Raw genomic sequence first — 72,089 nt, 5'->3', positions numbered from 1 at the left:
CCAGGCAGCTGGGCACAGGCACACCTGCCGCAGCTCTACCCAGAGCTAAGAGTCTGGCCCGGCCTGGCAGGACGTTGTCACAGCAAACCCGAGGGGGGGTGGCAGGGGGGGGGGCTGCCAGTTGCCGACCGCATCTCAGAGGCCGTGGGATGGAAAATGTTTTGTGATTTTCAGACTTTAAAATTACTTGGGAAAAAAACAAAAAAAGAGTTTGCCCTTGACACAGAAAAACTATGCTATGAGGATGTTTTAAGAACACATAGTAAATGAACTGCTGGTTCATTAATTGTGACCGTGTAATATGACCATAGTCAATAAAATTACCTATATGTTTCTGTAAAAATAACTTTACTGAGTAAATTGTAGATGTGCAGGTGTAAAGGATCAGCCTTAGTATTGGAAAACTGATTTTAATGACTTTTCATCAATAAAAAGCCTGCTAATGGTTTTTTCTTTTTCTTTTTGTTTTAAGGATGTTATTTACTCATTCATGACACAGGGACATAGGTAGAGGGAGAAGCAGGCTCCCTGCAGGGATCCTGATGTAGGACTGGATCCCAGGACCTCAGGATCATAGACCTCGGGATCATGACCTGAGCCAAAGGCAGATGCTCAACCACTGAACCATCCAAGTGCCCCTGCTAATGTTATTTTTATTTGAAGTTTTTGACTCAAATGTTGATTTTTTTTATTATTATACAAAATGTTAATTTTTAAAAATTATATCACCACTTTTGGGCAATTTTGGAACAATTGCCATTTCTCTTATGTTTCATTCTTTGAACTCTATATCATTAAATGTATTAAATAAATCATTTAATATAATATTGAATTATAATAAAATATTAGGCAAAATTCTGTCAGTAGACCAAGCTGCTAAACGCACATGACTACTGATCAATATGAAAGACACTCCTATGGCTTAACACTATTGTTCGCTCCCAGACAATTTGACAAGTTTAGCCACTTTTCCTCCCATTTTCCAAACACCTATTTTAAGGACCATTTTTCTTAGAATATTCATTTTAAACAGGTGGTTAATTTGCAGAAAGCCAAGGTGCATGCGTGGTTTCATTGTCTTACTCTTAAGTGTATTTGGAAGCTTTGGCAAAATGATTCGCTCAGAAAAAGATGACGAATGGCCTTTTGGTGGTCATTCGGTTTAGCCCTCTGGCAACCCGACTTCTGCTCCATTGGCTTTCAGAAATTTGAACTCAGAAAGCCAAAGTGATTGTGGAGACAAGCCAATCTGACCGAATTAAAAATAAATCAGTGCCACTTACTGACATACGACTAACTGGTACGGGAAGGTGATGCCTCTAATCAAGAACCTGGGTCACTTGAGAACCCCAGTCTTAGGACGAAGGTACATAACTGAAACCTATGGAGGCAGTCCTATGTCAGGAATAAACATTTAAAGAAAACATTCATCCAATGTGACTGGCCTTGCTCACTCCAACAACCTTAGCTCTTTCAACTTCACAGCTCCTTTGTCCTCTTAGTAACAACATAGTAGCTCCTTTCAGAGGCTGTGCAATTTCACACCTGTGTCTTTGCTTATGCAGGTAGCAGGTATGAAGCACCTCAGCCTGTATCCTTCTTTACCTTCTTTGTATCATTGCTCAACTTACATATCCCTTCCTTGTTGGAAAACCTCCCCAAGTTCCTGAGACTGGATATTTTGATCCATTGCTGCATGTGTTTCTTAGTTCTGCTTTGCATATTTTACTCATAGCAAAGTCCTTGGAGTTAAAAAGTTCCAAGGTGAATTTGCAGGTTTATATCTGTTGCATGAATTCTGTGGCCTGGGGCATAATAGTTTCTCAATAAATGTTTCTTAACCAGAAAGGGGAAGGTTTTAACCCATTTTCTTGACTTAGGGCGTATTCCAGACCTAATCGCATCTTAGCCTTATCATTTTAATTTTTAATCTTCTACCTCTTTCTCCTAAAAAAAAGAAAAAAAGCCAGGTTCAAAAATATCCAGGAGAGGTTTGAAGGTCCTATGAGATTGTAAGTGTGTTAATAAAGCCCTAAGAAAGTTCTCTCTTCCTCCCTAGTACGAAAAAAACCCTAATCTGTCTGGTATGACTGTTTTTCTGAGCATCTGACATGAGCCTAGGTCTAATGCTAACAGGTAAGAAATGCTTTATTCATAGCTTTTTTTTTCTTTTAAGATCAGTTTGCATTTATAAAGGACGTAAAACACACATGAAATGACAACATAAGAATAGCTGACCTACTTAGAAGAACAGGCTGTTTTAAACAATGCAGAACCACATATTTGGGTTTAAAATTGCATGATAAAAATCCTTTTAGAGATGGTAGTTGAAATAGATCCTCCGTTTAGGAAACAAACACCGCCCCCCCAAAAAAAAAACAAAAAAAAAATATGACTACCTTGTAACACTTTTTAGCCTGGTTAAAAATTCTGTAACAGATGTTGCTCTAATTCAGATTGCCATGGCTCGAAATTCATTCCTATCAAGAGGGCTGGAAGATGCCAGTGGTAAGCTATCTCTTTGTTCATTTTTCATGACTTTTCCTTCATGCTGACTTTTTAGTATTGTGTTTCACTAATGCTCAGCACGCCTACTACAGGAAAAGAATTACAACTTTAAGCCAGTCAATTCCATTAATTTGGGGCAGGGAGGAAGAGGCATATCATAAGAGATTGATCAAATTAGATGGAAGTTTGGAAATTGATCATTCTCAGCCCCCCCCCCCCCCGTTATTTTGAGCCAGTCATACTATGTAGAATCTCAAAGTCTGCCTAATTTTAAATGCACATGTACCATTTTGTCATTTTTTTCATTCATTGTTTTGTAAAAAGCTGTTAACAGTGAGCCTACAGGCCGTACTTAAGCTATCACTCTAAAAAATATAAAGAAGCTCATTTGAGTCTTTTAGAAATAACATAGGTCTCTTGTATATGGCACATATCACCAATTTATTTCACTTTTAACCTATCACATAACCCATCCCACAGTTATTCATGGATGCAGTTAGAAGAGGCTTTTTCCCCCTGACAAAAATGGGCCATTTTTCCCTGTTTAGCAAAATCTGGAACACAGATCATTATAGTGCTTTTGGCAGCTAATTTGAACATCAGTGACTCAACTTTGAGAAGAATCTTTTTTTCTGCCCTAAAGAATCTCTGAGTTTTCAGACTCCAGTAATTGAAAAATCCCCAAACACTCACTCACAGAGGAGATACACATTACTGCAGGAACCGTCTACACATTGTAAAGTATTCAATTTACATCCCCAGCACCTCAGGGCAGTTCTGAAGAATTTATATCTTTGGGAACCTTTGAACTAACGAAAGATAACATTTCACAGTAAAGTCTACTTGCATAAAAGTTTTTAACTTCCTTCTTTCCCTTTGTGAAGGAGCTTCTCCTTTGCTTGTGATTCACACTGGGCAGGAGTGTGTATTCACTGAGATACAGCCCATTAAAAAGGTTGAACAGAAAAAAAGAAAAGAAAAGAAAAGAAAAGAAAAGAAAAGAAAAGAAAAGAAAAGAAAAGAAAAGAAAGAAAGAAAGAAGAAAAAAGAGGGATGCCTGGGTGGCTCAGTGGTTGAAGGTTGGCCTTTGGCTCAGATGTTGATCCCAGGGTCCTGGGATCGAGTCCAGCATCAGGCTCCCCATGGGGCACCTGCTTCTTTTCTCTGCCTATGTCTCTCTCTGCCTATGTCTCTGCCTTGTCTCTCTCTGTGTCCCTCATGAATAAATAAAATCAAAAAAAAAAAAAAAAAAAAGAAAAGAAAAGAAAGAACAAAGAGAAAAAAACAGGAACATTTGTTTTCACTCAAAAGATGATGTCTGCATTTATGTTAATTTTTCCTCAGCCACTGTGGCATAGTTACTCTGACTCTTCATTTTAAGATAACAAAACCAAAAGGAAGTTTTAGTCTTCTGATTATCCTTCAAATTTGAGAAAAAAATGATAAAGATGGATTGTTGTTGTTTTTTCTATTTGGGGTTCTCACCTAGGTGCATTGCTTTTTGATGCATAAATATATCAAATACTTTTGATTTTTTTTTAATTAGGAAAAATATTTTTTATTGGAGCATTAACATTTGGGGCATCCATGAAACCAACTGCTTGTCAAGGGTTCAGATCAACAAATAAAAACTCTTCTCCTTGTTAATTATTATGTATATTTCCACAGCCAGTGAACCTGAAATGATTCATTTAATTTAAAAAATATGGCTCTATAGTATTTGGTTCTCCTTATTTTCCGGCTCTTGTAAATGAAGCACTGACAAATTTGCAATGGATTAAATTGGACCTATATTTTCCAGGTAGGAAATGATTGTTCTGTGCCCCTTCCTCTGGTTTTTTGATCAAAGATGATTTCTTGTAGAGCAATTACTAATCTTCTGACATCTGTAGCTCTGGCCAATTTTAGCATTTGGATTGAAAATAGAATAAGTAAAGAAAAAAACTCCTTCATGAAATCCTTTCTCAATTCCTTGATTAGCATATTCATTACCAATCCTATGATAGCAATAATGAAACATTTTAAATACAATAATTTGATAAGCCTTTTTTTAAGTTAAAATTGATCAATGTTTCTGTTAACTAATAACCTAGGAATCCACAATCTCATAAAACTGGTTTATTCAGCCCAGAAAATTAGGCAATCCATCATGACTGATTTGCCCACATTTCCCCCTGCAAATAAGTGAGATGGAAACTTTAAAACCAATAAGATAATGCACTTTACAAATTCAACTGAGAGAGATGGATAAACTAAGATGCCACTGGCGTCAGTTACGAAAAATCTGTCGTGTTTCCAATTATTTGAGCAGATTTTTGTATCCCAATTTGCTGCCAGCCTGGCTGCATCTCTCCCCCTCCTCCTGTTTTTTCAAACCAAATCATCAGGTCTTAAATCAGAACAAGCTCATCATATCATACTATGAAAGGCCAACAGGGGATAAAGGACACCAGATGTTATATGAGTTTTCTTTTAGGCTTTCATTTCAGCCTTCCTGCATTCCCCATGCTGCTTTTTACTTGTCAGAAACGAAAATGTGCTTTGATAGATAACAACCCTATTTTCTTCACTGGCTGAGCTTAGAGAATACCATTAAGTATTGATATCTAGGGTGCTTAACTAGGGAATGCAATCACAGCAGTCCCAAAATTGGGGTTCTGCTGCATTACTTTACATGCCAAGATTTTTGAAAGACTCCAAATTAATTTTGTTTTCCTTAGGAAAAAAAAAAGTCAGAGAGGTTTAGTTGTGAAAGACGAAAGGAGGGGGTCCCAAAGCTTGTCCTTCCACATATCTCTACCTCCTCCCGCATATTTCTGCTCACATCCAGAAGTCCACAACCCCTGGGAAGCTGTGCACAGGTGAATTTTTGAAATGGAACTATGACCCCAGCCTGTCAATGCGAAGTATTGAACTGCTCTGTCTTGGAGAGCATAGCATTTGTAAGACTGGTTTTATTAATGAAGAAGGGTGAAAACAAAAGGATCTTCCATAATTTATGGTCCCAGAGAAAAATCTCATCATGCTTGATGATGGCAACTCTGACACATGGCCAACTGGAGCATCTTGATTCGTTCAGGGGGTTCAAGATCAACCTGTATTAACTATAATAATATAGCCACATTATTAAATTGGATTCAAGGGACTAGATCACTTTCCCCTGGCTTCCAATAAAACTATATTTTTTTTTAAAAAAAAAGGATATTCATAGCCATTGCAGGATTGTGTTGTAAAGGGATGCACCTGGCTTCGAACTACTTGTGGCTAGGGCACGCTCTGCCTGAGAGGTAAGCAGATAAAAGTTAAATTGAATGAGAAGAGGTGTTTACCTACAGTAGCCTTAGGTGATGTAGGTGGAGGAAAACCCTTCTATCGTGTTTTATAAGAAAATGCTGTAAAGTCCATAGCAGTGTCCATAACTAGAGGTGACTCCTTCCTATTCTCCAGGGGACATTTGACAATGTCTAGAGACATTGCTGACTGTCATGACTTGGGGAGGAAGGGTTTCTGGCATCTAGCTGGTGGAGGCCAAGGATGCAATTAAACATCCTGCAAATCAAGGGCAGCCCCCATTACAATCATCCAGCCCCAATTGCCAATAGCATCAAGGATAGAAAGAGAAATTGGTAAAGAGAGCACTGATGTCAAGTGCTGAAAAAATGAGGAGGGGGAGATGGTGCCAGAATTGACCAGAGCCATCAGTTCAGTAAAAACTGGGAATCCAGCAAAAGCTGTCATGTGGCTCAAGTAGGTACAACAGGATAGAAGTTCAAGGAACTTCCAAGGCTTATCTACCCAGCTTCCAACACTTCTATGACCAGTAGCTGGAAATGACTAAAAATTACCTGGTAAGAATAAGCTGTTTGATAAAAAGGCACCCAGCTGCTCAGATTAAACCCTGCAATCATCCGTGAACCAGATACTACTCCATGGTGCATGGTGGCTACTAGATAAATGTCCATTTAATGAACAAAAGAATAATTGTTTTTTTAATTGAGTAAATAAACAAATGAACTGTTTCTGGATGTCCACACATGATGGGGTTTGCTGAATCTTCTCAGTCACTAAAGCCCAGCAGGAATAGTTTAATGACAGATTCCTTAGGGATCTAAGGTGGTACGTGCCGAACTCGGAGCTTCTGATAGACACAGAATCAGCTGGCTTACCTGTATAATCCTGACTATGCAATAGAGTATTGAGGGTTAACTGGAACAAACTTTAGAGATAGAGAAATATATATATTAATTTATATACACACACACATATACACACATACACACACACATACACACCTATACATATATGTATACAAGACTCAATTATTGGCCTTACTTTACCCAGCTTCTTCAGAGCCCTCTGTCAGACTACACCTGTCCTTGGCTTCCCTCTCTGTCCTTGGAAAATCCAATTGGGTAGCAATCTTGCTAAGTCAGTTTAAGGACAATCCCATACCCTTGGTAACAGGCTACCCTTGGTATTTTATCACCCTGCCTACCCTCCACAAGAATTCTGAGTAAATCTAACAGGAATCTTCCCAACCCTGGTATCTTCTCTTGGTCATTTGTGGCCCAACAACCCCAGCTTTGCTTCTTCAGTATACATCCCCACTTGTCCTTGTTGGGATTGGAGTTGAGTCCAACCTCCCTGGCCTGTGCAAGTGATCCGTTCATTCAACACGATGCTACCCCCCCACACCACCATTGGATAAAATCTGCCTTAGCCATTCTTTTTTTTTTTTTTTTGCCTTATCCATTCTTTAACAAGTATCATGGAATTTTTTCCCCCTGTAATAGTTAGAGCAATAGTTTTTCTTTAACATGTACATGCATATGTATACTGACACATGAATTTACGATCTGCCTATGAAACAGCATCTTCATCTGAAATTGCATAAAGTAAGATGCTGAATCTCAAAATCTTGCCATCCCCATTTGCATCTGGTATAGGAATTTCATCTGTATTTACATAAGCTACATTCTTAAGAGTGATTTATAAGTGGAGTAGCGCATAAGAATTCAACATAATTATCAATTGCCATCAGAATAGATGGGGAGGATTATAAGTTCCTTCTGTTGTGAAGCCCATGCAGATTCCACACCACAAGGGTATCAATCTTCAAATCAGTTATAGACACGAAAAGAGGAGATCTATTGATTGTACAACCTGGGCTGCTCTAAATATGCAGGTGTCACCGTTAGAAATAAAGACCGTGATTCAATCTGAGACCATAGTTCAAACAACTTGTGTGTTTTTTTCTAAAGGGAGTCTGAGACTGCAGCTGATTAATATATGGCTAAGTAGGCCATGGCTCAAATTATGAGCAATTATGAACAACAGCCATGTAACCTATAAGTTAAATTATAAATATACAACGTCCAGGAACTCGTGGCTTAGGAAACAGATTTTGTCACTGTCTCAGCAGGAAATGCTGGACAAGAATTTCTGTGATATCAAAACTCATCATCCTAAAATAGAATTCAGGGAAAAATTAAATGGATTTTTAAAAATCAGTTAACATAATGTATTACTTATTAAATTCTTTCATAGAGCAAATAGAAGACTAATTTCTCTGGAGCCATTCATGCCCCCAAAAGTTATAATTAAAGACACAAATTGAATGATTTTAATAATGATGAACGTTCACCTTTTGAGTGCTTAGGTATGGTAATATGATAGTCACAGAAGGACTCCATCTTCCATTTTCATTTAGCTTTCTCTCCTGGGATTTATGAGGGCACTTTCTCTCATTTATTTATTTATGGACACTAAAATAGCAGGATCTCATGTCTTTTTTTTTTTTTAAATAGAATTAATGTCAAATACTAAAAAAAAAAAAAAAAAAGAAAGAAAGAAAAAACAAACCAAAAAACAAAAAAGGAAAACAGAACAAAACCAAAAAACACAGAACAAAAAGATACAGTGGAGTTTTGAAGCCACAGGACTTCCGAATTTCCGCATGTGCACATCGATGCTTGTTTCCCTCTTCTGTCTTTGCAGTTGTGCACAGTCCTGCCAAGAACAAGGATTTGCACGTATGTTGGCACACTGCCTCTGTTGTCTTCCTTTTTGCAGAACACAATTAGTGATCATCGATGTTTCAGAGAAAAGACTCCTAATGGAAAAGTGAAATAAAAAAATATTCTTAAAAGACAGTGGCAAAATGCAGTATTAAAACTTGCCAGAAAATAAGCAACCTCTGCAAGCTGGTTGGTCAGAATATTGGTATTTTTGTATCATTTAGGAAAATCCTATTATGGCCTTAGCCACAGACACATCCCTGGTGTGCAAGATAGAGGCAGTTCATAAAACACGCAGCATTTTCAGCCAGAAAATAGGGCAACCTATTGCTTTCTGTAGATGGCTGTTACACCCCAGTTCCCATCAATAGAACATAATCTCATTGCAGCAGCAATACTTGGTATCAATGAAACACAAGTATTTTTAGATGCAGGCTGCTTCGACCTAAAGGACAAAAAGATTTTGTGTGTTGGCAGTGACTGGTGTCTTCAGAACATATTTACAAAACACGGTTGTAAAACAAAGAGGTACAGTGGTTAAAGTCAGAGAATTCTCCTTTTTTATTTCTTTTTTCTTTTCTGTTCAGTCTCTTTCTTTCTTCCTCTCCTGCATAAACTGTCAAATCTCCAAATGCCATTACAAAATGATTTGAGTCACGGTGTCAGTTATATAATTAATCCTCCCATCAGTGGATGCCAAATTAGATGTCTGTTTCCATAATGCCTTCTCACTGTTAGGGTAGGGGGATCTATGTACATTTGACACTGGATCATGATGATTCCCAAAAAGAGTGGGATAGATGCCAAGTTCCAAAAGCCTATGCAGGTCTAATACCCAGCAAGCTACACACCGAATTTGGCCAGTCTCCACCCATGCAAAATAAAATAAATTTTGCTGTGCTGTTATCACAGTGATTAAAATATAATAAGCTAATGAGATTACAATAGCTGATTGTGAACAAGACCAATTGTGTTAATTGGAAGCTCCTGAATGGCAATTTTAGCTGCTGCTGAGTTTTGAAATATAATCAGTTTTACTAATTTTATCTGATTTCTTAATGAAGCTTGCCCTGAGCAATTCTTCTATGTGTTCTTTAGCAAACAGTGTGTGTCATAACCGCTGACATTAATCTCGATTACTTTAGTTAAAATAAATAGTTATACTTGGGTGGCTTTCAGAAAATACATCATAGTAGATGTCATGCTGGAAAGCAAAGAGCTTTATCGTTTTCTTCTTTGTTTGTTTGGCTACATTTTATTTGATGCATTCCAACCATGAAGATTCTCTTTGGTGTTTCCAGATCCTTCCCAGAGTCTTCCTGAACACATCAGGAAAACTACTATTTGTTGTTTTGTAATAGTTCTCCATCAGACTAAGAATGAAGGTAAGATTCACACCGAGGAGAAAGTAACTCCTATCAAATATATCTTTTGCACAAGACCAGGAAGGGGGGGGGGGGGGGGAGAAGTTGTTGAAAAGTTTCAGGAAAGTTTCCATCTCCAGGCCTTTGTGTTGGCAGCACACAGATCACAACCGTAAACACCAACCACTGCCATTAATGGCCGAGACTACAGGAGGGGGACCACTCAAGTTATTTGTTTTCACAGTGGATTAATATACACTGCATGGCTCCTCTGAGCTTTTTAAGTGCGTTGGAAGACCTGGAAGACAGCCATGCCATACAGCCAGTTATCAAAGACTAGAAATGGGAAGGGAAATAAAGTTTGGGGAGACCAAGAATGCCATTTATGTGAGCTAAAGAAACATCTTTTGTTTTGATTTTTTTTTAAATTTGCATTCTTTCAATGTGCAATTAGGGATGTATATTTAGATTGTGCAATATCTATGAGCAAGAGTTAAATGGGTTTTTAGAGACTGAGTGAGAGGATGAGATAAATCTTTTTAGAATCCCAGGAAGCACCTAAAATGAGATAAAGTTTATTAAAACATCAGAGGAAAAAAACTAATTGAGTGGTTATACAAGCAAAGGTATTATGTCGCTCCCCTATCCACATTAACATTAAAAAAAAAAACTTTTTGGGGTGCCTAGGTGGCTCAGTTAATCGCCTGCCATTGGCTCAGGTCATGATCCTGGAGTGTTGGGATCAAGCTACACTTGGGATCCTTGCTTGGTGGGGAGTCTGCTTCTTCTTCTTCTCCCTCTGTCCTTCTCCTCATTCATAAGCATGCTCTCTCTCCCTTTCTCTCTCTCTCTCTCTCACTCTCATTCTCTCTCCCTCTCAAATACATAAATAAAATGCTTAAAATACTTAAAAAAAAAACAAAAACTTTTTCATTGACTCACAATGTTGCATACAAGTAGACATATAAACTGCACAAATGTTAATCATACAAGTGGATGGGGTTTTTTGGGGGGTATATATATCCAAGTAATTACCACCCAAATTAAGAAATCAAGAGTTAGAGCACATCTAATAACTCAGATTCACTTTATAATTATTTTATCTATATTGGTGTTTAATTTTAACTATGTATCTATGTTTATAAAATAAACTAACATGTGATTTCATTCTTTGTGCCATCATTAGCTAGGTTTGATACAGAGGTTATACTGGCTCATACATTAGAGCTTTCCAAGTATTTCTTTTCCTGCTCTCTGGAACTGTGTACATAACTTATAGATGATCTCTTTCTTGAAATTTTGATAAGACTCTCCTGGAAAACCCATCGGCCCATCTCTTCTGTTGTTCTGTATTTCTGTGATTATATTAAACTATTTATCTTCTACTAGAAAATGCCTATTTCACCTAATTTTCAAGTTTAGTGGTCTATGTTAATTATAAATAATTCTCATATTTACCTACTTTTATAATGTTCTCTGGGGTTTTCACTTGTTTTTAAAAAAATCCAGTTGAACATGTGTCTAAAAAATTTTAGAATCTGCGTATTTGCTGTTAGTAAATGTAGTGGAATTCTGTTTGCACATATGATGGGATATTTATATGAAAAATAAGCCTTTGATCAAATGGTATGTTTGCCCATGGATAAAAGGAAGAAATATATTTGATGTTAGAGTTGAAAAATAAACAGCTCTCAGCTCAAACTCAGGAGCAAAGAACAGTGGCTTAAGAAACAACAGAAAAGAAACAACTTTATTATTCATTGGAAAGTATTTAACCTACATTTTCCAGACAATTCTATTAACTATATTGTTTTCATGACTTTCTGTTCTGATATAATTTCAAATTTACAGAAAACCTTCAAGAATCCGTAAAGGAATTTCCAGATACCATCTATCATTATTATTATTCACTACTTGTTTACATTTTGCACTGTTTGCTTTACCATTCTCTCCCACTCTTCTAATAGCTCTGCATAAAAAGATGATATATATATAGATAGATGATAGATAGATAGATAGATAGATAGATAAATAAATAACAGTTATACATAGATAGATATGTTTATTAACCAATTGAGAATAAGTTGAAAACAGTTTATCCCATTACCTGGAAATGCTTCAGTGCACATTTCATAAGAACAAAAAACATTCTCTGACATAAGCAGAGTGCAGGCGTCAATAACAGGAAATTTCACAATGATAAATTACTTTTTTTCTAACTTACAGTCAGTATTTAAATTTTGTCAAATATTCCAATAATATCATTTATAGATACTTTTTTCTTTTTTTACTAGTTCAGGATCAAAGCTATGATTATGCATTGCATTTAGTTTAGAAATGTCTTCTTAATCCCTTTAATCTAGAATATTATCTCTACCTTTGTGTTTCTTAACTCATTTTGTAGGATGTCCCTCACTTTGGGTTTCTCTGATCTTTCCTTATAATTTAAGAGTATTACTTTTAGGGAGGAAGATCACAAAAATAATGCTGTTTCCTTCTCAGTATTTTGTTAGGGGATGCATGTTCTCAGTTTGTCCAAATATTAGCCATGTAAGGTTTAAAACCAGAACTAACTTAGTGTACACCAGGTTTCTATATTAATACATTAATATTCTCTTCATGATTAGTAAAAAGCTGTTCGAATATATGTCTATGGGAACACCTTGTTCCTTTCAAATTTTGAAAGGTTGTATTATTCATTGATGATTTTCTAACCACATATTGTTATATATTTATTAGCATTTTAACTGAGGGAAGACATCTTTCATCACTTTTTTATTTATTTTTTATTTATTATTTATTTATTATTTATTTATTTATCATGGGCGAACTCATTTTATTTAATTAGTTATCCATTTTATCATAATTTATTTTGGGATTTATCTAGATTTTATTATTTTGAGGCACTTCCAATTTGGCTTTTTTGTCCTTTTAACACACTCTTTAGCATGATTTCCTGAGCACTACCTTTTGGGGGGAGCAATAAATTCTAGCCTCCTCATATTTTTTACTCTTAAGAATTTTTTTTAAATTCTGAAATATTTTAGGTATTCTTAGAGTTGCCCTTACATTAATAAGAGGAATAGCTCCATACTGTGATTTTTAGAACAAATAGGAAAGACATTAATTTTGAATTCCTTCTCTCCCAGTTGCCTGAAATTTCATCCTCAGAAATTCATCCTTCATAACTGTAACCCCTAAACGACCATAATCTCTAGAGATACAGGAACTGTGTCTGTTCTGTTTACCAAAATATATCTCCATCTATCACAACAAAAGAAAGTTTATGGGAATAAATGCATAAAAGAATAGAAGGATGGGAGCCACAGAAAAAGAAAAACTGAAAAAACAACCAACTGAAATACTGCCACTAATTTTCTCCCTACTATGGGTTAATAAAGCCTTATATCTTATTATTAAAACTTCATTCATTTATTTCGATGATGCTAGTATTAATACATTTTCTCTCTTGGATCTCATGTTTTGAACGGTTGTATAATAAGATAATGGCTTTGTTCAGGATCTTAAGGTCATTCATTCTAAATGGGGGATAGGCATTAAGGAGGGCACTTGCTATGATGAATACTACATGTTATATCTAAGTGATAAATCACTAAATTCTACTTCTAAAACCAATATTGCACTGAATGTTAACTAGAATTTAAATAAAAATTTGGAAAAAAGAAAAAGAAGTCTGCCCAGCTCTCTCAAGACTTGCTACTAATAGAGTCTCAGTTAACTAACCATTCTAATGTCAATGCCACCTCATATTGCTGCCTTTTCATGCTGAATCCCAGCATCCTTCCAAGTCACGTCTCAGATCTGGAGTAGATATCTAAAGACAGGGCACAACTGTTTCTGAAGCCACACTCAAAATTATCTGTGTGTTGATAACAGAGTTGAACTATTAGTAATAGAAGTTGGTACCATGCAACAGAAAGAATTGAGTCTTGCCTGAAATCTTAAAGAATTGTATTCATTTGGACAGAAAGTTAAATGAAAAAAAAAAGTTGCATGTTGCCCTCCTCAAGCCACTGCCTCAAAACACATAATACAAAAATTCATTGCATGAAGGTTTGTACTTCCCTGGGATTTGACTATTTCAGTTTGCCTTTTCTTAAGGATGTCTCACCTTTCTCATCAGATACGGCATTTTGTAACAGAAGATGAAAATTACTGGCCTGGAGGAGATGGAAATCTATCATAAGATTATAGCTGTTGCTACCGAATTCAGTATCCAGTAATGTCAAATAATGACTTGTAGAGCTCTCCATTCTCTAAATGCAGAGATACTCCAGTGTATGAATGCTCTAGGACAGTGGAATAAGCTAGACTCAGCATCTGAATCTCCACCAGGATCACCTGATAGGCATTCGGCGTGGTCTGAATGTTTATGTCCTTTAAAAATTCATATACTGAAATATTAATGCCCAATGTGATAGTACTAGAAGGTGGAGCCTTTGGGAGGTTCTGAGGTCATGAGGGTGAAACCCTCATGAATAAGAATAGTAACCTTATAAAAACGACTCCAGAATAATCCCTGATGCCTTCAGCCAAATGAGGATACTGTGAGAAATCTATGACTGAGAGGAGAGCCCTCACCTGACCATGCTGGCACTCTATTTGAATTTCCAGTATCCAGAACCGCGAGAAATAAATTTTATCTTGTTTCAAAGCTACCCAGTCTGTGATATTTTATTGCAACAGCCTGAATGGACTAAAATACCTTCTTCAGGTTAAAACTAAAGGCTCCCAACTTTAAGACACTTATTCAGAAAACAAAAAGGTAAATCTCTCCTATTTATGGAAATATGTGTAATTTAAAAATAACATTTCTAAACAAGGAGGCCTAAAAAAAAGACTTAGGAGAATTTGAAGGTATACTGCTTAATTCCTTAGAAACTTATATTTTAAGAAAGATTTTTAAAGTTTATATGTCTCACTTAAAAAAAAAAAAAAGACAAGAACGGGACAATGATCCCAACAGTTTCCCATGATGAAGCCAGAGTATCACTGTTGGTATCAGAGACACTTTATAAAGAGGCTTTTCCCAAAGTCTTTCCTCTTAGACAATCTTTTGTTGCTTCAGGTTATTTTTCTGTGTGATGTAGTAACAATACTGAATTTGTAAGTCATTGTGAAGATTAAATGAGATTAAGTATATAAAGGATTTAATCTGCTAAAATTGTGTACCTAGCACATAACTACACACACACACACATTCATAAGGCTTACATTTCTTCGAGGTTCACCTGGGTGTGTTAAGTATATTTTCCAAAATTTACCTCACCATGATTTCAATATGTCTATGGTCATGGAATTGTTTTTGTTTCTGGACTTTTTCCTTGATCACTCTAGGAAATGAATGCCAAGTAATCAATGCTTGTTTTAAATCTTGCCAGGTATTTTATAAATACCACCACAGGAAGGTAATAGATGATAAGCAGGGAGTCATTTTTGGGTAATTCTGAGCAGAGCTTGCTTAAATTTTTAAAGTTGTATCTGAAATTCTAGAGTATGTGTTATTAAACATGGGTCACCTTTTTTTTTTCTTTTTTGGTTTAACCCAGTGTGTGAAATATTTAGACATTTGTTCAGGTATCTGAATTTGTCACTGGGACAGGAATTTGAAAGAATTTGTAAAAGTCAAATTCCTTTCTTAGTCACAATGACCTCTTAAGAATTCCATCATTATACCTCTTATGCTTTATTGCTGAGAAGAATGTGTTTGTGATTTTTTTCCAAATAACTAAAATGAATATGTCAAATATAATAAGATAATGACGTACATCTGCTAGAGTGGCATTTTGTGTCAAGAAGAACACACATATACACACAGACACAGTTATATTCCACTTAACGTATTGGAATAACATGGTTTATTATTTAAGTTTCCTTAACACATCACATAGATTCAGTTAGATTTGTATTTATCTGTGTTTTATTTATCTTGTAAATATTTATTTTCAGAGGTCATTACAAACTGATGTTGAACTGTCCCTGATAAATAACCCAATTTTATTTTAAACTTATGATTCCAATGCTGGATTACTTGTTTTATGTTCTGCCACCAACCATATGTCACCCAGATTGCAAATTATTTAAAATTTGTTACCTGAATAAATTATATTGAATAAGTAAATTGAGGCAAGGAGAGATAAAAAATCTCTCAGAATTTCATTTTAAAATAATATTAAAAAGAGACAACAGGAGAGTAATATGAGTACACGGATGTCACATGCTCAGGAGTTTCTAATTGTATATGGTTTTTCCTCAGCCTTTGATTTAAAAATTTGTGAGAAAAATAATAAAATAAAATAAAATAAAATAAAATAAAATAAAATAAAATAAAAATAAATAAAATAAATAAAATAAAAACTTGTGAGAATAATTTTGAAGTGTGAAGTATAATAGATAAGTTACCCTTAAAGTGTGTTTTCTCACTGGGTGCTAGCTCAGTGTACACCTATTGCCCTTCTTGACATTGGGCTTCCCTCAGCTTGCGTTCCTTCTCTGGTAGAAGAGTCCGTGGTTGATGGAGGCATTTGAGGAGAATGGTGGGTAGGGAGGTTTAAAAAAGGAAGCTCAAAAGAAAACAAATATAGGCACATTTTATAAACGAGGAGCAGTGAAACCAAACATAATCTCTTATTCTTTTTGGAATTATCTATTTTTCCTTTCCTCTGCACCTTCCCAATCCTAGTTCTCCAGTGTCCTAAGACCCCCTTGAGGACTCACTGCTGATCCCCCACCCCACCCTACTCCACTCTTGTGCACCTGCCACTGGTGTTCCAGGGTCACAACTTGAATGGGTAAGAACTCAACCAACAGATCCATTCTTCCTTTATCTATTTGCATGTTTTAAGATCACTGACTCCATACTGAGGTTGTTCCAAAAATATAGCTTAATAGCCAAATGATCCAAACCACGTTCTCTTCCATAGCGTGTATCAAATTATAAAATATAATTTGGAAGATATTTTCCTTCCCACAAAATACCAGAAGGAGTTTAATGAGAACCCACCAATTTCCTCACCATTTCTCAAGTAGAAATAATACAATATTGCATCTCGGGTTTCAGCTGGTGGGAGAACAGTATTAGTAGTTCCTTCCAAATATAGAGAGTCATGTTTCATATGCCAAAACACATTTTCAAAATCAGCCATCAATTCAGGGGTTGTTAAAGGGAAAATAACTGATGATGGAAAAGAGAAGTATTTTAAGACTTCTACATGAAGAGAATTGTGCTAAAAATCCAAACTCTCATGTTTGCCACAGATTGTATGATTTAAGGCAAATCATGAAATTGTGAAACTTGAATTTTTCAATATAAAAGCAGTAGTGATACCATCAATGACCTTCCTTTAACATTAATAACCTATCATCCTACATCAAGTCACATTCTAATCTACCTCCAAAATTTCACTAAGGTATCTTTAAAGAATAATATTTAGTATTACATATAATAGGTTTTGAATATCTCAATATTTAAAAAGAAATCATGCTACTACCTGGACTTGTGCCAGGAATATGCATGTGCTCAGTGACTCTGGATTGTGGATTGCCTGCCAGATAAAGAGATGCAGCCACACACCCAAACTGCTCCAAAAAAGAAGGAGGTGAGGAGGGAGGAATATTAAAAATGTTTCAGGGATGGGGTGGTAAAGGAAGGCTACTTCATGAGTACAGTCAGTCAGACCGGACTTAGAATCAACTTGATTCTTTCGTTTCAAGCCCTGTGTGACCTGTTTCTCAAATGTTTTAAACCTATTTTTTAAAGAGTTTTCATTCTACAGTAGTATCTGCTCGTTGTTTAAAAAAGCAAGAAATTTGGAAGAGTAGACTAAAGTAGGAAAGTTCTCTGTTAGTGTCCCCTAAACCTCACTGCCCAGAGTTGCCTTTCTCAAGAGGACGATGTATACTTTTTGGTTTCTATGCAACACAGACACTCATAGAAAGAGAAACAGTTTAATTTTATTTATTTTATTTTTTTTTAATTTTTATTTATTTATGATAGTCATAGAGAGAGAGAGAGAGAGGCAGAGACACAGGCAGAGGGAGAAGCAGGCTCCGTGCACCGGGAGCCTGATGTGGGATTCGATCCCGGGTCTCCAGGATCGCGCCCCGGGCCAAAGGCAGGCGCCAAACCGCTGTGCCACCCAGGGATCCCGAAACAGTTTAATTTTAATGTGATTTATCACACTACACAATATTTTGCAACTTGGTATTTTTAAAAGATATGTGTAAATAATCTCTAATGCCATATATAAATATATATATAAATTAATAGCTGCCTATTAATATTTTTCATGTCTTATGAAAGTCTGTGATTTCAACCTTTTGGAATATGTTATGTTTGTGTTTGTATTTATGTGTTTTCATACACGTCCATAATACTTAAATATATAAATTTATTTGTGTTTATATATAAAATTGTTATGAGTAATAGGAAAAGCCACTTTGTCCCCTTTATCATTGGTCAACTGGCTTCTCTTCCTCAACTTATATCCAGGGCTACATTGGTGGTGGTAGTAGGACTGTCCCCTAACAGAGGAAGTAAAGGTACAAGGATGGGTCAAGTTGGTATGTGAGGGCAACCCAAACAAGACTGCTGCTGCAATATTGTTCCAGTCAATGGTGGCCATGAAGGATAGAGTTGAGTGAAATGCCCCGAGGCAGGAAAGCTTCTCACAGTGTGCCTAGGCATCTCATATAGGATGGATATTAAGGATATATATGGACTCATAAGACATTGCAAATGAGTTGACTGAATGATCAGACACTTGGAAGATTTGGGACAAAGATGTCTGGGCCAGAAGCATGTGGCTAATCTTCAAGACATAGGCTAAAGGTATGATGTTCTTTGTCTCACATGTTAATTTTCACCCATGGCCAGTCACTGTTAAATAGGTACTAACAACCAATAGACAGTAGGGCTCGGCCAGTTTACATCAGTCATCCTCTGTCTCTCACTATCCCAGTGCTGATCCCTTGGGTGAGTGAATAGAATAGCCATGATGGCAGAAATGGAAGCTATGCATCAATCCAGGAGAATGGGGTCCCATTCATCAAAGCTTTTCTTGTTACTGATGCTTCAAAATGCTCAACCTTCCTTCTGAATCCCTATATGCCTCTATATGGTATCACACATCTAGAAGACTAATTAGCCAGTTAGTTGTAAGTTGATCAATCTGACCCCTTCTACTCTGGAAGGAGTAGCAACTTATCTAGACTGGAATTGACACACATTCTGGAAATGAGTTTGCCTCTCCTTCCCGCAGGTCTTCATCCAGCCCCACTATGTTAGGATTTACAAGGTATTCAGTCCACTGGCATGTGATCCTGTAGAATATATATGGCATCACATCAAAAACAAAAAACAAAAAACAAAAAAACAACAAAAAAAAAAACCAACCACTTTCTGGCAAAGAAGGTGCAGCAGTGAGCACATAACACTAGAACACAGTACTTCACTCTCAAAGACACTGTTGGGCAATTTGTATGTCTTTTTCCTGAAAATTTTGGCTCAATGAGGTTAGAGGTCCTGGTTTCCAGAGAGGAAATGCTCTTACTATGGGAAACAGCAAAAGTCTCATAAACTTTAAACTAATGTTTCTAATCCATTCACTTCTGAACCCCCATGACAAGAGATCAGCTGTCAAAAAAAGGAGGCTCCATCCCAACAGAGGTTATTTACTCATCGGAAAGAAGTAAAGCTGCTGTTTCACAATGATGGCAAAGAAGAACATGTCGGCTCCCACATAATACATTAGTTTGACTCTTGATACTCCTTTGCTTCATTTTAGCAGAAAATGGGCATGTGAGGCTGCATCAGCCTAACAGCAGAGTGATCAGTGGCTCAGACTCCTCACGGAAGAGGATTGGGATAACTCTTATGTATATAAGTCACCTCCATCAGCAGAGATGCTAGGCAAAGATTAGGGGAATATAAAATGGGTAGTAGACATGGGAGATGATGAGTATCAATTGCAATCTATACACCAGCTGCAGCATCAAAGCTATGATTTCTCCCACTAACCTTACCCCTCTCAGTTTCCCTGGGAAAAGGACCCCCCAGATCCTGAAAGAACTGTTGCCACATGCGATGATCTTAACTCTTGCATGGCAAGTCGATCTCCTGCACATGCAGCTTACTGAACAGTAAGACCTTTTGCTCTGCCATCTTATATTATGAACACACATATAATAAGCTGAATGATATCGCCTCCAAAAGGTATGTCCCTGTCCTAATCCCTACAATCTAGTATTATCGTTTAGTATTATCGTCTTAGTAAATATATATTAAGTAAAGCAGATTGCCCTCTTTAAGGTGGGTGGGCCTTGTCTGATCAGTTGAAGGTCTTAAGAGGTAAAACAGCTGACCTCTTCTGACCAAGAGAGAATTCTCCAGCAGACTACTTTTGCACTCCTTCTGCAACATCAAGTCTTCCTGGTTCTACAGCAGCCTACCTTTGGACTCAAATTGGAACATCAGCTTTCCTGAGCCTCCAGCAACCTGGCTTACCCTACACATTTCAGAATTGCCACCCCACATAATCATGAGTCAATTTCTTATAACAAATTATGTATATAGATATATAGATATAATCTCCTGTTTGTTTCATTTCCCTGGCAAATCCTCATAAAATTACCTTATACAGTAAAAGAATAAATATCACTCTATATAGCAAAGGATGTGATTAAGTCAAGGATTTTGAGTGGAGGATTTATCCTGGATTATCTGCACTAGCTCTAAATCCAATGACAAATGTCCTAATAAGAGTAAGACAGAGGGGAATTTAACAGAAAGCAGAGGAGGAGGCAGTATGAATGCAGAGGAGGGACGGAGCAATATAGCCACATGTCAGGGACTGTTGACAGCTGCTGAAACTGGAAGCAGCAACAGGACTATGAGCAAAGAAATCTGTTTTTTTTTAAACCACCCTAAACTGAGGATCCATAGAAATGTTGCTTAAGCGTCAAAACGTGGTAGTATTGACTCTCAGATTTCTTTCATGATCAAACGCAGTACCTGTCCTCTGAAGACCACACATGTTGGTTTGGGATAAATTCTCATAACAGAGGGCACCTGGGTGGCTCAGTCAGTTAAGCATCTGCCTTTGGCTCAGGTCATTGTCTCATGGTGCTGGGATCCAGCCCCGCCTGGGGCACCCAGCTCAGCGGAGAGTCTGCTTCTCCCTCTCCTCCTCACTTGTGCTCCCTCTCACTATCTCTTGTCGCTATCTCTGTCTCATGTTTCTCTAAAACAAATAAATCAGTCTTAAAAAAAAAAATTCTCATAATGGTTAGCCACACTGCTCCTGAAACCACTGAGCCTCTCTGACATTCAGGCTCATTTTCCTAGACTTGTTACTCCACTGCAGTGACACTTTGAGTTTCTCTTTCAGGGCTCCCCACTGTCCTTCCTCAAAAGTGGTCACCTTTCCAGACCACTCAGGTACCTTCCAAATGCTTTTGTCTCAAAATGGACATAGTAATGCACAGGATCTCATTTTTTCTCCAGCACCTAGACTTGGCATGTGTTGGAGCTATCCTGCCTAGAACTACTTGCCAAAAATATTGCAGTGCAATAGCCTGGCCAGCTGAAACAACTCTATACTTACCTTACAGCTATTCTTACAGCATCATCTTGGCAATTTGTTGGAAATGCAAATATTTGGGCCCCTCCCCAGAACTAGTAAGTCAGAAACTCTGACCTAGCGAACTGTGTTTCAACAAGCCCTCCAATGATCTTGTGATGATACTCTGGTTTAGATGGCTATTGAATAATATATTTATGACAAATTCATGTTCGGATGACAACTTCTATGGCTTTTAATAAAGTAAACAATAACAACAGAAAACATTTCTTCTTGGGCAAGCATAATTGCTAGCAGAAACAGGAAGTAAGAGGCAAGAGAAAAAAAAAAAAAAGAAAGGAAATCACAGGGATTACGACCATGTATGATTCATTATCTACTTGACAGATTTGACTAGAATTAAGTTTTATATTGTGAGTAGATATTGAGAAAAGCCTCACTGGGTAGATACTGTTCCCATAACCCTCCTTTTTAAAACATTATTCTTAACCTTTCTTACTCAAAATCCAAGAAAATAACTGCATTTAGAATGGTCAAAAAATTGTATGTATCAGCACAGTCACTAAAATTTAGACAGCCCTGATTTAGATCTCAATTCAACCACTTACTTGTCTAATAATCTCAGGCATGGTTCTTAATAAGTTCCAGTTCTTAGAAATAATAAAATGGGTTAATGATATCTATCTTATTGAGTTGCAGATTCTGAAACAAAATCATGAATGGAGAGAATAAGAATATGTGGCATATAATAAGCACTCGGTAAATCATGGCATTATTTATTTTGAACATCAAAACAGCCCCCTCTCTTTTTCTTTCTTCAAGGTCTATATTTCCTAACGATTGAAATCTCTCCCATTTTTCTGTTTTATTATTGTCAAATACAGAGAACATAAATATATGAGATGGCTGGGGAGACTTGGCAGTCTTTTCATATTTACTTGGTGTGTTAGATGCAAATCCAATTTGTGGTTATCTCACTAAGAATATGATTTGTTATCTGAGTGAGTCTGTGCCAGTGGATCAGGCTGGCTGAAGGTGTTTCTATAAAGCTGGATGTCTTATGCATGATTTACTTCATTTAACCTTGCTTTGGAGCCCATTTATGTTTCTACATTTGTTTGTCATTGTTATTGTGGCTGTGATTGTTAAAATTTTCTTGGCTATGCATGCACATGTGCTTTGGGGTCCTTTTAGGAACCTTAGGTCCAGGCAACCATGTATGCTAAGTTCACAGAGGCAATCAAAGTTAGAATAGAAATATGGTAGGAAAAGACAAATGAATGGAATAAAATGATACAGAAAAAAATGGTTAAGATTTGAATCCAGTTGACTTCACTGAAAAATACTTGAATATATTCATGTCATGAAATATCATAGATGAGATTTCTTGGTCACTCAGAGATCTTTGAAAAATACAGTAAACTCATCCTCTTGAGGTTTTACCTTTGTGTGAAAAATGAATGAGTCTTGTGTAGAGAATTTTGGTTAGATTAATTACAATTGCAAAGTGTAGATAATAAAATATGCAAACTTTATTTTAATTATTTTATTGCCACATGTTAATCTAGTTTGAACACTTCATTGCCAGGATTCCAAGACCACTGACGTGCAATCCTTTCTGTAAAAGGGAAATGACTTAACATGTTCTGCTCAAGTAGCTTAAATTGCTCCTTATTTACTATGGAATGAAAAATTGAACCTAAATCCATTCATTGAACATTCTGGCCCCTCACAATCTTGGCATAACCCATTCATTCACTAAGTATTTACTAAGTGCCTAATATGTAGCATTGGGAGTATGGCAGCGATTAAAAACACACATACACCCCAATTCCTTTCAGGATATTATTTTGCTAATCACCTTCCTTTCTCCAAGGAGTGTCAGTTCCTGAGGACCACAGGGTATCTTATTTTATTTTATTTATTTTATTATTTTATTTTATTTTGTTTTATTTTATTTTATTTATTTTATTTCATTATTTTATTTTATTTTATATTTTATTATTATTATTTACTACAAGGCATTTGAATGCTTTTTTCTTTTTCTTCTTTTTTTTTTTTTTTTTAAGTAGGCTCCACATTGGGCCTACTTTAGAAGCCTCAATGTGGGACTTGAACTCATGACTCTGAGATCAAAACTTGACCTGATATCAAGAATTGAATGGATGCTTAACAGACTGAGCCACCCAGGCACCCCTATTCTAATACTTTTTTGTGTCTATCCAGAGCTTCTAATGTGGTGCTGCATAATGAGTACTCTCAATTTTTTTGAATAAATAAGTTCCATAGAAATGTTAATTCATGGGACTAGATAAAGCCTCAGAGCCTTTATCTGTGTTGTGGTACAAGAGTTCCGTCGTATAATACTTTTGGGAACTACCGCAAAATATTTCTCTTCTCTTGGAGACACATATGCACATTAATGTACTCAAGATCCTTAGAATTCCTACTACCAAGAAATTTCTAGCATTTCCTAAACAATTTTCATCACATAACTTTATTCTTTTGGGAAACACTTATTAATATTCATTAATTCCTTGGTATATATTTTAATGAATATGGATATAAAAGTATTTTCTTGCTTTTAACTCTAAGACAAATACATCCTGTTAAACAACTAACTAGGTTTAAAAAATAACACCTGATCAAATGCCTTGGTACATTTGAAATCTGTATAAGAACAGTAATGTGTTATTCGATGACTTTATAGACAAGAGGTTAATGGAGTATCATCCCTTTCTTGCTCACATTCTAATTAATATTTTACTTGACTTGAAACCAGGCAAGGAAGTAGTCATGGGGTAATCTCCCAGCTCCAAATTCCTTTCATTTGTTCTTTAGCTCAACAGTTTGATCAGCTCCCTCTTGACTATTCTCTTTTATATTAGGAAGAACTCAGTCTTCTCTTTATGGACCCGTGTTATGTGGCATTTCACCACCTCCCCAATGCAAACTTTAACTTATAATGGATCAAGTGCTTATAAAGCAAAGCAGATTTAACACTTCTCAGATTACAAATGCAGGACTATAAATGTAAAACAGCCCAGTATGTAGAAAGTTTATGTCATAATTAGGAATGGAGAGCAAACCCTTTATAAACCTATTCTCAATTATCTACAATTCCTTCAAAGCAGAAATCTGGAGCCAGGCTTGGCAGAGCATTTTTCTAGCCAAATGATTATCAATATACACCTGCACTGTTAAAAGATGGCGTCCCTAAATAGCCCATTTTCTTCTCCCTCTCCATTTGGTACACCAGATGTTTTGGCTTTTTATTTGTGGAAGAATGCATTGAGTTCCCATATGTCCTTTTAAAAAAATCATAGCTTTTAAAAATAAAGCTCTCTTCCTAAATGGCAGTGGGCCATAGATAAAGACCAACATGTGTTGTAACTCACAATGTCTGTTGCTGCGGTTACATTTTTTATGATTTATTTGTAAAGTACTTAATAGATACATTCCTGATTTTCTCTTTGACTTTAAAGGAAAGGTAGGTTAGTGCTGTTCTTTTTATTTTGTAAAAAATGGAGAATAGCAAGCAAGAGAAGTAGAATAACTTAACTTTGGTCAATCAACTGGTCAATGACAAAGCTGAAATTAGAACTCCAAATTCTCTAGTGTTCTCCTTACATCCATTTCACTTCACTTAAGCAATACAGGTCCTGACTCACTCTGCTTTCCATTACCTACCCTCACCACTCTGATATGTCCAAATGTACAATTACTGTAAACTGTAAACGCTTGCCTCACTCAGTGAACTAATCTCTTTTTTCAACTGAAGAATCTCTTGTATGAGAATATTTTGTTCCTGTTTCAACAGGTCCTCATCACATAAGCTTAGCAAAGCTACTTAGAAACATATATCTTCATTTCTCCTAAATTTTTACTATATTTCATCTTTATCTTACTTAGAGCTTTTATCTCAGAGTAAAGCTATTAACTCGTAACTCTTCCCTTTCATACTAAATTCCTTAATAACATAATTCGAATATCATCAGCTTCTTTTTACTCTTCTCAAAGTTAATATTGTGCTTTGGGTGTAGTTACAATTTAATATTTATTTGTTGCAAAGCAAAGAAATCCAGTATCACCATGTTACCATTTAAAAAATTAATAATATTTGAAGACACTATCTAATGTAATTAGATAAGGAAACGAAGTGACATATATAAGTGTAAAAGTAGAGGCAAAACTATTATTGTTATTATTCAGATTATATTATGAACAACAACAACGAAACAGCAGAAGAGGCAACTGAGAAATTGAAAGAGAAAAAAGGATCTAATATGGTTAAAAGTTAATTTGAAAAATCAATAGCTTTCTTATAATAAATCCAACAGTTAAAAATACAATGAGCAAAAAACTATAATTATAAAAATATTAGAAAATATGGCAATATTATCAAAATATTAATAATCACTATGTTATAAAATATTTGTGAGAACCTGGAAGGACCTGGAAAGCACTATGTTGAGTGAAATACACCAGGAAGAGAAAGAAAAATATTGTATGATCTCATTTATATGTGGAACCTAAAAAGTTGAACTTACAGAGACAGAGTAGAATGATGGTTGCTAAGGGCTGGAGGGTATGGGAAAATAGGAAATTGTGAGTTAGAGGTAAAAAACTTTCAATTTCAAGATGTGTAAGTTTTGGAGATCTAACATACAGCATGGCGACTATAGTTAGTAATATTGTGTTGTGTACTTGAAATTTGTCAATAAAATAGATATGTGTTCTTACCAGAAAAAATAGGTAACTTTGTGAGGTGATGGATATGTTAATTAACTTGATTGTGGTAACCATTTCATAATGTATACACATATACATTCATCAAATTGTACACCTTAAATATATACAATTTTATTTGTCAGTTATACCTCAATAAACCCGCAAAAAAAGAACTATAATAGGGAAGCCTGGGTGGCTCAGTGGTTGAACATCTGTCTTTGGCTTAGGGCATGATCCTGGAGTTCTGGGATCGAGTCCCACATCAGGCTTCTGTGAGGAGTCTGCTTCTCCCTCTGCCTATGTCTCTGCCTCTGTGTGTGTGTGTGTGTGTGTGTGTGTGTGTCTCATGAATAAATAAATAAATAAGAACTATAATCTTTATAGAAAAAAGAACTATAATGGAAGAAAATATTCAGTTTATAATAGAAAAAATTAAGTGCCTTGATACAAATGTAACAAATATGTAAAATTTATATATGAAGAATCCTTATAATTTTTCGGAAAACATTTAAAAAATTTGAGTGAATAAAATATCAGTTTCATCTTATGAAGCAAGACTAAATTATAACACAAATGGTTTCCCTAAATTAATCTACACAGGTAATAAAATCAGTAAAAATAACAAAATAATTATTTTGGCATGACTTTAGCTATTCTAGAAAAATATTAAAAATTGAAAATATAAAATTTTCCAGGGAAGCTCTGGAGAAAAAAGGCATAACAAACAATTATAAATGTTTAGTAAGGAATAGATCAATAGAATAGAATGGAATAGAATAGGATAGAATAGAACTCTAACAATAGACCCCAATAAATATAATAATTTATAATAAAGGTGATATTCACATTTTAGGGAAAAGATACATCATTACATTGTATATCACATATCATTACATGTGCTGGATGTCCACCCTTAAAAGAAATACAGATCACTTTCTCATTACTCACTCAAAGTAGATTAATAATTTAAACATAACAATAAAACCAGAAATAAAACCTATCAAATAAAATGTGGAAATTCTTTTTTTCTTAAGATTTTATTTATTTATTCATGAGAGACACAGAGAGAGAGGCAGAGACACAGGCAGAGGGAGAAGCAGGCTCCATGCAGGGAGCCTGATGCAGGACTTGATCCCAGGATCCCACGACCTGAACCAAAGGCAGAAGCCCAACCACTGAGCCACCCAGGCATCCCAAAAGTGGAAATTCTTTACAATTTTAAAGATGCGAAATCCTTTGTATGAATGGCACAAAATCTTGAAACTATTTTTTTAATGTTTTAAAATTTGAATAGATGAAAATGTATTAAAAATCTGCAGTGGAAAAAGCATACAAGGTCAAAATCACAGAGTATCCTGGGGACAATACTTGCACAACAATGAAAAGCTATAGTTATTTGAACACATGGAACATCCCTCCGTATCAATGAAACATCAATTTATAAAGGGAAATAATTGGCAAAAGCCACAAACAGGTAGTTCAGAAGAATGAGTACAAATAGTGTGGAAAGATGTTCAACTTCATGTGCAACAAAAGAAAGGCACATTGAAATGTTAAATCATTAAGAGATGTAAATTTTCTTCCACCAATCCATGATGATCTAAAAGTCTGACCACACTGAAAACAAGCCACGCTGAGCATTCCCGGTGAAACTCTTAATCAGTACCTTTTCTAGCAGAAAAAAAGGTGCACAGCATTGTGAGTAATTTGCAGGGAAGAAAAGCTATTTCCATGACATATGTGACTGCATATATAAAATATCTGTAAAAAATGCACAAGAAGGAAACAACTGGGGCTGTTTGGAATAAGGAAAAGTGGGTATTTGAGGCATATGAATATGATCAAGACTTCCCTTTCACTATACTTAACCCTTAGCGTTTGTTAAAATTCTTACCTCGAACTAAAATTTTAATCAAGTGTTGAGGTGCAAACACAGGACTATTTTGAGGGTAACAGATTTGACCAGGGTGCATGACTATCTTGCCACCAGGCCTCAGAAGAGCTCAAGATACAAACATGAGAATGAAATATTCAGAACTCCATGAATCAGTTTTCATTTTCTTGATCTTAAATTGGAGTTGAATGGATTCAGGAAAGTTAAATACATCTGAAAGTCAGCAAATACTGTCTTTGTGCTTAAAAATCCCCAGCTATTTAGAAACATTTCTTATAAGATCATGAGTAGATTTTTTTTTAGGCTCAGACCACAGTGTCTTTTCTGAGCTATCTTTTGATGCTGAGAAACTGCTCTGTACATGTAGCAGTTATAGTTCTTTCATTGAAAAGATATGTGGCAAACAAAATAGACAATGATAAAAATTTATCATGATTCTGATTTAAAATAACTAGATAAAATCTTACACTTGAAGTTTAGGAAATTTATGAACAAGGAAGGAATAAATTCCTAATAAGCTGAAATTGATTTGTGCTCCACTGAAAACTGAACTTTTCTTTTAAATATATATATAATTATATATAATTTATATATTATATATATAATTAGATATGATAATTCAGAATATATATTTTTTCCTTTTGTGGCCCAATGGAATCTAGGTTGCTGCTGAGATGTTTTTCCTGTTGCCATGCAAATAAATTATTTTATAATGACTATGAATGGAGATGGAAGAAAATATATCCCAATATTTTCTGGCTCCTAAATAAAAGTATTTATCTGTAGGCCTAAGAGTCTTCTATCTTTTTTTTTTAATTTTTTTATTTTTTTAGAGTCTTCTATCTTATAGCTAATTGACAATTATGTGATTTGTGAGAATACATGCTCTCTCTGGTATACTCATTATGCTAGCTTCATATGACCTTTACAATCCATAATTAAAAATAGAATTTAGTGAGGGGCACCTGGGTGGCTTAGTCAGTTAAGCATCTGCCTTTGGCTCAGGTCATGATCCTGGGGTCCTAGGATGCAGCTCCCTGCTCAGTAAACAGTCTGCTTCTCCCTCTCCTTCTGTCCTTCAGTCCCCCACCCCCACTCCAGCTCATGCTAGCTCTCTCTCTCTCTCTCAAACAAACAAAATCTTTTTTTTTTAAAAAATGGAATTTATCAGAACCACTAAAACTGAAAAGGCCCTTGAAGTGTAAAAGGGCAACAATTTAGACCACTTATTTGACTAAAGAGAAATTTGAGACACAGAGTTAAAACTATTGGTTAAGTTCTCCCAAATGGCTATTGGAAGAGCTGGGTCTAATATGTAATTATATACATCACTAGTTGAAATGATGAGTTATTTCCAACCGGTGAGCTACATAATTCCCAAAAGTATCTGCTTTCATAGAGGGAAGCGAAAAGAAGAAAGTGTTAAGATTGACTATGAGTTACACTAGTAAAGAGAGGGAGAAAAAGAAATTCCTGGGAGAAGTAAAACATTTGCAAAAGCCTGACTTGCAGAGGGATCATAGCTACGATTTGGGCTGAGTAACTTCCTGGCCCTTGGCACGGTTGTCAATGTAAAGAGCTGGAATTATATCTTAAAAGCAATGGTAAGCCACTTGAAAATACTGGCCAAATCAGATTTGCACTGATCTGCCAGATAAAGACTCTTTTGGCTTCTGTAAAGAGAATAAATTAAAAGTGAAGAAGAATTGATGATAGTCTTTGACACAACTGAGCTCTTAAGTTTGTTGACTAAGTAAAATGGGTGTATGGCCTACAGTGAATTTAGCACTAATATCTTTTGGAGGCTTATGGGCTTTTGTTCACAGTAAGATTCCTTTTCCTTGTGGACCCCTGGTGATGGCAGATGGAATGAGTAAAGCATTGAGCAGAACAGGAGCCATTGTTAAGGGTAAGAAATAGAAGGATATTGCTAGTAATTCTCAGCACGCTGCATGTCCATACTTTCCATCATCTTGAAGTGATTGGATGAGGACCTCCTTGGGTCCCTCTAATGGAAACCCAGAAGGAGAGCATGCCTTAGTTCTGTAACTCCAGGGAGTAGGAAAGGACTTTTGGCCATTTAGGGAATTTCCTTTTTCATATTCTGCTTTATTATAAATATAACAGAAGCATATTCACTATCCTTGCCAGTATTTGTCAAAGAATGGAGAAAGCTCATTCATATACTTTTGAGGATACACGGGATTAGTTGCTGACACAGGGTTTAAGTGTTAGGGTTAACTGAGCCAGTGGTGATAACAATAGTTTATACTTACCTAGCCTTTATAATTCGTCAAGCACTTTCATTAAAAATCATTTTTTATTAATAAGGGACATGATTTATCCCTTCTTGTACTTTTGTACTTAAATGTTGACTACTCTGATGTTCACATTCCTCCACTACCCACTCTCTGTATATGTGTGCGTGTGTGTGTGTATGTGCACATGTGTGTAAGGAGAGAAAAGACTAAAATACCATGTTTAATTCTAGTTATTTATAATATTTTCTCTAATCACAATTTTGATACTACTTCACTGATTTTTGTAACCACAAATCACTCCACTTAACCCAAACATTAAAAAATGGCTCTCCCTTGCCTTAGAAGTTTTTACTGTTACAATATTCAACTATAATTATGCCGTGTTACAGTTTGCTATATCATCTTATGCTATTTTATAACAGTCTGGGACTTGACTGATGAAGTATTTCCCTTATTCAATCAAACTGAAATTTTCTAATCCAAGATGAGCTAATTAATCTTTTCAGACTTTTATTCTAATCATAAGTCCACTCTGAGAACCAGGATATCCTACAATCATAAGCAGACCTCTAAAATATACTCAATGTTTGGTGATTCAAGATGACAGTGTAGCAAGATGACAGTGTAGGAAGTTACATCCTCCGAGGGATACAACAAATCTATAGTGACATATGAGATAACTCCCTCTGAAAAAGACCAAAAACTAGCTGAACAGCTACCCCACAACAAAGGATAAAATGGCTACATCAAGATGGATAAGAGAGGCAAAGAGACAGTCTTACCAAAACACCACCTGTGGCATGGTGACCCACAAACAGGAGGGAATCTCACAAAGTAGGAGCTTAGGAGTATTTTATTCCCCACATCAGACACCTCAACCATTGAAACTTACACCAGAGAGATGATTCCCCAGCATGTCTGCCTTTGAAAACCAATGTTGCTTACATCCAGGAGAAACATAGAGCTGTAAGGAGCAGAGATTCCACTCTTAAATGGTTTGCACACAGACTCACTTACACTTTGACCCAGTACAAAAGCAGTGGTTTGAAAAGTATATAGATCTCATATGAAGGAGACCCATTTGCTAATCGCACAGCATTCTGCCAGAGAGACAGGTGCCTGTTAGAGCTTTCTTTGGGGATGGAGACTCTAGTGGATGCCATTTTTATCTTCTTCCTCTATCTTACCTGGACCAAAGTAGATAAGCACCATTTTTGCAGTCTGTCTTTCTTATCTGCCAATGATTGTGGGTGCAAAACACTTTTGCAGGACACCCACAGCGTTGCCCCATCCCACTTCCTGTGGTCCCACCAAAGGTAGCAGGCATGTGAAACCCATTCAAGGGATGCCCCTTAAATGCCTTGCAATGGAGGCCAGAGATGATTTCATTTCTGGGTCTCAAAAGTCTGAAACAACCAGAGAATAGTTCTTAATAGGCTACTACCAAAAGGGCACTGAACAGACAAAACAAAATATGTCCCAATCTTCCTGTGAAACAGGCCTGTTAAATTATTTGTACCACAGCTTCTGCCTAAGGGGCATGTTTCAGGATTGATTACCACACATCTAGAGCCTCTGGAAGTGCTCTAAGGGAATGTAGGCTGGGTAAATCTTTGCACTCTCCTTTGACCTTGCTACAGCTTTCCTGCATCTCTCAGAAAGGTGTTCATATACTCATCCAGAGTCCTAATTTTTGCAGTTGTCACTAAAAGAACACCTCCAGATGACCTGGACTGGAGACCAGCATGGTTTAGGATTGCAGTCCCATGGGATTATTTATTTGCATATCTTTAAAGCTACTACCTTAAGGTTTAGCTTCCAACTAGCCTAAAACTAGGGGCTGACTGAGATCCTTCCCTCTGAAAACATGCAAAGGACCTGGTACTCCCTTGACAAGTGGGACCTGCCAAAAACAAATCACGCTGCTGAGACAATCACAAAGGTTCAAGAGACAACCAAGAGATAGGGCAAGGTTAAATGGTAAGTTTCATCTTCTCACAAGGGCACGCCTTCAACTCTCAAAACGATAGCTATACTGCCTAACACATAGAAACAAACAGAAAGTCAGGAAAAATTAGAATACAGAGCAATATGTTTCAAACATATTTTATTTTTATAATTAAAAATGTCAAAAGTTAAAAAGAAAGAGAGACTCTTAAAAGCAGCAAGAGAAAAACAAACTATTATGTGCAAGGGGACCTTTATAGGGCCATCAACAGATTTCTCAGGAGAAACTTTGCAGGGCAGAAGACAGTGGCAAAACATATTTAAAGTGATGAAGGGAGAAACCTTGCAACCAAGAAAACTCTACCCAGCAAGATTACCATTCAGAACTGAAAAAGACATAAGGAGCTTTGAGACAAACAAAAACTAAACTGATCCTATGGGATCCCTGGGTGGTGCAGCAGTTTAGCGCCTGCCTTTGGCCCAGGGTGCATTCCTGGAGACCCGGGATCGAATCCCATGTCAGGCTCCTGGTGCATGGAGCCTGCTTCTCCCTCTGCCTATGTCTCTGCCTCTCTCTCTGTGTGACTATCATAAATAAATAAAAATTTTTTTAAAAAAAGCTAATTGTTAAAAAAAAAAAAAACCTGATCCTACAAGAAATATTAAAGGGACTACTTTAAGCCAAAAAGAAAGGACATTGATTAGTAAGAAGGAAATACATGAGAGTAAAATTCTCACTGGTAAAGGTCAATATATAGCAAAGGTAGTGAGTGGATTAATCAATTATACAGCTAATATGAAGGTTGAAAGGGGAAAGTAGTAAAAATAACTAACTACAATAATGAGGTACAGGATATACAAAATAAAAGTTGCAAAACATTACATCGACAGCAAAAAAAAAGGAGAAAATAAAATTGTGAAGTTTTAAATGTATTCATATTTTAAGTAAATAACATCTTGAGACAGAGGCAGAAAGAGAGAAGCTTTTGCATGTTAGCCTGATGGTAACCACAAAGCTAAAACCTAGAATATCTAACACAAAAAAAAATACTGAGAAAGGAGTCTAAACAGAATACTAAAGAAAGTCATCAAACCACAAGAAAAGAGGAGAAGAAAGAAACAAAGAGAAAAGGACACCTAGGTGGCTCAGTGGTTGGGCATCTGTCTTCTGCTCAGGGCATGATCCCAGGGTCCTGGAATCGAGCCCCACATCGGGCTCCCTGCGTGAAGTCTACTTCTCCCTCTGTCTATGTCTCTGCCTCTCTCTGTGTCTCTCATGAATAAATAAAATCTATAGAAAAAGAAACAAAGAGAAGAAAAAAGCCAGAAAGCAATGAACAAAAAAGCAATAAGTACATATCTATCCATAATTCCTTTGAGTGTAAATGAGGTAAATTTTCCAATCAAAAGTCAGAGTTAACAAATGGATTTAAAAACAAAACAGCGCAAAAAACCTGCATGCCAGGATGCATCTATATACTGCTTATAAGAGACTTACCTCAGATGTAATCATATATAGAAACTAAAAATAAGGGATGGAAGAGGTTTTATGCAAATAGAACCCAAAAGAAAGCTAAGGTAGCTCTACTTAGAGAGAATCTCTACTTAGAGAATCTCTCTACTTAGAGAGAATTGTAACAAAAACTATAATTAAAGATAAAGATGAGCATTACATAATGATAATGGAGTCAATCTAGCAATAATATATCATATTTGTAAATATCTATGCACTCACCATCAGACACATAAATATATAAAGGAAATACTACCAGATCTAAAGAGAAAAATTGACAACGACAAAAAAATAGTGGAAAACTTTAGTACCCAACTTACATCAATGGTAGATCGTTAACACAGAAAATCAGAAAGGAAACACCAGCTTTAAATGATATAGTAGACCAGATAAACTTATCAGATGTATATAGAATACCCATCCAAAAACAGCAGACTGCACATGGAACATTCTGCAGCATAGATTACATGTTCAACCACAAAACTAGTTTCAGTAAATGCAAGAAGATTGAAATCATATCAAGCATCTTTTCTGACCACAATGGTATGGAACTAGTAATCAATTACGAGAACATAAATGGAAAAAACACAATCATGTAGAGACTAAAGAGTATGCAACCAATGGGTCAACAAGGAAATAAAAGGAGGGACATGTGGGTGGCTCAGCGATTGAGCCTCTGCCTTCGGTTCAGGGTGTGATCCTAGAGTCCAGGAATTGAGTCCTATCGGGCTCTCTGCAAGGAGCCTGCTTCTCCCTCTGCCTGTGTCTCTGCCTCTCTCTCTGTGTGTGTCTCTCATGAATGAATAAAATAAAAATAGTTTTTAAAAATACTTTAAGATAAGTAATAATGGAAATACAACATACCAAAACCTATGGGTTGCAGCAAAAGCTGTTCTGAGAGAGAAGCTTATAGCAATACAAGCCTATCTCAAGAAACAAGAAAAATCTTTAGTAAACAATCTAACTTTGCACCTAAAGAAACTAAAATTATCTACAAATGAAACTCAGTGTTAGTAGATGGAAAGAAATAATATAGATCAGTTGGAAATAAATGAAATAGAGACAAAAAGACAATTGAAAAGTTGGATGAAAATAAGTCCTGGTTCTTTGAAAAGATAAACAAAACTGACAAACCTTCAGCTACACTCACTAAGAAAAACAAGACAGGACTCAAATACGACCAAAAATCAAGAGAGTATAGTATTGGCATAAAATCAGATGCATAGATCAATGGAACAGAATAGAATGCCCAGAAGTAAACCCATGCATATATGGCTAATTAATTTATGACAAAGGAAGCAGGGTAAAAGGGGGTAAGAACAGTATCTTCAATAAGTGTTGTTGGGGAAATCACACAGCCACCCGCAGAAAAATGAAAATGGACCACTTTTCACACCATATGCAAATTTGACTCATTATAAACTAATGTCTTGATTGTAAGACCAGTAACCATAAAACCCTTTGAAAAAAATATAGGTAGTAAGCTCCTTGATGCTGGCTTTGGTGGTATGTTTTTTTTTAAGACTTTTTAAAAATTTATTTATTCAGGAGAGACAGAGAGAGAGAGAGAGTCAGAGACACAGGCAGAAGGAGAAGCAGGCTCCATGCAGGGAGCCTGACGTGGGACTCGATCCCAGGTCTCCAGGATCACACCCTGGGCTGAAGGTGGTGCTAAACTGCTGAGCCACCCGGGCTGCCCTGGTGGTATTTTTTCAATCTGACTCCAAAGGCAATGGCAACAAAAGCAAAAATAAACAAATGGGACTACATCAAATGTAAAAGCTTCTGCACAGTGAAGAAAATTATCAAAAAAAAAAAAAAAAAGAAAAAGAAAGAAAAAAGAAAAGCCAACCTACTGAATGAGAAAAGATATTTGCAGATTATATATCTGATAGGGGATGACTATCCAGAATATATTTTAAAACTCATATAACAATAAAAAATCCAATTAAAAATTAGGCATAGACTCTGAATAGACATTTTTCCAAGCAGACACTGATGGCCAACAGACACATGAAAACATGTTGATATTGCTCATCATCAGGGGAATGCAAATCAAAACCACAATAAGATATCATCCCACACTTGTCAAAATAACTAGTATCCAAAAGATGAAAAATAATAAGCATTGGTGAGGATGTGGAAAAAAGATTACCTCGTGCAATATTCATGGGAATGTAAATTGATGCAGCCACTCTGGAAAACAACATGGAGAACATATGCTGAAGAACAATATGGATGTTCTTCAAAAACATAAAGTACAACTACCATATGATTAAGCAATTCCACTCTGAGTGTGTATCAAAAAAAACACACCAAAACACTAATTTTTTTTCTTTTTTTAATAATAAATTTATTTTTTATTGGTGTTCAATTTGCCAACATACAGAATAACACCCAGTCCTCATCCCGTCAAGTGCCCCCCTCAGTGCCCGTCACCCATTCACCCCCACCCCCCACCCTCCTCCCCTTCCACCACCCCTGGTTCATTTCCCCGAGTTAGGAGTCTTTATGTTCTGTCTCCCTTCCTGATATTTCCCAACATTTCTTTTCCCTTCCCTTATATTCCCTTTCACTATTATTTATATTCCCCAAATGAATGAGAACATACACTGTTTGTCCTTCTCCGATTGACTTACTTCACTCAGCATAAGACCCTCCAGTTCCATCCACGTCGAAGCAAATGGTGGGTATTTGTCATTTCTAATGGCTGAGGAATATTCCATTGTATACATAAACCACATCTTCTTTATCCATCACCTTCCATGGACACCGAGGCTCCTTCCACAGTTTGGCTATTGTGGACATTGCTGCTATAGACATCGGGGTGCAGGTGTCCCTGCGTTTCATTGCATCTGTATCTTTGGGGTAAATCCCCAGCAGTGCAATTGCTGGGTCGTAGGGCAGGGCTATTTTTAACTCTTTGAGGAACCTCCACACAGTTTTCCAGAGTGGCTACCCCAGTTCACATTCCCACCAACAGTGTAAGAGGGTTCCCTTTTCTCCGCATCCTCTCCAACATTTGTGGTTTCCTGCCTTGTTAATTTTCCCCTTTCTCACTGGTGTGAGGTGGTATCTCATTGTGGTTTTGATTTGTCTTTCCCTGATGGCAAGTGATGCAGAGCATTTTCTCATGTGCATGTTGGCCATGTCCATGTCTTCCTCTGTGAGATTTCTGTTCATGTCTTTTGCCCATTTCATGATTGGATTGTTTGTTTCTTTGGTGTTGAGTTTAAGAAGTTCTTTATAGATCTTGGAAACTAGCCCTTTATCTGATACATCATTTGCATCATTTGGTTGTCTTTGAGCTTTGTTGACTGTATCCTTTGCTGTGCAAAAGCTTCTTATCTTGATGAAGTCCCAATAGTTCATTTTTGCTTTTGTTTCTTTTGCCTTCGTGGATGTATCTTGCAAGAAGTTACTGTGGCCTAATTCAAAAAGGGTGTTGCCTGTGTTCTTCTTTAGGATTTTGATGGAATCTTGTCTCACATTTAGATCTTTCATCCATTTTGAGTTTATCTTTTTGTATGGTGAAAGAGAGTGGTCTAGTTTCATTCTTCTGCGTGTGGATGTCCAATTTTCCCAGCACCATTTATTGAAGAGACTGTCTTTCTTCCAGTGGATAGTCTTTCCTCCTTTATTGAATATTAGTTGACCATAAAGTTCAGGGTCCACTTCTGGGTTCTCTATTCTGTTCCATTGATCTATGTGTCTGTTTTTGTGCCAGTACCACACTGTCTTGATGACCACAGCTTTGTAGTACAACCTGAAATCTGGCATTGTGATGCCCCCAGCTATGGTTTTCTTTTTTAAAATTCCCCTGGCTATTCGGGGTCTTTTCTGATTCCACACAAATCTTAAAATTTGTTCTAACTCTCTGAAGAAAGTCCATGGTATTTTGATCAGTCCTAAAATTTCCCATCATAAGACAACAATTCTTTCAACTTTTTATGGTAACAGATGGTAACTAAACTTATTGTGGTGATAATTTCACAGTGTAGGCATATGTCAAATCATTATGTTGTATACCTGAGAATAATATAAAGTTATATGTCAATTATACTTCAATAAAGAAAATAAATAAGTAAATAAAAAAATTGGATTCTCAGCCCTGCAGAGGTCAGCCTGTTGCTGGCATATCTCCTATACTCCCTGGGTGAAAAAAAATGCCCATCTCTTTTCTGATTGGAGTTATAAAAAAACACCTTCTGTTATTTTAAATCAGCAAGGTGTCAGGCTCCAGTATTGTGATAAGTCAAAAGAAAAACTTAACTTTTCATCGGTAGAATGGAAAGACCCTACTCAAGCAGGTAAGGCAGGAAAAGATGGGGAGGAAATGCCATTAGACCTGAGAGCTCAGAGACAATGGGAAGAACAGTGCAGAAGGCAAGAGGAGAATGCTTTGTGTAGATGGGAAGCATGTGCCATGGCTCCCTGGCAGGAAGGTACGGGGCTCTTTAAGGCTGGACTCTAAGGTGTGGGGAGCTTGGGTTGAGCCTAAAGAGGCAGGCAGGGACCTCAGGGACCATCCAAGGCTTTGTAGCCCATTTTAAGGAGTTTGTTTTTTGCCTTAAGAGCAATGGGAAACCATCAAATGCTTTTACCTGGGAGAGTAAGAGGATTCTATTTTCATTCAGAAGAGATAACAGGGACTGCTATGTACTGGATCATCAGGGGAGGACCAATAATCGAAGGAGAAAAAACAATTAATTGGGAGGCTATTCCATAGGTGGTCATTTTAACTGGATACACTAAGGGCTAGATGTGGAAAACACTGATGACTCCAGAGAATTACTGCAGAGGTTATAATTAACAGTAGTTGATGATGGTACATGAGTAGGGGGAGGAAAGAAAGTATGAAAATGGCTCATGGCTTTCTGGTCTGTGGAACTAGGTGGATGGTGGTGCAATTAACTGACATAGCAAATATTCAGGAAAAGATCATAAATTTGGTATTGTATCTTGTGATGGGATGACTTATGTTTTCCTAAGTTCATGGATTGAATCCTTAACCCCCAGCACCTCAGAATGACTGTTTTTGGAGGTACAGCCTTTCAGGTAGTACACATATACAAATGAGGTTATATAGAGGGCCCTGATTCAATATGACTGGTGTTTTTACAAGATGAGGGAATGAGGAGTCAGACACACACAGGGAGAGAAGACAATATGACATAACGAGGAGGCTGCCACCAATAAGCCAAGGACAGAAGCCTCAGAAACCATTCCTGCCAACACCTCAATCTCAGACTTCTAGACACTGGTATTATGAGGGCATAAATTTCTGCTGTTTAAGCAACAAAATAAAGCTACGTTTAATGTGAAATACATACATTTAGATCCTCATCCATAAATGGATTTTTAGTAAACCCAAGGTCTTCAAGTTTGTTTATGAATTTTTCCACTCTAACTATAATCAATAGCGTTTTCAATTACTAAATTCATTTTGTGATTAAATAAAAAGATTTGCCTTGTTCCTAGGTAGATTCTTTCTTAATTCATCGATTACTCTTACTTTTATAATTATCCCTGGCTTCTAAAAGTATTGTAGTTCATGTTGACTAGGAAAAGCTGCACAATGAAACAGGATGGAAAAAAATAACAAGGGCTTCGGGTTTACTTCAATAGCTCAAACCGCATCATACGCTTAATTTGAATCCATTTTAATCATATTTTCATGATTGGAAAATCTGTTCACTATACTTTGCCTATTGATAAGGACAATCTTCAGCTTGTACAATAATCATACTGTATTTTTAATCACCTTGAATTTAATTTAGCTATTCTTTAAAATATGTCCTCAAATACTATTTTTCCCTGTTCATTTATGATCCCAGTAGGGTTAAAAATGATTCAGTAAAAAGTCTTCTGCAGGACGCCTAGGTGGCTCAGCAGTTGAGTGGCAGTTGAGCCTTCCGCTCAGGACGTGATCCCAGGGTGCTGGGTTGAGTCCTACACTGGGTACCCTCTAGGGAGCCTGCTTCTCCCTCTGCCTATATCTCAGCCTCTCTCTCAGTCTCTCATGAATAAATAAATAAAATCTTAAAAAAAAAAAGCCTTCTGCATTAGATTGAACAATGAATAGGAACATTTTTCTAGTGAGGACTCATTATTTTTAAAACCTGCCATCGGTTGAAGACTGCTTCCTATGTGCTAGGGTTAAAGTACCATTTCCTACCATGATGTGATGTGGAAATCTCGAGTAACTAATTCAACATGGAATTCAACTAATTCAACTAATTTCATGCACCAGCTGAGTAAGAACTGTGCTAGGTGCATTACCTACTTTATTATTACCATCCTTCTGACAGCCATATGACTTATGGAATTTTTACCCTGTGTTACTGATGAAAAAACTGAAGCCCAGAGAAGTCTATCTATTTCCCCAAGGTCACCTAGACAATACGGGGGTAGAATCAGAATTTTTTTTTAAGATTTATTTATTTACTTCAGAAAGAGAGAGAGAGAATGAGAACAATTAGGGCAGGGGGAGCAGCAGAGGGAGAGGGAGAGAGAATCATCAAGCAGACCTCCCACTGATCTTGGAGCCTGATGTGGAGCTACATCCCAGAAGTCTAAGATCATGACCTGAGCCAAAATCAAGAATTGTTTTCTTAACTTACTGAGCCACCCAGGCACCCCTAGAACTAGAACCAGAATTTGAACCTTAGTCTATCTCATGCCGAAATCTGTACTTTGTTCGTTCTAGTACATCAATTGCTAAGATTTGCAATCTCAACTGAACTGCATTTCCCCAAGCATGAGCATTGTCTTGTTTTTGAGGATGGATGAGTATTTAGACTTCCTACAAACCCACACCTTTGATTAGTACTGAGCGAGATGACCGTGACACTCCTAAGCACCACAAGATCTAAGACAGTGGCTAAGGAGAGCAACAAAAGCCCTTTATTTCCACATAACCGCAGTCAGACAAGCTGTGCCCTGACCTCCTCAGTTCATTTAACAGACTCCGCATCTAATCTCAATGGAGGGGCCAAAGTATCTTCAAGGTTGCTGTCATTTGGAATTTTAGGTCATTCTGCACTGCACCCTTGCACATCAACTTAACAACCACCTTCTAGCTAGTACTCCTGGCATACTGTATATTAATAGAATATTGATATAGCAAAAATACTGTTGCGGGATTCATCATTTGGTAAATCCTCCACCGTCTGCAGTTTTACAGAGCCATTTAATTAGCAATTTTACAACCTCCTCTCCTCTCATTAAATTAATTAATAATTAAGTTCAAATATAGGCATCTTTAATGTCATAATTATATTTCAGTTTTATGGTCACTGGAGTTTAGCTCATTAGGGGAGGCACTCATAAACCATAGCCCTGTTTAGTGACTGAAGCGCATCCATGTCACCAGGCCAATTCCAGTTTAGTGTTTTAATTTCTCTGTTTCTTTGGTAGCATGACCATTTTAGCAGAGAGAAATTTCAGTCTTTGTCCTCTGTGAGCATAAAGTAACAATCACAATAGCAACATCGACAAAGGCAATACAGAACACATATGACGTGGTCTAAGGATTTCCTTGAGTTTTATGATGCCTCCCCGGAATATTTTTGTAACAATTAGCCCTCACTGTGCTTTCTGATTGGATCAAGGCCTCCCACCTCTACACTTGGCATTAAAGCACAAAGTAACCATGTCAAAGACCCCTGAGTGATGTCCTCTCATTGACTTTATGATTTACTAAGTTGGTAATGGCATTTCACACAATATGGTAGGCTGTACGTTACAATGGATGGAGTGGATTTATTTCAGTCATTATCACTGATTAAACCAGCTTAGTGGAAGAGGCAAAACAAAACTTGCTTTGAAATTGTCTTTATTTAATTTTGTTCGCCTTCACATAACCCAGGACAGTGCTAATTATTCCTTGATGGAGCTCATATTTCTAATGTAATTCATATGTAAATTCTAATTTAGTTCATATGGGAATGTTTGTGTTCCTTGCCTCCTCTCAGGCAAGAACACAAACACAGCATTAAAACTGTTTGGAAATGAGAACTTGATGTTGCCTTTTTCGACCTGGCTTTGATTTGCTTGGCTCTGTTGTTCTTCTGAAGGCTAAGATTTTAAACTATAATTTAGGGCCTAAACACTATCTTTACACCTTTAAAGGATTTGGGTGCAAACTGAAGGTGGAAGTTACATTCTTTCATGCTAAAAAAGCCTTCCCATTTAAAGTTTTACTCGATTTTTCTCCGAAAGAAAATATTCTTAAGAATCTATGAACTCTAAAATCACAATATCTATGAGCTATAATAAAGGAGAACATAATAATTATTCTACAATATTGCTTGACCACAGGCTGTCATGAAGAAGAAACAAGAATGGAATGGATCTCAAAAAAGATTTCTTTTTAAAAAGATAGTGATGGGCCATTATGAGTCTGAATTGTCCAAAGTGTTATAACTGACATCTTTGAGGAATTGTTAACTAAGACATTCCATGATTTAAAAAATGCACTAGGCTGAGCCAGTTATGTACGTTAAGTTATGCATCGCCACAGGGTCAAGAGCAGGTGGAAAAACTATAAGGTATTGTATCTAAAATCCACAGTAAACCACTGTTTGAGGTCATGCGCAGAGAAGATGTGCCAGTAACAGGCGCTGCTTAAGGAACTGAGTGAGAAACAGCAGAAAGGATTAGAAATGTAGAGAGGTTGAGAGCATAGCTGGTGAGGACCCCATGGTCACTTTATCTTTCCTCAAGGGATACTCGAGGCCAGAGACTTACGAGGGCTTTGCCAATCTGGCTTTCGTCTCCTCTGTGTGTGTGCATGTGTGCGTGTGTGTATACATGCTGTGTGTGCACATGTGTGCGCTCTCTGCTCACTTTACCCTGAGACTGAATTCTGCTCTCACCCCCAATAAATATTTATATATTGTATTTTAGAGAAAATTTTCGAGCTCAAGGATGTATCCCGTATCATTTAAAAAATGGAAAATATTTCAGATGAGCGACCTGAGATCAAAGGAAAAAAGGCAAATCTCAACAAGACCCATTCTCCACTTTAACCATGCCACCCTTGACACTTTTTTAAAGTGAAAAGTTGACTCCTGCTTCTTTGCCATCTCTCTTACTACTCATCCACTAGACATTGCTTTGTAATGTATCTCACACAAACCAAAAATAAAAAAAAGCAATGTCTCAGCTAAGTAAAAATAAAGAAGTATAGAATAGACATAGATATATAATGACTTTTTTATATTTTGATATCTGATCATATTAGCACTGCAGTGAGAAAGGACCTTTTCAGTCATAACATCATCACACAGCCTGACTTTGTAATATCTAGGACATAATTACACTTGCATTCAATATGCACGCACACATACACGCACACATCATGCCAACACTAGAGCTGTCCGAAACTATTTTCAATAATTGATTTGCCGTTTAATTGAACAGCATGACTGACTAACATAGCTCATTACTTTACTCATTAGTTAATTATCGAAGAAAGTAGGACAAGTCAATAAAATGGAAGGCTGTAAATTCCAATACTAATTAGCACCATTTCCTTAGAGACATATTTAAGGGCAGATTGGCTACCTGAATGTCCTAGGACCTTGCAGATGAAGGAGAAGGGTAGATGTACCATAAATCTAGATTACTAGGGAGGAAGACAAGTAGACACTAAGTAGACATGTAGACCTGCACTTAGCTACTGCTAACTCCACTATTTGAATGGCAATATTGAAACATGTAATTGTAGTTGGGTAGGAAACCATCGTTAAGAGAAAGGAAGGTATTTCATTTAGCATACTTTGAAAACAATTTGCAAACAACTTGTATCACTTTTTCTTTTAAAATGGCATTTTCCACTTTGGTTTGTACATCCAGTGTATGGACACGATCAAGGTAAATGACATTTACATGTAGATTTTTTTTTTACATGTGATTTCTTATAAATGGATCCATCTTCGATATAATTCTGTTAGAGGGAAAAGTGCTTTTCAAAGCAAAGGAATCATTCTTTTTGACTTAAGAGAAAACATAGTCACTTATACTTGTTCAATCCACTTTAACCTCATGCAACCACCAGATGTTACTATGTACTCATGATTCAATAGTTAAACGGGTGCACACACACATACACACATGCATACATGCACACGCAAAAACCTGTGCCCACTTAAACGTTATCTTTCTCATTACACAGAACCGGATTTAAAGTCTCCTTTTGTCAATGTTAGTTATATGCACTCAGCAAAACCTTCCATCTATTGGGACCCAATATTTTCTCACGTGCACAGGGGGAATAGTAAGACCTATCTTTCAGAGTTGTTGAGAAGCTGAAAAGAAATAGTAATGGATTAGTTCTAGCAGTGTCTGCCACAGTGCCTTGCATGGGCCTTCTTACTCTGTCCTTAATAAAATTTCTAGACAGCCTATCTTCTGCCATCAGATGGCCCAGAACAGTGGTTAATGTAGTCCTAGTAGTAAGGAATTCTGGCCATGGAAATATTTTTCTAAGTGGTTGGAACGTACGGGCCTTTATGATTACTTCTGAGGTGTCCCGATGAGGTATTATGGATGCACATGAGGGAAGCTCTGTTAGTGAGGCAATGCTGTCCTCCCTCAGCCTGGCTGTTGTGCAGATCATCTTTGTTAGAGCATTTCTAGTAAAAGATGGCCAATTTATGTTGCATTAACCTTGATCACTTTTGACTTCAGCCTCTCAAAGACTGCTTATTTTGTTCATGCTATGGTGGAACCAGACCTAGTGGGGTGCACACATTCACACTGATTTTTATATTTAGTTAAACTATAAAGTGAAATTCTGTGAAATTCTACCCAACTATGTTCACATACATATGCTCAGAATAGATACAACTCTTGATAACCTGCATTATACATAATAAAATTTGGTGAAGATATTCAAAGATACGCAGCGAATTAAAGGCAGGACAGTAATGGAAATTTACCTTTCCTGATTTTCAGTGTTCTTTACATAATCACAAATCTTATAGTCCTAGAATGTTGGATCTAGAAGGATGGCTGACATTAACCGGTCAACATTTTTTTGGTTCAGAAAAGAAAATGCAGTCTCTGAGAAGCGAGGCAAATTTTGCAAAACTTGTAACTAGCAGCTTGTATAGTTTGGTCCAGATTCTGGATTTCTTTATCTCATGTTCTAATGTCCCTTTCCTAGTCTCTATTCTCCTCCCCTAGGGATCTGCTTTCATCTCAGTCTATTCTTTTTTTTTTTTTCCCCACTATCCTCCACTCCGTTCCCTTCTGTCGCTCTGTAGAGCTAAACTGGGACTCAGTTTTAGCAGAGCAGGGCTGGATCTAAGAGGAGCAGGAAGAAAATATTGTAATCTCTCTTTTTTAAAAAGACATTTATTTATTCATGAGAGACCTAAGAGAGAAGCAGAGACATAGGCAGAGGGAGAAGCAGCCTCCTGATGGAGACCCTGAAGCAGACCTTGATCCCAGGCCCCCAGGATCATGACTTGAGCCAAAGGCAGATCCTCAACCACTGAGCCACCCAGGTGCCTTTAAAATGCCAAAACATTTTGTCTCTTGAGTAAAAAGCTTCAGATTCCTAGAACTTTCTTCTGTGGATATGTAGCAGCTTATTTGGGTGAATGTGACTGTTCATTAGGCTTTCTAATTTGTGCAAGAATATGTCATGAGTGAAAAGAGCATAAGGGAAAATGGTCAGGATTTAGCTCTATTTGTAAGCCTACATGTGCTCTTTTTGAACTGCACTCACCACACACACTAGATTTCCAGCCTTGGAAATTTCTCACTCTTGCCTTTGTAGTTTCTTGGGCTCTTACCATATCACATTTTTTATGTTCACAAAATGCCCTGTGGGCTTTCACTTCCCAAGGCCTTCATCCATTCCATCCTCTACCCAGAATGCATTTCTCTTCCATCTCTACTGGTCAAGACCCTATTGAGTTTGATGAAGCACATCTTAAATATCACTTCTGTGAGGAAACTCTTCATGACTCTTTAGGAGAAGAGTTGACTTCCTAAAGCAACTTATAAACACTAAAGTCCACATCCTAGTATTTCCTAGCCTACTCCCCGCTAAATCACAAAATAACAGTAGGCATCCTCTTCCTGTTTGTTTATACAAATACCTAAAGCAGAATCTAGCATGAAATTTGCCACTTGACAAATATTAATTGGACAAGTGAATGAATAAATGCATTAAAATAACTGAAATGGAATAATTGAGCAAATACTTTGAAACTTTTTGTTTTTTTAAAAATGTTTTTAAATTTATTTCTTCATGAAAGACACACAGAGAGAGGCAAAGACATAGGCAGAAGGAGACATGGGCTCCCATGGGGACCCTATTGTGGGACTCAATCCTGGGATCCCAGGATCATGCCCTGTGCCAAAGGCATACACAAAACCACTGAGCCACCCGGATGTCCTAAATGTTTTTGCTTTTTAAGGAAACTGTGATGCTCGTTTTAAGAAAGAGAGAGAGAGAGTACATGGGAGTGGGGGTGAAGGTGAAGGGGCAAAGGGAGAGAAAAAAAAGAAACTTAAGCAAGTTCCATGCCCAGTGTGGAGCCCGACCTCACAACCTTGATATCATGACCTGGGCCAAAATCAAGAGTCAGAGCCTTAACTGACTGAGCCACCCAGGTAGCCTGGAAAACTGATTTTTTTAACTGTGATAATAATAGTCTGTATTAAAGTAGCAAAGGATTTTGTCATATGTAGAGTAAAATTTTTCAAGATTACATGTATATGGACAGAGAACATGGGGTTTGGTTTTGCAGATGCAATCCCTTACCAATTATTTCAGGGTTGGGTCCTATGCACGTGCTGGCCCTGTGACAGCTGCCTAAAGGAAAAGACATGGGGTTGTTTCCCCAAATGAGTCCTATGGCTGCTGGAGTGTTCTCTCCAGCAGCATATCTGCCTCTAGGGGCTGCTGGCACCATGGCTTCCTCAGAAGGGATTGGGAGACCTACTTTTTAGTGGTGAAAACAGTCTTGTAGACTTCAGGAAATTAAAAAAAAAACAACAAAAAAACCCCCAAAAAAACAGAGAGCCATGTTTTCAAAAACTATTAACAGTAAATACATAAATAATAAATTATAAAGTGGGGAAAGCATTATCTCAAAGCAATTTATGTAGTACCATACAATCCTTATTTTATAAAAGTACCTATTTATAATACGTAAGCATCTATGCTTATATTCTAAGAAAAAATCTTAAAAAGAATTTTCCCAAAATGTTTTTTTAAAATCTTAGTGCATATCTTCAGTAAATTACATTTTTCTTTAATAGATTGCATTTTGAAATACAATTCTTTAGTATGTACATTAAAATGCCTTGGTTATACTTTCTTTAGATTCATTATTAAAACCCAAATAATGAAACAGTTTAAATAAATTTTGTAATAAGCTCAGAATTAAATATAAAGGAAAAATTGCAACTTATTTTTCTTTGACATATTATAGTTATAGTTGACATTATTCTCAAACCACAAGCAATAATTTCTTTTTTCAAACATGTTTTATAAGTACTGTATGAAGCTAAGCTCTTCTAAGGATTATGTGTGGAGTTTTTATCAGCATTTTTGAGAATCACGCCTTAGGTGCTAATAAATGAAGTCTGAGATTTAAAGGGAAAAATGTGGTGGGATAATTAAATGAAAAGCTCCTGGTTAAAATAGAAAAAAAGAGAAAGAAAGAAAGAAGAAAAGAAAGAAAGAAAGAAAGAAAGAAAGAAAGAAAGAAAGAAAGAAAGAAAGGAGAAAGAAAGAAAGAAAGAAAGAAAGAAAGAAAGAAAGAAAGAAAGAAAAGAAAAAGAAAAACTCTAATGATTTAAGCAAAAACATCTAAAAATCCACACCCTTGCATGAACAATTAGAAATTATGAACATTTCAGAAGAACATGGTCAAATGGTACATCCCAAATAAAATCAACCAGAGAGAAGCTACATAAACTACATTTCCACTAGATAATCCTTTTAATGCATAAATGCAATCACAAGGTACTTAGTATTTCAAAATAACCACAAATTGAAGAAGCAAGGAATTGGCACAGAAAAATCTGTTCAGAATCCCTGAAAAGAAAACAAAAAGAGTGACAAAATATCCCATATTCATTAGAAATTTCTTTATATGGAGGAATTTATATAGCAACATTACACAGGGAACCAGAAACTGATTACTAGAATAACATAAATGTTGACTGAAATATGTATCTAAGTTAAAGTAACTGCATAAAGTTCCTGATTTAAAATTTAGAAATAAATGAGCCAATTAGGTCTCATGAAATTTTATTTGCCTTATTACTCCCATTGGATTAACTAATTCAAGCATTTGAACAAATAAGTTATGGATTTGATAGGATAAATATATCACCCCAAATAAGGGAGCTTATAAAGAGAGTAACATATATAAATGCCTATCATAAATAGGTCCGTTGTTCGGCTACACAGACTTACTGCGATTTACCTGTGAATATTCAATAGTAGAAAAATAGGAAATTCACTCTAAAAATAAAAATGAGGTATATAAAGAATTTTAGCATATAAATGCAAAAAATATTTGAGCAGTTTGTGTTGTTTAGCTTTCCTATTGTATAAATTTGATTTTGTTTTAACCTTATTTAAGAACATTAAAAAATGTTTTGTTTCCATAATGTCTTCACTGCAAATTCTAATTCTCATTTTGCATTATTTTTATTAAAAATATGGATGCCAGGCACTGAGGTGGCTCAGTGGTTGAGTGTCTGCCTTTGACTCAGGGCGTGATCCCAGGTCCTGGGACTGAGTTCTGCATCAGGCTCCCTAAGGGAGCCTGCTTTTCCTTCTGTCTGTGCCTCTGCTTTTCTCTGTGTGTCTTTCATAAATAAATCAAATCTTTTTTAAAAAAAATGGATGCCTACTCAATGAGTGTAAATAATTCTATTTGAAACATATTGTCAGCAATAAAAGCTCTTATAAAAGTTATCTTTCATATTTTTCCCCTCTAAATACTTTGTCATCCGAACATACCTCTTAATCCCTTTTGGGGGAAATAAATAAATAAATAAATAAATAAATAAATAAATAAACAAACAAATAAATAAGCAAGCTAGGGGGCTAAATATGATGAACCAATAAAGGCAATTGAAATTCATTTTGTTTTATCCCTTAATTGTTTTAACAAGAGATTTCAGATCAATGGTGAGATCACGGATATGATAACTTTTCACTCAGATTTTTTTATTTTTATTGTGGGGAAAACATATTCCATCCAGGAATGTAAGAGGGTTCTAATTTGTCTACATCCTCAGAAATATTTCTTTTATATTCCTTCATCTTCTCTCTCTCTCTCTCTCTCTCTCTCTCTCTCTCTCTTTTTCTGTAACCATACTGGTATGTGTGAAGTGATATCTTACTTTGGTTCTGATTTGCATTTCCCTGTTGACTAATGATGTCAAACATCTTTCAAATACTTATGGCCATTTATGTGTGTTCTTTGAAGCAATGTTGATTCAAGTCTTTTGCTCATTTAATTTTTTTGGCTTTTTGTGAATGAGTTTTAGGACTCCTCTATAGATAATGGATATTAAAGTACTGTCAAATATAGGTTTACAAAAATTCTCGACCATTCTATAGGTTGTCTTACCCCTTTCTTAATAATGTCCTCTGATTTTAGAGTCAAGTAATTTGTCAATTCATTTCAGTTATTTAGTCTCACTTTGGAAAGTAGTTTGATATCATTACCTTCTGTTTAAGAAATTCTTCAATTAGTTCAATTAAACAGGTAGTTATTAAATGTGCTTGTACCAAGAAGGGAGAATACAAAGATAACTAGGAACATAGTCCCTGCTGTCAAAGAACTTAGAATCTGAGAATGTCATCTGCGCGCGAAACAGAGAATTTGTTTGACATACACAATAATAAGCAAAGTTGTTTCTGTAGCGCAGCTAGTGTTTTCAGAAAATGACCCAAATCTACAATTATTAAATATGGAGGCCCTAGATTTATAGAAGGAGCAAGAGCAGGAAGTTGAAATAATTAAACACCAGCTTTGCCATGCAATGGCTCTTAGACTCACTACCTAAAGTTGAGGTACTCTAATTTCCTCATGTATAAAATTGAGGCACTGTTTCCTCTCTTTAGCTCAAGTAATTATTGGGTAAGATCACTTGAGATAACAGATGTGAAAACATTTTGGGGATTTAAAGGTGCTATGCAAATGAAAGGTCTATTATTATTATGTATACACATGCACCAATTACTTAGCATCATAAGAGTTGGTAATAATCATTAAGGGGCATCATTAGAAATGTAGGCATGTCTGCACCTTTGTATGCAGTCTTTGTGTTTATATACGGAGCACACCTGCATTCGGATACATTGGGATGTGTGTTTATTTTATTTTCCGATCAAACTATGCATTTGTCTTGTAGTAAATGCTATTAAAGTTACCAGCTTTCCTTCTGCACAGCCCTTTCTACCAGTGCAAGATCCTGACATTTCCACTGTAGCCAGAGTAAAATGTGCAGACTGAAATTGTTCGGTCTAGTTTTAGTGGTCCTCTTCTAGAAACTGGGCCCTCAGGCCTCTGCAGCCTTTAATCAGCTGTAACTGGAGTGAAGCTGTCAGCCCCTGCTTGTTCTCTGTCAGCTTTAGTACCATTTAGAGCATCCCTGATAAATGTACAGTACAAATTTAACAGTCAACCTGTGAAAAAGAAAAACCAAACATCTCTTGAACACTGAAAGAAACTTTCTTCATCCATGTCATGAAAAATCCATGGGCCGATAAGTTCAGCGTTGACAAAACTCACGTCGGTGACACGTGAACAGATAATACAGTAATTTGGGTATATCTAGGTGTTTTAGAACACATGCAAAAATAAAGGAAAAAAGAGAAAAGTAGAAATGAAAAAAGAAAAATTAGGATGGGTAGAGTTTGTGAAGAGAAAAGATAAAATGCCAAGAGAAAGTCGCTCTGGTTTTCTCCTTGAATTGAAAGAAAACCACAGGGCATATTCTCTAGCCACTCCAGAAGGTGGAAAGTACGTGGCTTGAGAGAAGAGAACTGAAATGATAATTTGAAAATACTACAATTTTAACAATTCCATCTGAGTTAACACTTCATTATTTGCTGCCTGTGTGAAACTAAGAGAAATCTAGAAAGTTAAAAGATGATTTTTAGGACTCAGTTTTCTCATCTATAAAATGAGGATAGGCCTCACAGAGTTTTGATAAAAACGAAATAATTTTGAGCTCCATAAACTCTAGAGCATTCTACAAAATTTGGTAATTTGCTAGTGTCCTGAGAGGCTAACTATAAACCTACTAAACAGAAATAATTTATTTTTCTAAGAACTCTGATATTAAACACAGTCTTAAATTGAATTGCTTAAATAGAATATTCTATTTACACTGAGCAGCAGAGTCAATTGGGCCTATTCTCTGATACCATGGTTGGGCTTGGGCCTATAGGCAGCTGGTTGCTTCTTGGTATGAAAGGGGTGAAAACTTTCAAACTTTTAAAGCAGTTGTTCCCAAAGTGTATTCTAGAAAATGTTAGTCACATGAAATGAAAGTTTCCATAGTTGTGGGGCAATTGAGTGCAATGGTCAAGAAAGAATTCTTGAGATGTTGTATGGTGAAACTTGGTAATTTGAATAGGACAGGGACAGGATCTGTGGGCAGAAAGAGCTACACTTTTGTTGTATGAAGCTGGTGGTTCTGTGATTAGTGCTCAAGGGGGAGGGGACATGCAGGGATTATAAGATCATAAATGTCTTCTTTGAATTTCTACTCATAAAACTACTTTTGCAAATTTTCTCTGGTGCTTATCATTCAATTCAATATAAACTATTGGTAAGATATACAGGCAGGCGTGAGACCCTTTTAAAAATGTAGCAACCAGCACATATTTGACCCTTCTTGAAACTCTGCAGGCTACAAGTCAGCCTTCTGGGCTAAAGGTGAACATTTTTCTGTTCCTATCACTTATCTCCATGGTCAAAATATATTTTTATAAATATAACGCATTATCTTCATAATGGAAATATATAACACATTTTAGCACGTCAAAGTTGCCAAGCTGTCCAGCAGGAAAGAAACCTGCTTAGTATTTTACAGTTACTCACCAGTTTGCACTCTGTTTTTAAAATTCCTGCTAATTTGCACTCACCTCATAAGGAGGTAGTCAAATAGATCTCCATTCCAATACTGACACCTTCACTTATGCACTCTGTGACTTGAGCAAGTTGTTAAATTGCTCTGTTCCTCTTATCTAAATACGAGTAACAAAGGCTATTTCAAAGGCCTTGCTTTCATGGGATGATAGATGCAATGCAGTTAGCACCAGTGTTTAATATCAACAGTCAACTACTGTCATTGCTGCTAGATCCTATATTCTATTCACTAATACAATACATATGTGTGTGTGTGTGTTGTGTGTGTGTGTGTGGAGGGGGAGATCTATTTTGGCTATTCATCAAAGTTGGGACTATTGACTCTTCAAATGTTTTATTTTTATTTTTGAAGGATGACATATCTCTTTTAGAAGGATGTGTGACACACTTTTCCTTACTTTATGTATTAAAAATATGAAAATCTGGGTCCATGAAGCACCTGGGTCCCTCAGTGGTTGAGCATCTGCCTTTGGCTCAGGTTGTGATCCTGAGGTCCTGGATCAAGTCCCTCTGCCTATGTCTCTGCCTCTGTCTCTGTGTCTCTAATCGATAAATAAATACAATATATATTTTTTAAATCTGGGTCAATGATAATATGTCTGATGAAAATAGAAGATAGGAAGTAGGAGTAAAAATGTTTAGCTTTAACCTTCTCCACAAATAGACATCAATTATACATGGAAGGGATAAGCATGCTTCCTACAGATTATGTCCATGCATCCTTTCATTTGATTTTTCGTTTATTGAAAAACATGTATTACAGACTTAATTATATGCCATATTTCATGCTAGACAACCAATTCCTTACAAAAGAGGAGGAAAAAGGACAAATACTACCTACCCTCATATGTTGAATAGTCTATTGAATAGTTTATGAAATATAAATATAGTCCCTCTTAAAATTCCACATATTTATAAAAGGCCTCTTGAAAATTCTACACCTAAATATTAAATACAAAGAAAACACTGGAAATAAATAGAAACAACATAAGGAAGAAACAAGATATAGAGGAAGATGATTGAAAACTGGCATGGGTTGGAGTTAATCTAGGCATGAATCCTAGTTTAATCACTTTTTAGCTCCATGACTCAAGTAATAGATTTAAATAGTGAAGAATCTATTTCTTTTTTTTTTTAAGATTTTATTCATTTATTCATGAGAGACACAGAGAGAGAGAGAGAGGCGCAGAAACACAGGGTGAGGGAGAAGCAGGCTCCATGCCGAGAGCCCGACGTGGGACTTGATCCCGGGTCTCCAGGATCACGCCCTGGGCCTAAGGCGGCGCTAAACCGCTGAGCCACCCCGCTGCCCATGAATCTATTTCTTAATATGTAATTGCATGAAAATTAAATCATCAAAAAGCAATATTACTGAGAGAAAGAATTCAATCTAAAAAGGTTATATTATGTATTATTTCCACTAGATGACGTTCTGGAGAGGTCAAACTATGAAGACAATAAAAAGATTAGTAATTGTTGGGGTTGGGAGGGAGGAGAGATGCATAGGTGGAGCACAGTTTTTAGGATATTGAAAATACTCTGTATGATACTACAGTGATGGATACATGCCATTATATTTTGTCCAAACCCATAGAATGTGTAATACCAAGACTGATTCCTAATGTATATTGTGGACTTTGGATGATTATGACATATCAGTGTAAGTTCATCAATTGTGACAAATGGACCACTTATATGGGAAATGTTGACAAAAGGGAGGCCATGCATGTGTGGAGATGAGGTATATGGGAAATCTCTAGAACTTCCCTTTGATTTTTCTATAAACCTAAAACTACTCTAAAAAAAAAAGTGAAGTTTTAATACAACAAATTAAAAAGTATATTTTACAAAGGGCATAAGACTATGAAAAAATGTTCAAAATTTCATTTAACATTTAATAGACATTGAATGTTAAACAAACATCGAACATCTCCAGTGTATCAGGTACCGTGCAAAGCACTGATGAATAAAAGAAATGCATACTATTAAGGACCCCATAAACAAGTAGAGGAGACAGACAAGCAAGCAAGTAATTAGCATATAATTATATTAAAATGCATAGTGCATAGATGTAGATACAAGTTTTTTGTGTTTTTTAAATTTATTCATGATAGTCACAGAGAGAAAGAGAGAGAGGCAGAGACATAGGCAGATGGAGAAGCAGGCCCCATGCACCGGGAGCCCGACGTGGGATTCCATCCCGGGTCTCTAGGATCACGCCCTGGGCCAAAGGCAGGCGCTAAACCACTACGCCACCCAGGGATCCCGATGTAGACACAAGTTCTAGAAAGATACCAAAGAGGAAATAATAAAATCTTAAAGCAGAATAAAGAAAGATTTCACAGACATGGTGTTATTTAACTTCAGGATTTGAAGATGAACAGGAATTCAGCAGACAGGTAAGACTGTGAGAAGAGTATTTCAAAACAAGCAAGTTCTGAGAAATTTTAGGAAAAGATATTGAAGTCAAATAAGGCACACTACTTTAAAAACTACTTTAAAAATTGAATATTAACTCTATAGTCTGGTAATTGTGAATATGTTTCATTTAGCAGTTAATTTCTATTGATTATAAGATAAATTTATTTTTCCCTCTCCTTCCTTCTTTCTCATTCTGTCATCTGTCTCTGTCTCTCTCTATATATAAATACACAGACACACATATATGTATGTATGTATATATATATATATATATATATATATATATATATATATATATGGGTTTTTTTGGTTTCATACTTCTTGGGGTTACTCTTTATGTTTTTAGAACATTGAACATGTTTGAATAGAAATTACCATTTTTATAGTGAAGATAAAAAACAATGTTCAGTTTTTCTTTTACCACTAATATAAGACTTGAGAATTTAAAAAGGATTCTTTGCTGTTGTTGCTATAAGAATGAAAAGAAGAATTAAGAAAAATGCTACCTGTTATTCCTCCCACCAATTATTAGAGAAAAGTACATAAATACCAATTGAGAAGTTTGGGATCCTAAAGAAACAGGCTCCTGAGCTTGGGAGCAGATGTGGAATGCTTGGTGTTTCCAGAATATAGAGATAGCAAACCACTGAGTCTATGGCCAGCAATTAAGGAATCTTGAAGGTCACACTTCACCATTTGAGCACAATGATGGCAGTTATGAGGAAGCCACACCATATTCTATAACCATTTGCTTTCCTTTTATTCTTGTTAGATATTTTCTCATGCTCCAACACTTCCTTGCAGTTGTTTAGAACTGACTTGTTCAGATACCCTTAATGGTCTAGGACATGTCTTAGCTTTCCTACTCACTTCCACCTTTCACCTCTGAAAAAAAAAGTAAAGAGGCCTTCCTCTTGCTTTTGGAGAGTTAGACATAGAATGGTATGGGAAACTGAATCAGAGTTGGAAATGAAGGAAGAACCTGTATCCAAACTTAGGGAGATAAAAACAAAACAAAACAAAACTGTAATCATTTAATAATGTCGTCAGTGAATTCAGCAAAGGAATGTTGGTGTACATGTTTCTATCTGTGGATGCTGCTTTGGTTGAGAAAAGATTCTGAAATAGAAATTTTGGGGCTTTTCAGGTCCACTTAGAATCAAGGAATTATATATTAATCACCCATGCGATGAATAAAAGGGAGAGCTTTAGTGAGAGAGGTCACTGAATGGTGTACCTTTGCTTTTCCCTGAAAAGATAATTCTTTCTGAGATGATTGCACAGGGAGGCAGGAAAGGGAGGATTCTTATTTTATGCCTGAGAAATTGAAGGCAAGAAGTGCTTTAATATTCACCAAAATTATAAAAATAGGAATGGCAGAGAAGAGATTCTATCTTGCAAACTCACACCATTTGCTAGACCACAGTATAATTTTTTTAATTTCCTTTTTTTGGCAGTAATGAAATGTTTAGGGCTTTTTAAAAAAATAACGATCGCATTAAACATCTAAATTTTAGTTATTTTTTCCAGCTGTGAAAATATCCCCAACAAAATATTTTCTCCATTTGTGCCATTTAAACACTAAGCCTGAAAGAAAATTAAGCTTTTGTTTCTTTGTTTCTTGTTCTTAAGAAAGAACATTTCCATTACCATTTCCATGTTTTTATGTCTTTAAAACAAAATGCCAAACTTTGAAAAATTTTTTATAAGTTTAGCTTCTAAGTTAAAGTTTTTAAAAGATACAGTTTATGGCAAGAAATATTGTTTCTTAGTACCGAAAGAGAAGAAACTCTTAATATTTCCCAATATGCTTTGGTTTATTTCTTCCCAATGTACTTTTAAAAATTCCTATTTTATATCAGAGTTAGGCTTCTTGAATAAAATATAAGAATATTTTATTTAAAGAGAGTTGTTTGTAGCTAACAAAGCTGTGAGAATTCAGAAAAAAAATAGTTTTGACTGATAATCCACCAATAACAAAGTGATATATTAAACTTAAAAAGATCAGTCGAGCACACCTTTATTTGAAAAGATAAGAAAAATATAATTGGTAATCTTCCCTACATTATCTGGTAATTTTGAAATTATAATATATCTGTGTAATGGAGATATTCCCTGATGATCAGACATATGAAATTTTTAATTTATGATGTTTCACTAAATAAATGTATCATTACTACCATTTAAAGATCATTCAAAGAAGAATCTATTGATACAGAACTATAGGTGGCATTTCACATTATGGCCACCATAGCCACAACTGTGAATGTGAGATTTTTTTGTTTTTTAATTGTGGGTAAAGGTGAATAGGGATGATCTTTTCTTAAGATAACATTTTACTGAAGTGAAACATATTGTTGAAAAAAAAGGGCCTGAAAATTTATCCAATATCCTATTCTCAAGAAAAGAAGAAGCAGAAAGAAACAAAGAAACATACTCTGAATATCTTGGTAATTCAAGGCACTGATTACAGAAATTGTACTCAAGAATGCAAGTTTGAGGTGATAGTGCAGAAAGGCATTGTTTCCGAAGAAAGAAGGCTAAAAAGAACAAGTGCAGAATGAGTAGTGAAGGGATAAAAAGAAGAAGAAATTTAGAAATCTGCAAGTCATAAGAGAACCAATAAGAATCAAATATACTCCTCCCTTCACAGCATCATCTCAAAAGGAAACTATTAACAAAATTTCACTTTGCTACTGATAGGTGAGGATGCTTTAGAAATAAAATTGTATACACTGCCAAACTCTACTAAATGCATAGACTCATAGCTATTATAAGATTGTAAGAAGAGAGCAGAAAACCAGTATCAAAATATTAAAGGAACAAACACCAAAAAGATGCAACCACTTAACAGAAGAAATATATCAGAACATTCCAAAATACATTAAGTATCTTCAAACAAGATACTTTTTCATACTTAGGGGTCTGAAAAAAATGTGAAAATATATATAGACTTAAAGAAAGAGGAAAAACTTAGTCAAGAAATGGAACATGGATAAAATCATGTCAAAATTCAGATTTTGAGGAAGAATAAATTGAAATGAAATTTTAATGAGAAGCACTACAAAAAGAAAAAAAACTGGGTGAATGCAAGTGAGATGAAGAAAAGAAATAAAATGAAAAGAGCTGAATAGAAGTCAGGTCAGGGAAAGAAGATCTAATGAATGTATAATCGAAGTCCCTAAAGAGGGATAGAAAAGTGAAGGGACCCAAAACTAATATTTAAAATTATACTGCAAGAAAAAAATCTGAAAGTGAAATATCTGAATCTATTGATTGAAAGGTGTCATTAATATTTCACCAAACATAAAATTGACTTATTTAACTTGAAAGATTAAAAAGAATCAGGTAAAGATAACAAAAATAAATAGATAGATAAGTAAATAAATAGAGATTGAAGGCAAAGTAGTAAAATGATTTATAAGTACAAGAGATTTTTGCTGACATCAAACTTTGTAAAAAATAATACACAGGAGCTTCTGGGAGGATGGTGGATCAGGAAGCACCAGGAATCTGTCTTCCCACCTGGACCACAATTGAACAGGTAGAAATTGTCTGATGTAATTGTTTTGGTACTCTGGAGACTGTAAAGGTTTACCACATTCAGGGGGAAGACTTGGATGGTAAGGTATTCATTTTGGTAAATCTCAACTTTTAGCTAGGCAGTGGTCACTCATCCCCACCCTCTAGCCCTGTGTCAGACAGTGTTACTGAGGGAGTTTGCACATAGCCTATGGGAGCTAAGGTGGGCAAATGGGATCCTATTCTTCATATAACAGGAATCTGTCTTCAAATCACTGATCACTGCTTTCATCTCAAAGATGTAGACAAAGAGGAATATGGCCATCATTGTCAAATCCCTCCAGCCCCCTTTTTGCAAGTCCCATCCTCTCTGGCTGAAGCGATTACCAGGAGATTTAAATGTCTGACACACATTTATTTCCCCTGCATTTGTGGGATGCAGAGAAAGCACTCCTACTGGGTGCATTCAAAGCTATAAATGATTACTCTTGTTTTAAAAAATAAGAAACGTGGGATGTCTGGATGGCTCAGTGGTTGTGTGTCTTCATTTGGCTCAGAGAGTGGTCCCATGGTCCTGGGATTGAGTCCCATGTCAGGCTCCCCAGAGGGAGCCTGCTTCTCTCTCTGCCTGTGTTTCTGCCTCTCTCTGTGTCTCTCATGAATAAATAAATAAAATCTTAAAAAAAAAAGAAATGTTTCAAAAAAACAACCTAACTTTACAACTTAAGGAACTAAAAAAGAAGAATGAATGAAACCCAAAACTAGCAGAAAGAAGGAAATAATAAAGATTAGAGCAAAGATAAATAAAATAAAGAATGGAAAAACAATAGAGAAAAATCAATATAAAACCAAAACTCTGCTCTTCTAAAAGATAAACATAATAGACACATCTTCAATTAGATCAACTAAGAAAAAATGAGAAGATGCAAATTTTAAAAATCGGGACTGAAAGTGGAGGTTATTTCTATTAATTTTAAAGAAATAAAAAGGATCATAAGAAAGCACTATGAAGGACATCTGGGTGGCTCGGCAGTTAAGCATCTGTCTTTGGCTCAGGGTGTAATTCTGGAGTCTCAGGGTTGAGTCCCACATCGGGTTCCCTGCATTGAGCCTGCTTCTCCCTTGCCGATGTCTCTGCCTCTCTCTCTCTCTGTGTCTCCCATGAATAAATAAAATCTTAAAAAAAAAGAAACAAAGTACTATGAACAACTGTACACCAAAAAATTGGATAACCTAAATAAAATAAATAAATTTCTAGAAATACAAAACATACCAAGACTAAATTATGAAGAAATATATAATCTGAAAAGACATAGAGAGTAAGGAGATGAAATCAGTAATCTAAAATCCTATGGCAAAGTAAAGCCATGATGACTTCACTGGCTAATTGTACCAAATATTTAAAGAGGTAACACCAATCTTTCTCAAACTTTTCCAAAAAGTAAAAGAGAAGGAAAGACTTTCTAACTCATTCTTTGAGGTCAGCATGATACTGATACTGAGGAAACCTGAAGAGACTACAAGGAAAAAAACTGCACTCTAATATCCCTTATGAACACTGATACAAAAATCCTTAACAAGATATTAACAAACTGATTCAGCGGCATTTTAAGAGGATTATACACCATGACCTAATCGGATTTATTCCTAGAATACAAGGATGGTTCAATATATGAATATTTATTAATGTAATACATTGTATTAACAGAACAAAGGAAATTGGGTGCCTGGGAGGCTCATTCAGTTAAGTGTCCAACTCCTGATTTACACTAAGGTTGTGTCATCTCAAGGCCATGAGATCAAGCCCCACATTGGGCTCTGTGCTCAGCACAGAGTCTGTTTGTCCCTCTCCTTCTTCTCTCCCCCTGCTCTCACTCTCTCTCTCTCTCTCAAATAAGTAAATAAGTAAAATCTCTAAGAAAAGGGATGAAAGAAAAAATTCACATGATGAGAAATTGCTGCAGAAAAAGCATTTGACAGAATTCAACAACCTTTCATCGTTTAAAAAACACCACCAACAACAACTCAGTAAGGTAGGAATAGAGAACTATCTCAACATAATAGAAGTCACATATGTAAAATCCAAAGTAAACATCATACTCAATGATAAAATACTAAAAGCTTTTCTTCTAAGATCATAAGTAAGGTAAGAACATTAATTTTTGCCACTTTTATTCAATATATTACTATAAATTCTAGACAGAGAAATTAGGTAAGAAAAGAAATTAAATTCATGCAAAATATGAAGAAAAAGATAAAATTATCTCTAGTTTGCAGGTGCTATGTAGAAGATCCTAAGTATTCCACAAAAAAATTGTTCAAATTAATAAATACATTTTATTAGTAAAGAGCAGCATATAAGGTCAACACACAAAAATCAGCTCCATTTCTAGCAATGAGCATTTTGAAAAGGAAATTATTATTATTTTTTTTGAAAAGGAAATTGAAGAGAATACCACTTAAGAGAATATCATATATAATAAAATATTTAGAAATTAATTTAATGAAGGAGGTGCAAGACTTGTACAATAAAAACTGCAAAACATTGCTTAAAAAATTAAAGAAGTCATAAATAAATGGAAATACATCCCATGTTCATGGAATAGAAGACTTCATTTTAGGATATCAATAGTACTCAAAGGAATCTACAGATGCAGTGCAATTCTCATCAAAATCCCAATGATATTTTTTGCATAAATAGAAAAATCCATTTCATATTTCATATGGAATCTCAAGGAATTCCAAATAGTCAAAACAATCTTGAAAACAAAAAAATGTGGAGGACTTACACTTCCTAATTTAAAAGATTCTTACAAAGCTACAGCAAACAGTGTGGTACTGGCATAAAGACAAGCATATAGACCAGTGGAATAGAATAGAGGGTACAGAAACAAACCCTCACATGTATGGTCACATAATACTTGACAAGTATGCTAAGACTTCTAGGGAAAGGATGGTCCTTCCAACAAATGGTGCTGGGGAAACTGCATACCCACATCCAATAGAATGAAGTTATGCCCTTACCTAATACCATATATAAAAATTAACTTAAAATAGATTATAGACCTAAATATAAGAGCTAAAACTATAAAACTCTTAGTAGAAAAGAAAGGGTAAACGTCACAACATTGGATTTGACAACGATTTCTTGGATTCAGCACCAAAGACAGAGGGAACAAAAGAAAAAGAAAACAGAGAAAATAAATTGTATTTAAAAAATTAAACTCTGCCTCAAAAGACACTATCACTAGAGTAAAAAGGCAACTCACATAATGGGAGAAAATATTTATAAACTGTATATCTCATAAGAGATTAGTATCCGGAATACATACAGAACTCTTAAAACTTGATGCCAAAAGAGAGCAAACAACGTGATTCAAAAACGGGTAAAGGACTTGAACAGACATTTCTCTAAAGGCAGACAAATAGCCAATAAACACATGAAAAAGTGCTCAACACTGCTAAAGCTTAAGAAATGCAAAGAAAGGGCAGCCTGGATGGCTCAGTGGTTTAGCTCCATCTTCAGTCCAGGGTGTGATCCTGGAGACCTGGGATCAAGTCCCACGTCGGGCTCCCTGCATGGACCCTACTTTTTCCTCTGCCTGTTGCTCTGCCTCTCTCTCTGTTTCAAATAAATAAATAAATAAATAAATAAATAAATAAATGCAAAAGAAAACCACAATGAGATTGCCACCTCAGGGATCCCTGGGTGGCGCAGCGGTTTAGCGGCTGCCTTTGGCCCAGGGCGCGATCCTGGAGACCCCGGATTGGGTCCCACGTCAGGCTCCCGGTGCATGGAGACTGCTTCTCCCTCTGCCTGTGTCTCTGCCTCTCTCTCTCTCTGTGACTATCATAAATAAATAAAAATTTAAAAAAAAAAGAGATTGCCACCTCATATGCATTAGAATGGCATATATATATATATATATATATATATATATATATTAAAAACAACAATAACAACAAACTCCAAAACACCAGAAAATAAAAAGTGTTGGTGAGGATGGTGAGAAATTGAAACCCTTGTCATTATAGGTGGAAATATAAAATGACACAGCCAGTATGGAGGTTTCTCAAAAAATAAAAATAGAATTATCCTATGATCCCTGGGTATATATTAAAAAGAACTGAAAGCAAAGTCTTTAAGAGATACTTGTGATCAGTTCAGCAATTGACAAACGGATAAGGAAAATATGGTAGATACATACAAAGGGATATTATTGAACCTTAAAAAGGAAGGAAATTCTGACACATGCTACAAGATAAATAAATTTTGAAGATACCATGTTAAGTAAACTAAGCCAGTCATAGAAACATAAATACTGTAGGATTCTACCTACATGAGTATTTACAGTGGTCAAAATCATAGAGGCAGAAAGGAGAACAATGGCTGCCAGGGGCTGGAGGCGGGGGGGATGAGAAGCTATAGTTTAATAGGTATATAGTTTCAGTTTTACAATATAAAAATAATTATACAAATGGACAGTGGTGATAGTAGCACAATAATATGAATGTATTTAATATGACTGAATTGAACACTCCAAAATGGTTAAGTTGGTAAGTTTTATATCTATTTTACCATAATGAAAAAAATTAGAGAAAAGGAGCTTACAATGCTAGGTGACAATGGAGAAGCATTTTCAAATAACTCAAAGTAAAAACTATAAATTAAAGATTTTACATGCAGGCACTCATAAAGAATACCAAAAACAAATAAATAAACAAGCAATTAGAAATCAGTTTAAATGAGTATAAGCATAGAATAGCTCATTGAAGCCTCTTCTCCAAAAAACTTCTTTCCAAGTTTACTAACCTCCAAGCTTCAGCCAATCAAGAGATGACTACGATAATTTTGGCAAACCTACTTCTAGGGGTTTACCCTAGAGGTTCAGTTACAATCCTAAAAAACCAAACCAAACTAAATCAAACAAAAAACAAAACAAACAAACACTCTATGAATGCAGTTAATCATTGTAGTATTGCTAATAACTATAACACATTGGTGACCATGCAAATTTTCATAAATTTATAAATTTTCATAAATTTCAATAAACTTTGATAATACACAAAATGAATTGCTATGCCATTGTAATAAAAGGAGAGGTAGAAAGAGAGGAAGAGAATTTGATCTATACGAAAAAATAATAAATCATTTCTGGAATATATTATAAAGTAAAAATCAAAGTGCAAATGAGTTTATGTATGGTTTGCCTTTTGTGTAAGAAAGCCAGAAAACTAAACTAATCAAATTTGTTATCTCAAGAAGTGAGTGGGAATCAGATGAAAGCATTGGAAATTGGGAATAGATACTTCTATAAGTATACTTTTTCTGTAGTTTTGACTTTTTTATATTTTAAATTTTCAGAAAATCAAATCAAATCAAGATGAATGAGGGAAATCCCTAGTGTGGAATATAAACATAAGCAAATGAACACATTTTAGATGAATAGCATAATCACACTGAAGGGGAGGGGTACAACTAATCTAATTAGCTTTTGAACACAGTATTTTGATTACATATTCTAGAATGAAAGAACAAAATACGTTTTGAACTTCAGTTAGGAGATTGGTTTCTGTGCTAGTATAGACGAACAATTACAAAACCACTTTCGATGTATTCTAGGATTAAGCAAGTGAGTAAACATATAGAGGATACAGGAGTTATACAGTGGAAATATAGAAGACCAGATTGGACTCTACAGTGATGCATTGGAAGTAGAGGTATAAGTTCAAACTTGTAATGTTTGTCTCTAACTAGTAGATGGATATAGATGAGATAGATGATAGATGATAGATAGATAGATAGATAGATAGATAGATAGATAGATAGATAGATGTGATAGAAGAGAAAGAAATGAAAGAAAGATAATAGATCTCTATTGATAAATAGTAATGTGAAATGATAGAAACAACAAAATCTTCACTTTGGGTTGCTTTTACCTACTTCCTGTTTAGCCTCTTAACCTGACATGACTTAAAAATTCAAGAAATGCAATTCCCCTAGCTCCATCTTTTCTCTCAGGGATTATGGCCCTTCATGTCTGGATTGATTGGTTGCCCCGACCTCTCACTACTGCTCTGGAGAGTCCCCAGAGTCTGCTGCTTTACAGTCACCATCTAACGGACTTCTCAGGCTATCCTCTTCCTAGACCCCAGATTAACAACTGGGAAATATTCTGAAGGGGAGAAGTTTCATGCAGACTACTGGTCTCCCTAGGGTCACCTGGTAGTACTGTAGGTTAAGCCCTGACTCTTTGGGCTCAGGTAGTGGTCTCCAGAGAGTGAGATCCATCCCGGGGTGAGTCTCCTGGCTGAGCATAGAGTCTGCTAAAGTTTCTCTCTCCCTCTCCCTCTGCCCCTTCTCCTTGCACATGCTCTCTGTCTCTGTCTCTCTCTCTCTCAAATAAATAAATCCTTAAAAAAAAAAAAAAGAATACTGGTCTACCTAAGTGAGCTTCCTTTTTGTCTGGGATCTTGCTCCCTAAAGCCCTAACTATTTTGGTGTCTGTTCAATGTCTTCAATGAAACGATTTTAGTATATAATCTAGGTTTATTCTAGTGCAAACTTTTTCACTATGTCCTGAAGCTGAAACTAGAAGACAAAACATTTCACCACTGATTTTGATTTTATTATTACACTACCAGTGTATGCCAGTGTTGAAGAGTATATGTCCTGAGTTAGATCTATCTTGGTCAAAATCCCAGGTGCACCACTTACTATGTAATATGGGCAAGTGTTTTAAATCTTTCTAAGATTGTTCATATTATCTGTGAATTGAGGATATAATAGTGACTATCTCATAGGAGTATTGTGATGCATAACTGCAATAGTGTACATGATATTAAATAAAAAGTACTTTGGTTGCTCTTAGAGTATAAACACTAAAATTTACCTGAGATTAGTGAACGTGTCATTCTTTTGTTTTGCCATACATTGACTTCACATCAATAATCAAAAAAAGAACTACCTTGTGCTTCTAGGTCCTTGAAATAGATGAATCCAGAGTGCACAAAAGATATACATATTTTTAAGTACTCATTCATTTAAAAAATTATGCTTTTTATTTATGCATGAGCTAAATTTCTACTCCCCTTTTAAAACCATGCATTGAATAATCAAGTTTAAAAATCATGTCTTACATAGCACATACTTCAAGAATTATAGAACTGTAGCTATTTTATATCATTTTATCATCAAAGATCAGCTTTTTAAAAGGTCATTCATAAACTATACTTAGGGAAGAACTTTGGGAAAAAAGGAACATTGATAGATGTTCTCAAGAGGACTCTGTCCCAAACCTGGTATTATTTCATAGTATTATTTGACTACGATAACAAGAAAACATTGCACAAAATAAAATAAAAATGGCCTTGAAAAGGTAAAGATGATGTCGAGGAATGTAGCATTTTTTTTCTCAGATTTCTTGTGTAGTAGAATTCATAGAAAGTTGGAAAAGGGAATAAAAAAGACCAAAGAGTTTGCAAAAGAACACAAGTTTCTAACATGATACATAAAATGAGTGTTTAATAAAGACAAGTTTAATATGTGAAACAAGGAGTCTTCTCATACCCAGGAAAGGAATAAGATTCTTCTGAGTGCATTTCAAGTTTTTACCTGAGAATTTTCTAGAGTACTAATTCTTTGGAAAGAAAATGTTATTTTTACAAGCCATTTACCAGATAACTATTGAGATATTAATTGGAAATAACCTGAATCTGTAACCACAGAACTGGGCAAATAGCAACGTATCCATGTTATAATATTAAATAAAACCTAGAGCATTTAATTAGAAGTGTGTCCCTAAATGTAAAATCCTTACTTTTTGAACAGAAAAGGAATAGAATGTTGTACCTATTCCATAATCAAAATACATGGAACTTTGTATTTAATTTGGCATTTTTTAAGCCAAAGCTTAAAATAAAGGCATAAAAATAATTGTTAGTATGTAATCTAGGTAGTTTTAACTTTCTTCTAGTTTCTATTATTGCATTGCTATTGTTATGGATTAATAACTTGAAATATGATAATCCTAGGGATAAATAGTGATAATGAGTAAAGGATAGAATAAAAGCTAACTGTAGGAAAAATGTCCTCTCATTATAGCTCATTATATTCTATTACCAGTCAGCCAGCCAGTACCAAGATCTATCAGAGAAAAGAAATATTAAATGCTTTTAATTTTTATACTTAATGTTTTCATATCTTAATTTTAATATTAAAATATAATCAAGAAAAAAAGCATAAGATTGTTTGTTAACTTAAATTAAAATATTTATGAATAATCAGCTGTTAAGCCAGTAGAACTACGTGTAGACCTTTATAACTTTCTATTCAAGTTCTTTACTCTCCTGCCTAAAGATTTTATCTATTACAAAATTGGGAAAGTATCCCTTGAATTTTAATACTACTAGCAGGTAAGGAATTATTATAAGCACCTTATTTTATTAGGAATTGGTTTGCTATAAATTTCAAATAAGGTTCCAGTATAGTGATGTCCATTTTTCACAATGATGAGGAAAGCTAATGGACTACCATTATCTTCATCCTCAGAAACCAACGTTCAAATAGGATTCTTCTGCATTAACCATTTGAAAAGAGGCCTACACACGAAGCGCAAAATTTTCATGCTCTCTCATGCCAGAGAAAAGCCAGTTCATCAATATCTACATAGAATACCCTTGCAGAGTTGAGATAAAATAATCCAGAAAGCTAAAATCGTTATACTTAACTTCAGGTCCTTTACATAATTTGCTTAATGAAAATTTGTCTGCCATTGTTTACTAGGAAGAAATTAAGGCAATTTAAATGCAGAATTCCTTACCTGATAAATGACTTGAATCCTAGCTATAAATAAATAAAACAAGTGTTCAGAATCTTAGAGAATGAAAGGTTCCATAAGGACTGACAAATGTTTTAATAACACATGAATTTTTATGCCATTGGTGATATAACTGGAAATCAAAAAGTATATTAAATATGAACAACATATAGAAATATCATAGTTTATCATTTCAAATTTTTTTATTTCTGCATATCCAAAAGAACATATGAAATTTGAGATTGAAAACACCTCATTCATTATTCAAACCTTATTTAAAACAACTCTGCACACACCAAGAAAGAGGAATTCTCACCTCTTTCTCATATAGTGATAGAGGAATTATGACTGGAATCATTTATCACTCAGATTGTTTTACAGGAACAATGGAACTCAAAGGCAAGAGCCAAAATAACAAGTATCTCAAATTTTAAGAAACCCCCCTGACAACAAAGCCATTTGATATTCTACTTTTCCTCTCATTCTGATCTAGTATTCCTTTTCTGGATACTCATATTCCAGAATTCCTCAAATTACAAGTGATCTTCAAACAAGAATTGGCAGGAGAAACATAGGCCATTGGGTAGCCCCAGATGTTGGGAAACTAAGCAACAAACATGAAAACACTAACATCAGAGCTGGGATCAGTTAGTTCATGAACCAGCTGAAAAAAAGAGGTTAAGACACCATTTATAAAATAATCCTCAACATAAAACATTTTTACTGATTATACAGAAGCAATAGAAGTCAAGAGAGGTGAGAGAAAAAAAAAATATATATAGGAGAAAATGGCAGCAAAAACAGAGTTCTGCAATGAGTATTTCAGAAGAAATAAGAATACTGTTTAGAGTCAATGACCACAACCATTGTCAATTCCGACTCCTGCTTCCAAGGAAACCATGGTGTTATGTGGAAGATCTGCTCACCAGTACTGTTGGGGAATCTGAGTAAGTTGGGTGAGGAGCAAGGGAAACCGAAAAGCTTCAGGTCTAGGAACACACCACCGGTCATAAGCAGGCAGCACTCTGTCCTCCCAAAACTGCAATGGTTAAAAAAAAAAAAAAAAAAAAAACAAAAAAAAAAACTGTAATGGTTGACATTCAGGAAGGTCTTGGACCAAAATCAATTTAAATGGCTGGTTTTATTTTGACAAGAGAAAATAAATAAATAGTTGGATAGTTTACAAATGTTTCTATCAAAAGCAGTTAAATACTGGCTTCTCATTTAAAAAAAAGTTAAATACTAAATAATCCAGGAAAATCTCTTATCTCATGTTTATCTAAGGTAGTTTCTGGCCTTATTCAGCCCTCTGCCCTTCAAAATGGAATGTCTGCTTCTTGAATTTTTGAGATCTGCTGCTCCTAGCATGGTGCTCTTTGCACAGAAAGAGTGCTAGAGGATGGTGTGTCTGGGTGCTCAGTCCGCTAAGCCTCCAACTCTTGGTCTCAGGTCATGGTCTCATGAGTTGTGAGACTGACCCCATGTCAGGCTCCACACTTAGCGAGGAGTCTGCTTGAAGTTTCTCTCCCTCCTTCTGCCCTCACCCTCTCTCTAACATAAATAAATAAATCTTAAAACAAAATGCTGAAGGAGACAAAATGAACAATAAACGTAAATTTGTTAATCGATGAATTATTCAATTAATAACAGAAACTCTATTACTGTTTGTTAAATTTATTTCATATCCTATTCATTTGAGATTTGCTTGAATTGTTAAAATATTATAAATTATTTGTCAAGGTGCAATTTACTATCATCATTTGGGACAACTTCCTCTCTGTCCTACATTTTTTTTAAGATTTTATTTATTTATTTATGGGGGGGGCGGGGCAGAGACACAGGCAGAGGGAGAAGCAGGCTCCATGCAGGAAGCCCAACAAGGGACTTGATCCCAGGTCTCCAGGATCATGCCCTGGACTGAAGGCAGTGCTAGACCCCTGAGCCACCCAGGCTGCCCATCTGTCCTATAATTTTATGACCTAGGAAAAAGGTAGGAAATAAGAGTGATTATGTCTTACACCTAAGATTGATATATATATAATCACCCCACCAAACAACTAGTTTCCATGCTTGGTTTGCAAGTAATATAAAATACTCTAATAATTTGGAGATCTTTTGGATTTTTAAACGTACATGTATATATGTATATATATATATATATGTATATACACACACATATATGTGTGTGTCTGTGTATATATAAAACACACAAAAAATGAAACTAATGTTAACTTCTCACAATACTATGTTTCAATGGCTTTTCCAATAGATGTTTGCTCATTAGATGTATACCACCTATTGTAATTTAAAATATGTTTTAATTTAAAATTTCTAAGCTTTGCCAAAATAAATTGAGTTGTCATTTTTTATTAACTTGTATTTTAATTTATCAAAATATTCCCTTTTGGAGCTTTATATCTATGGGGCTCTTTAAAAAATCTTGACTCCTTTTTTTTTTTTTTTTTATAACAGATATCCAGACTTTTATTTGTCTTTACACAATAGCAAATCCCTAGAAATATTTTTCATTTCAAGTATGACTCACCAAAAGTCCTTCACTTTATATTATATTAATAAACCATAAAAATATTCCACAAGACACTTTACACATCAGATTTGTGCATTTCCAGGTCTGAACTCAGATAATACATACTTCTCTCATTGGTGCCATTCCACATTATGCATTTCCTTGTATTTTCTCAAAGCTCAAGCTGCTGTGAGAATTGTAACTTTGGTGCAGTTTCCATAAACCAATTAACTATGGGTATTTATCTATTCCAAGAATGAGCAGGAGTTCAGACGGAAGTCGGGGGGAAGAGAGACCCATACATGGAATAAAATGGGGGCTGAGGTAACAGGCTAGCAGATTTGTAGGCACAGAATAATCAGGTCTCACCCCTAATGAGCAGAATCAGGCAGCTTTAATTTATGTGTGTTGTGGGGTTTTTTTGTTTTTGTTTTGTTTTGTTTTGTTTTGTTTTGTTTTGTTTTGTTTTGTTGGCTCCCTGACCACAAAGGGGAATAGAGACCCTGTTTAGGAGAGAGTTAGAAGAGTCCTATGTGGTCAAAGGGAACAATACTGACAGTTAGTTGATCAGAAAGATGTTTTCACACTGTTTCTCATAGATGGTCCCTGGAGACAACTTTCTTTCTCTCTCTCTGTCTCTCTCTCTCTTTTTTTAATTACCAAGCATGACATTCATGGTTATTTCTTCTTTCCACCCAGTTGACTACAAAGGGTCCAGCTCTTCAGCCCCTTGTTGGTCAGGCCTGGGGGAGGAAATGACAGAAGGCTCGCCTTATTTACCTTAGCGGCTTCCCGGTGTAATCTGGTTAATCATGTGGCTAATGGGAGGACACCGCGGGTCCCCACACACTGTGCCCCACAATGAGGACTCATTCATATTTCATACAATAGAGTGTTTAAGTCATTCCACGCTTTGTGGAGAAGATTGGCTTTCTTTGTGTGGCGGCTCCTGAGAGGCCTGTCCCCCCTCGTCCTCTTTCAGATGGGCATATGTTCCAGCTCCTGCCTGCTGCAGCTGGACAAGGAAAGAGCAGGCTTCTTTCTTTTCCTTTTCTTTTCCTTTTTTTTTTTCTTTAAACCAATGAATTGATTACTGCAGTGTGAAATGTGGGCTGCAATGGTCCCCTCTGCCCCGTGGATGCATATATTAGCCTTTTGCTATTCTCGTATTTCACAGCAAGACATCTGAAGAGGAAGCAGGGCTCATGTTCATCAAGTATGCCATTGTGTGGACAACAATCTGTTGAGCACAAAAGAAAAATAAATAAATAAAAGCTGGTGAGATGTTGACCTTGTTCTTTGAATATTACACATGGACGGTGCTCCTGCAGCAGGCCTCTGGAGTAAATAATAAAGGCAGGGGCTCTTGGGTAGTGGGAAATGTTCTTGTTCCACATGGAATTTGAAAACAACCCAATTGAAACGAGAACCTCATCAAAACACTACCACTTGGCCCTTGGATTTGATTTTAGAGAAGAACATGAGATCTCAGTCCTAATGAGACAGATAATGGGTACACAGGAGACTCCGTCACTGCCCCATCAGAGAAACTGACATTTTCAGAGAATAATGGAAATGAATAACTTTTGATCTCTGAAACACAGATTTTAATGCTTTTAGTTTTTACATTTTTTTTCAAAATTGATTCAAATAATAAAACAACTGAGTTACAACAGCTTTCATCCTGTCTTTGATTATTTCAAACAGACAGCTTTCATCTAGCTACTTTAATGAGAAGTCCAAAAAATAAGGCATCACTCCTGTTTACATGGTAGGATAGTTTAATCTCTGTTTGGATGAGAAGAATGGACTTTCAAAAGAAAAACATCAATTTTTAACATCTTTACTCCCAAATGTTATGAGATTACTAAAGTCTTAGAGTTCTAAAATCTTACATAAGCTGTTGCATATCTTAAGTCTTCTGGCTACAAGATCTTGAATGGAAAATGTTTATAAGAAGGGTCATGATGAAGAGCTTTTCTATTTAGAACAACAAACAAAAAAATTCAGAGTTAATCAGTCTCCACTTGCAGCTGCGGTGGTTCTGATTCAACCCAACAAAGACATATTCCATTGAAATGATCATATATAAAGTGATAATGTTAACTATGTACATATAAAAATTAATGAAAAAGAGAATTATTGGCCAGCAGACCAAATAACCAAAGGAGATGATGACATTTATTTTTAAAACTATATACAATTTCCCTGATCTAGGATTATACCAATGTGATACAGCCCAAAGCAAAGGATTAGATTGGCTGATTGATCCCACTCCTGGTAGCCTATTAGCACACACCCTGCCGTGTTAGCAGGAAGGAAGGTAGAAGACATCCACAAAGCTTTATGTGGACCTGGGCAGTGCACACTTAGCTCCCATTATAAACTTTATTTTTCACTCTCCAGTGTTGAGAAATGAATTGCTTAAAATGTTAAAGAAGACACACTTCTACTGGTCATTAAAAGGATAACTTCATAAACTACCCAAGGCAGCAAAAGTAATTTAAGAGTGGCTTTGGCAGATTTTAAAAACCACATGCGAAATTGCTTATCTTCTATTTACATCAGATCTTCTTCCTTTTTATAGTCAGCAAATGATGGGACATAGGTAGGACACAATATAGAGCTGTTTTTTATTATTGTTAAATGTTCATACACAAAACTATTCTACATGGTGAAAAAGAGAGCATCATTTCTATTTCCCTATAATTTTCTGTAATTCATTGGAGAAAGCAAATATTTTTTAAAAAGAGGTAAAAGAAATTGAAAGTGTCTTCTAAATGGCATTTATTAAAAAGGAAAAAAATAAAGAAAAA

The sequence above is a fragment of the Vulpes vulpes genome, chromosome 12, assembly GCF_048418805.1.
Source record: "Vulpes vulpes isolate BD-2025 chromosome 12, VulVul3, whole genome shotgun sequence".
Classification (NCBI taxonomy): domain Eukaryota; kingdom Metazoa; phylum Chordata; class Mammalia; order Carnivora; family Canidae; genus Vulpes; species Vulpes vulpes.
Note: the sequence above shows the minus strand (reverse complement) of the source record.